Source organism: Prionailurus bengalensis, chromosome D3, assembly GCF_016509475.1.
Source record: "Prionailurus bengalensis isolate Pbe53 chromosome D3, Fcat_Pben_1.1_paternal_pri, whole genome shotgun sequence".
Lineage (NCBI taxonomy): Eukaryota > Metazoa > Chordata > Mammalia > Carnivora > Felidae > Prionailurus > Prionailurus bengalensis.
In genome coordinates, this window is record NC_057356.1 from 43,004,638 (window position 1) to 43,065,585 (window position 60,948).

At 40.6% G+C, this 60,948-nt stretch overlaps 1 protein-coding gene and 1 long non-coding RNA gene across 2 annotated transcripts; one reads left to right on the forward strand and one right to left on the reverse strand.

The window, feature by feature from the left end:
* Nucleotides 1-29,491: 29,491 nt before the first annotated feature.
* On the reverse strand, nucleotides 29,492-37,337 carry ADCYAP1 (adenylate cyclase activating polypeptide 1). The gene is made up of 5 exons (XM_043558412.1): nucleotides 36,633-37,337; nucleotides 36,206-36,316; nucleotides 33,875-34,006; nucleotides 33,303-33,401; nucleotides 29,492-32,194 (listed from the first exon to the last, which is right to left on the reverse strand). Exons 2-5 carry the CDS (start codon nucleotides 36,313-36,315, stop codon nucleotides 32,005-32,007), a joined length of 531 nt encoding a protein of 176 aa, XP_043414347.1. The 5' UTR covers nucleotide 36,316; nucleotides 36,633-37,337; the 3' UTR covers nucleotides 29,492-32,004.
* On the forward strand, nucleotides 35,227-42,015 carry LOC122470610. The gene is made up of 3 exons (XR_006293953.1): nucleotides 35,227-36,239; nucleotides 37,336-37,563; nucleotides 38,953-42,015. It is a non-coding gene; the product is annotated as an uncharacterized LOC122470610 (long non-coding RNA).
* The last annotated feature ends 18,933 nt before the right edge of the window (nucleotides 42,016-60,948 follow it).

The window sequence follows — 60,948 nt, forward strand, 5'->3', positions numbered from 1 at the left end:
ACCATTTGTTAAAGAAGCTGTCTTTTTTCCATTGGATGTTCTTTCCTGCTTTGTCAAAGATGAGTTGGCCATACGTTTGTGGGTCTAGTTCTGGGGTTCCTATTCTATTCCATTGGTGTATGTGTCTGTTTTTGTGCCAATACCATGCTGTCTTGATGATGACAGCTTGGTAGTAGAGGCTAAAGTCTGGGATTGTGATGCCTCCTGCTTTGGTCTTCTTCTTCAAAATTACTTTGGCTATTCGGGGCCTTTTGTGGTTCCATATGAATTTTAGAATTGCTTGTTCTAGCTTTGAGAAGAATGCTGGTGCAATTTTGATTGGGATTGCATTGAATGTGTAGATAGCTTCGGGTAGTATTGACATTTTGACAATATTTATTCTTCCAATCCATGAGCAGGGAATGTCTTTCCATTTCTTTATATCTTCTTCAAATTCCTTCATAAGCTTTCTATAGTTTTCAGCATACAGATCTTTTACATCTTTGGTTAGATATATTCCTAGGTATTTTATGCTTCTTGGTGCAATTGTGAATGGGATCAGTTTCTTTATTTGTCTTTCTGTTGCTTCATTGTTAGTGTATAAGAATGCAACTGATTTCTGTACATTGATTTTGTATCCTGCAACTTTGCTGAATTCATGTATCAGTTCTAGCAGACTTTTGGTGGAGTCTGTCGGATTTTCCATGTATAGTATCATGTCATCTGCAAAAAGTGAAAGCTTGACTTCATCTTTGCCAATTTTGATGCCTTTGATTTCCTTTTGTTGTCTGTTTGCTGATGCTAGAACTTCCAACACTATGTTAAACAACAGCGGTAAGAGTGGGAATCCCTGTCGTGTTCCTGATCTCAGGGAAAAAGCTCTCAGTTTTTCCCCATTGAGGATGGTGTTAGCTGTGGGCTTTTCATAAATGGCTTTTATGATGTTTAAGTATCTTCCTTCTATCCCGACTTTCTCAAGGGTTTTTATTAAGAAACGGTGCTGGATTTTGTCAAAGGCCTTTTCTGCATCGATTGACAGGATCATATGGTTCTTCTCTTTTGTTAATGTGATGTATCACGTTGATTGATTTACGAATGTTGAACCAGCTCTGCATCCCAGGAATGAATCCCACTTGATCATGGTGAATAATTCTTTTTATATGCCGTTGAATTCGATTTGCTAGTATCTTATTGAGAATTTTTGCATCCATATTCATCAGGGATATTGGCCTGTAGTTCTCTTTTTTTACTGGGTCTCTGTCTGGTTTAGGAATCAAAGTAATACTGGCTTCATAGAATGAGTCTGGAAGTTTTCCTTCCCTTTCTAAATCTTGGAATAGCTTGAGAAGGATAGGTATTATTTCTGCTTTAAACGTCTGGTAGAACTCCCCTGGGAAGCCATCTGGTCCTGGACTCTTATTTGTTGGGAGATTTTTGATAACCGATTCAATTTCTTCGCTGGTTATGGGTCTGTTCAAGCTTTCTATTTCCTCCTGATTGAGTTTTGGAAGAGTGTGGGTGTTCAGGAATTTGTCCATTTCTTCCAGGTTTTCCAGTTTGTTGGCATATAATTTTTCATAGTATTCCCTGATAATTATTTGTATCTCTGAGGGATTGGTTGTCATAATTCCATTTTCATTCATGATTTTATCTATTTGGGTCATCTCCCTTTTCTTTTTGAGAAGCCTGGCTAGAGGTTTGTCAATTTTGTTTATTTTTTCAAAAAACCAACTCTTGGTTTCGTTGATCTGCTCTACAGTTTTTTTAGATTCTATATTGTTTATTTCTGCTCTGATCTTTATTATTTATCTTCTTCTGCTGGGTTTAGGCTGCCTTTGCTGTTCTGCTTCTATTTCCTTTAGGTGTGCTGTTAGAGTTTGTATTTGGGATTTTTCTTGTTTCTTGAGATAGGCCTGGACTGCAATGTATTTTCCTCTCAGGACTGCCTTCGCTGCATCCCAAAGTGTTTGGATTGTTGTATTTTCATTTTAGTTTGTTTTTATATATATTTTTATTTATTCTCTAATTGCCTGGTTGACCCACGTGTTCTTTAACCTCCATGCTTTTGGAGATTTTCCAGACTTTTTCCTGTGGTTGATTTCAAGCTTCATAGCATTGTGGTCTGAAAGTATGCTGGTATAATTTCAATTCTTGTATACTTATGAAGGGCTGTTTTGTGACCCAGTATATGATCTATCTTGGAGAATGTTCCATGTGCACTCGAGAAGAAAGTATATTCTGTTGCTTTGGGATGCAGCGCTCTAAATATATCTGTCAAGTCCATCTGATCCAATGTCTCATTCAGGGCCCTTGTTTCTTTATTGACCGTGTATCTAGATGACCTATCCATTTCTGTAAGTGGAGTGTTAAAGTCCCCTGCAGTTGCCACATTCTTATCAATAAGGTTGCTTATGTTTATGAGTAATTGTTTTATATATTTGGGGGCTCCCGTATTTGGTGCATAGACATTTATAACTGTTGGCTCTTCCTGATGGATAGACCCTGTAATTATTATATAATGTCCTTCTTCATCTCTTGTTACAGCCTTTAATTTAAAGTCTAGTTTGTCTGATATGAGTATGGCTACTCCAGCTTTCTTTTAGCTTCCAGTAGCATGATAAATAGTTCTCCATCCCCTCACTCTCAATCTAAAGGTGTCCTCAGGTCTAAAATGAGTCTCTTGTATACAGCAAATAGATGGCTCTTGTTTTTTTATCCATTCTGATACCCTATGTCTTTTGGTTGCTGCATTTAGTCCATTTACATTCAGTGTTATTACAGAAAGATACGGGTTTAGAGTCATTGTGATGTCTGTATGTTTTATGCTTAGCGATGTCTCTGGTACTTTGTCCAGAGAGCCATTTTTTTTTTATTTTTTTTTTTTAACGTTTATTTATTTTTGGGACAGAGAGAGACAGAGCATGAATGGGGGAGGGGCAGAGAGAGAGGGAGACACAGAATCGGAAACAGGCTCCAGGCTCTGAGCCATCAGCCCAGAGCCTGACGCGGGGCTCGAACTCACGGACCGCGAGATCGTGACCTGGCTGAAGTCGGACGCTTAACCGACTGCGCCACCCAGGCGCCCCCAGAGAGCCATTTTTTAAAGGAATACTTCTAAATTCCAAAATTCACATTTTTTTAAGCAAGTGGAAATCAAGTAGTGGTATTGGACAACAAGAGCATATTATGAATCAAGAAATATTTTCTAACCAGATTTTCACCCCATTCTCTCTGGCAAACTCCTAGACTTTTCCTTCTCTGAGCCTGAATCTCCAGTTTACGTCCTTATGTCAATTGTTGCCAAAATGCAAATCCAATCATTATTTAATTATTAACCTTATCTAGAGTTCCTAGTACAGTACCTGGCAAAGATCTACTGAGTAGGCACTCAATATTTATTGAATGAGTAAATGAACTGTTGAAATCAGTGACTCATACTTTACTCAGCAAAATACAAATGGTGTTTTTAATTAATTCAGCAACATATGATATTGATTCTAAATGTGTTTTATTAAACAATAAGCAAGCACCCAGATAGTGATACTACAAAGGTAATTTTGCTACCAGAATATAATTATAGTAAGGCATTACTAATTTGTTAAATACGGACTATTAATATGCTTTAATCAGCCTTTCATCAAGCTGTGCAGTAATCTTTCTTTGAGGTAAGTAGGCACTATTCTTTTCCTAACAAGATAAATTATTTTCCAATTTCAGTTATTATGTCCCCTAGAACGTGCTTTGTCCTTTTAACCCTAACCTCCCCCCAGAGTCACCACTTGGGTGGGGGGGGCGGGGAGAGTGCGGGGGGAGGGGGCGCAGACAACCAGGAGACTGAGCCGGGAGGCGGTTTTTCCTTTGCTGCCTCAGGAGGCGCCAGGGCGCTGAAGCCCAGAAAGAGGGGACCCCACAGAGCAGACGTGTGGGCTGCGGGTTGCGGGCTGTGGGCTACGGGCTCTTGGCTTCGCTGGACCCCAAGTGCTGGCGCTTGGCACTTGGTCCTCCATGGCTGGACTCTCCACGTTCTCCCCAGTGTTCACTCTACTTTCTCCCAGGCCAAGAGAAGTCGCAAAGAGTGAGTGGTGTGCAGAAATGTTTAAATGTTTTAGCTACCAGATTTCTCTTTACTCAGTAGCAGTAAGGAAGTACCTTAGACCCAAGCAAGAGGGGCCTTATTATGGATCCCTTCTCTGGCATTTGTCCAGGGGCACCTCCCCCACCCCTGACCATGAAGGAGTCTGCAAAGCCAAAAGGATGTGCACACCCAGAGCCCACCCCCCTCTCCTAGACCACCATCTTGAGTGTCTAGGACCCCTGAGTTCCCAGGTCAAACAGCACAAGCTACTTCCAGAACCTATGGAACACCACTTTCCAGAGTACTCCTCCAGAGACTGAATCAAACCTAGAGTGCTCCCTGCTCAGCTCTAGAGGGTGCACCCAGCAGAGAGGGGTGCCCACACAAAGGCATGCAGGACAGAGGCAAGGATGAGAAGACAGGGGCTGGCCTCAGGCTAAGGACCAGAGCTTGCTTTCCCTGTGTCACACACCACCACGGAGACCAACAATTCTAAAATCAAAGCTGCCTTTGAAAATTACTGGAAAATCATGCATCATGATGTTGGTTAACTTTTGGACGTGGAATTGTAGGTGGTTTTTTTCTATGTGTTCTATATTTGTTTTGCCTCAGTTTTTATGTCTGTAAAATGAAAATAATAATAGGATATTCATCATAAAATTGTTATAAAGACTAAATGAGATAACCAATGTAAAGCTTGAAGCACAATGGATAAATGCTTAACTACAGCTTTTATTACACAAGTACTAATTTTGTAACTACAAATACAGGCAATAAATGCTATTTTAAAAATCTGATTTAAAAAAATCAGCCTTCCAGGTTGCCATGAAGGTGTGTGTGTAGGGAGCATCTGTTTACTTGCTAGATCAGATGAGATGAGATGAGATAGAAAGAGGGAAGGAGGGAGGGAGGAAGGAAGGAAGAAAGAAGGTAAGAAGGATGGAAAGAGAGAGGGAGGGGAGAAAGAAAAAGTGTATGCGTCAAGAAGGAAAGTAAAAGCAGATACAGTTTAGTAGCTTGATGTATAAGTTTTCAGAATTCAGATATATGGTTTGCAGACCTCTATTTATACTGATGTCCCCAGCTTTGCAAATGTTAAGAGTGCTTTCTTCAAATTCAGATATCCAAATGTACTGAATATGCTTAATGAAATATAACAAGTGAGATCCTGCCCATTTAAACCTTTGAGATCTCCTGTTATCAAATTTACCAGAGGTGCTTGGTCCAAATGAATAAGTTCTCTTGAGACAGCCTATGAAGATCAACAAAGTTCATCTCCAGTGGTAATATTCACAAATAATGATAAAGTTTACTGAGCATTGAGCCCATCCCAAGTATAGCACCAAGTAATTTGCATACATTATTTTATTCAATCCTTAAAATTCTAAGGTAGGTAGATAACTGTATTATTTTATTTTACAAATGATGAAACTAAGGTATAGAGAAGTTCAGTAACTTGACTGAGTTTCCACAGCAAGAAAGAACAACATCATGGATGCCAGCTGGGCTCAGCAGCCTGCCGAATGCCAGCTCTCTGCCCCTTGCTCCACTGCCTCCAGCATCACAATCCTCTCCCCGCCTCTGCCTCCTCTCTTCCTTTAGCCCTCTTGCTATTGCCTTTGCCCAGTCCCACGCAGTCCTCAGGCCTCCAACTCAGATTTCCAGTTATAATTGCTTATTGCATTGAACATAGAGATTACTTTGGGCAACTAATGCCCTTCAACACACACTCTGGAGTGAGGGGGTACCCTGGAATCAGGCAGACTATGCCCCCGGATGGGCTGAGACTACTGGAACTGAGTCATGGAGATTCCAAAGGGAGTGGGGTAAGTCAGAGGGTGGGGCACATACAGCACACCCTGGTGTGGGTGTCTGCCATGTCTGCTGCTCCTTGAAAGGGAAGGGATGGAGAAGGACAGAACTGAGAGGATGTACAGACATAAGCCTCAGTGCTACAGATGAGAAAATGAGCATCCAAACTGAAGGAGAGTCTCCAGGGTGGAAAGTACAGTTTGGATCAGACAGAACAGTAAGTAAAATTCACTCTTCATCATTAAACTCCACATCAAATCCACACGTGCATTTGTTTAGTTAAATCAAATCTACATTTAAAAAAAAAAAAAAAAGAATCTGGGGCGCCTGGATGGCTGAGTTGGTTAAGCATCTGACTTCGGCTCAGGTCATGATCTCACAGTTTGTGAGTTCGAGCCCTGCATCGGGTTCTGGGCTGACAGCTCAGAGCCTGGAGCCTGCTTTGGATTCCGTGTCTCATTCTCTCTCTGCCCCTCCCCCACTTGTGCTCTGTCTCTCAAAAATAAATTTTAAAAAATGTAAAATAAAATAAAATTAAAGAATCTAACCTATGTGTTTTTTGAAATATAAAGTTGGGGGCAGGGGTGAGTTATAAATTTCCTCAAAACTAATCTGTGTTTGGGATACAGTCCATGAGCCCAAACAGAGAGGCAAAGTGTTCCCAGAGGCATGTCACCAGATGAAATAGTTTGAGAAGGAGCAAGGGGACAAGAGAACAGCATCTTTTCTTTCCATCTTCCTTTCTCTCTTTTCTTTCTTCAAATGCAGTGACTGAATATGCTTACTTTTGGGGAGTAGATTGAGGCACAATGATGACATCTGCCCTCTTTAGAGAGAGCGAGAGAGAGAGATGAAAATGATATTTCATTTAAAGTCCACATTTCAGTTCAACCTCACCCTTCTTTCTGTACAAAAGCGTCTAGGGCACTCAAAAACTCTTACTTGCTCTTGTTTCTGTTACCATGACAACAGGAATCTGCTCTGAATGGACAGGAAGGGTAGGGAAACAAATATGTTTCAACCTCCTTGAGAAATACTTCCTTGTTGCTAGCATGATGCTTCCAGTGTTACTGGCTCCTAAGCGTAGGTAGGGACAGAAAACTTTTCCCTTCTTTTCTAGATTCTTTGCCTGGTCTAATTATTAAATTGACATAAGACAGAGTAAGGAGAGAAACAAATTTAATTTCATACTAACGGGAGCCCATAAAAATATGGGACTCAAAGAAGTGACCAAAGCAGGCAGCTTTTATACCTTTTAAACAAGGAAACTATATTTGTGAAGAACTGACAAGGCAAAGGGGTTGGGGCTTAGGGTAGCAGATTAGTGAAGAAGTAACAAGGTTTGTTTATACAGCTTTCTCAGCCGTGAATTCCCTATCTCTGGTGATAAGGACGCCTTCTACCTTCCAGGTACAGGGAGGGTATATTCCACATGGGAGACTTATTTCTTGCTTTTAGAAGGAGGGTCCTTCTTGCACCAGCTGTTTCTTTCCCTCTTTTTTTTTTTTAATTGAAGTATTTGACATATAATGTTATGTTAGTCCCGGGTGTACAACATAATGATTCGACAATTTTGTAGCACCAGCTGTTTCTTAAGTAAGTTTAATTCAAAATAATCAATATGCCAAAGTGGCATATTTTGGGGTGGCATATTCTATTCTCCTTCACATATTAAGTAGTTAATAGAAGTGCCTTCAGGAACCTGATTCCCTCTAGCATCTAAGCTATGTGGCTAAGGAACAACACATTCGATCCAATTCTTCTTCCTGCTGGAAACCAGCATGTGGGGCTCACAGAAAGCACTCTGTCAGCTCTCAACAGCAGCCAGGACAACAGACCTAAGGTTCTACACATACACACCCTATATTAGTCATGGCCACAGTCAAGGCTTGGTGGAGACAAAGCCAAGAACTCTTTGTAGAGTCTGAATCCCTGACTATAATTCGAAGAGAAGATTTCTCCTCCCAGCCACCCTCACAGCCAGCCTCACAGCAGTTGTACTTTGCACCTGATCCCATTTAGTATTTTTGAGTCCTACTGCATGCCAGACCCTCTATACAATTATTAGGTCTAGTCACCTCAACATTTTTTTGAAACAGGTGGTATTATCCCTACTTTTCACCAGAAAACCCAATGCTCAAAGAAGTTAAATAGCTTGTCCAGATTCACAGAGCCTTCAAGGAAAATCTAACATTTAAATTCACTTAAGTAGAAAGAGGAGCCCATTGTATGGTCTGTGTGTAATGCAGAAAGTGCGGGAAATGCTGAGCAGACTCCTCATAGATTCACAACACACTAATCATCAGTGAACCATTTTCTTGGTCTTCATTCCCAGGTAGCTTGCACACTGGGGCATTCAGACCATAGACAATGTATATGATTATTATATATATATATATATATATATACACACACACATACATGATTGTATCTAACATATCTATAAATTGTGATAAGCGTTAAGCAATGATGCCTTAAGAAAGAATTGTGACCTTATCCTTATGAAAAATTCTGCCCTCCGGAGCCCTCTCCCTTGCAAAGCAAATGCACAGCTTGATCCACAGGCCTGAGAGGAAGTGCTAGGGAACAGCTCTGCGCAGTGACTGAGAACATGAACTTGCTCTCAGTCCACCATTTGAGGCCCAGCTCTGCTACAACCTAATTGTGTGACCTGGGACAAGCAACTTAAAATTCTGTGGGCCTCATCAAATGCAGAAATATGTGTAAAGCATGTAGCTAAACCTGGCAAATAACACAAATATGAGTCTTCACATTATATTATTATTGTCACTATCTTCCACCCACAACCGAAAAGTCCAACCAGATGTCTGCAACGGCAATGGGAAATGGTGACCTCGATTATAGAACTAAAGCCATGGAGTATCAGCTTAACCGGATGAAAATATCTATTTCCTCTGCCCGTGCTGACCCAGCTCCTTTCTCTCCTGATGCAGCAAATGCTGTCAATGACCCACTTGCATGTCCTCGAATCTCTTCACCATTTTCATGCCCACTGACTCCTAGTGCATTTTTACTCCCAACCGCAAGCTCTTTCTGGTGGTCTGCCCTCCAGCTGTCTGAACCCGAATTTAGACCCCTTGGGGACAACCTTAACCCATGCATTACTGACAGGTGCAGAGGATAAAACCCTTTTCTCTGCAGCCTGATGGAGACAACTTGAATGAGTGCTCTCCTTTATAGAACTTTCCCTCACACTACACCCTCTTCCCCTTTCAACCCCCTACCAGGGGACACTTCCTACTAAGTAAATGATTTTCACAGGAATCCTCTTCTTACATTCTGCTTCTGAGGAACCAACCTAAGACAGGCTAATGCTAACTGGCTTAAGCACTTGCTTTAAAAGCATGGTTAGAAATAAAACACTGGGATGAAAAATGTTTTAGTCTTAGAAGACTTAACACACAAGTTTTAGTATTCTCTGAGAATTGGAGAGAGTAGCGATAAGCATTTTTGTCCTTCAGTATGAAAAATGGAGGACTATTAGAGTCAAGAAGTATAAACACATTGATACATTTTGGAACAAGATGCACCTTCTGGGCAGCAATCACTCCTGAGATAGAGTCATCAGATTTTTCCATTGTTGCTTGTTCCCAAATGAAATGTTTCCTAAACAAATTCAGAATGTGCCAGAACAAGTAAGGCTTTCTTAGGTGCTCAAAATTACAAAGAGATTGAAACCTTTTAAGTGAAATACAATTAAGTCGAAATAAAATATTCACCATTTGAATGTTTAATGAAATCTTATCTAAGAGAATCTCTTTATCCTTAGAGCTTAGTTGTTTAAATATATAACTTGTAGACATTCAACAATGGTGTCCACTATTTTAAGGTGACTTTCTATTAGCTTAAAATGTACACAGGCTTTCACTTAATAAAAAAATAATGCCTATCCTTATGTGTTTTGTGTGTATATATAAACATATATGTATGCATGTGTAAACACATACATAAAGAGTAATTTTATAAGTTGAAGTTTCTAAATTAGACTATGTTCAAATATATGGACACCTAAAGAAATTTAAATTAGAATATTGAAACAGTTTTACTTATATATTATCAAAGTTTTTTTTTTTAAGTAATAAGACTTATTGCTGAAGGTGGGGTGTAAACTCATACTCCTTTGAAAGCAATTTAGCAGGAGCCTTTAAAAAGTTTATAATCTAGGGGCACCTGGGTGGCTCAGTCATTTAAGCATCTGACTCTTGATTTCGGCTCAGGTCATGATCTCTTGTGTCATGAGATTGAGTCCCACTGTAGGCTCCATACTGACAGCATGGAGTCTGCTTAGGATTCTCTCTCTCTCCCTTTCTCTCTGCCCTTCACCAGCTCACACACATTCTCTCTCTCTCTCTCTCTCTCTCTCTCCAATAAACTTAAAAAAAATTTTTTTTCAACGTTTATTTATTTTTGGGACAGAGAGAGACAGAGCATGAATGGGGAGGGGCAGAGAGAGAGGGAGACACAGAATCGGAAACAGGCTCCAGGCTCCGAGCCATCAGCCCAGAGCCTGATGCGGGGCTCGAACTCCCGGACCGCGAGATCGTGACTTGGCTGAAGTCGGACGCTCAACCGACTGCACCACCCAGGCACCCCTCCAATAAACTTTAAAATAATAAAGTTAAATTAAGTTAAAAGTTTATAATTGAGTAGCTTTATGCATATGCATATAAAACTGAAATAAATAAAAAGCTTTGTGTGCAAATATGAACATTTTAATAACATTTAAAAGGTTTTTTACCTTTTATTACAGTTAACGTACTTATAGAGAAGGATACAATTCAATAAATTTTCAGTAACTGAACCCATCCATGTAGCCATCACCCAACTAAAGAAGCAGACTAAATAAATAAACATTAAAAATTAAAAAAAAAAAGGTGGGGGGCACCTGGGTGGCTCAGTCAGTTGGGCGTCTGACTTAGGTTCAGGTCATGAGCTCACAACTTGTGAGTTAGAGCCCAACATCCCAACATTGGGCTCTGTGCTGACAGCAAGGAGCCTCGAGCCTGCTTTGGATTCTGTGTCTCCCTCTCTCTCTCTGCCCCCCCCCCCCACTTGTGCTCTGTCTCTCTCTGTCTCTCTTTCTCTCTCTCTCTCTCTCAAAAATAAATAAACATTAAATTTAAAAAAAAAAAAGAAGCAGACTATTACCAGCACTCCAGAATGTAATTGCTCTTTTTTAAGTTTATTTTTATTTATTTTGAGAGAGAGACAATTGGCAGAGGGGCAGAGAGAGGGGGAACACAAAATCCCAAGCAGGATCTGCACTGTTAGTGCAAAGCTCAATGCGGGGCTCAAACTCACAAACCATGAGATCGTGACCTGAGCCGAAATCAAGAGTCAGATGCTTAACTGACTGAGCCACCCAGGTGTCCCCAGAATGTAATGGCTTTTTAAAGTAGAAACAAATTAATGTCCAAAAATAGAGAAAAATTTAAGATGGGACAAAGTAGGCAAATGTTAAGCAGTTTTAGCAAAGCTATCTAGAAATCCCAAAGGCAACAAGATAAAGCAGTAACTATGAAGATCCCTGTAGACACAGTCACAAACTTGCGAGAACTGTATTACTGAAGGTGTGGCCAAGACAATGGGAAATTGTGCCAAGTCGCTTTATAAAGAATACCCAGGAGAATTATAGCAGCAAAGGCTCTGAGTACAAATTCTGCTTGGGTCATGTCAGGTCTTGCCTGAAGACTATGTAAATGAGGTCTAAATTGATATACAACCTAAACCAAATGCTGAAAGTGAGTAGGCAATCATAGAGGGGAGAAGCAAATAGAGGTGACAGCCTGACTGAGGATGGAAAATATGGAAATAAATCTTCGATGCTGAGTAAAGATGGAGTTCACCATCTTGCATCATTTAGTGAACATTAACATCAAACCAGATTATATCCAAAGACTATTGAGAAAGCCAAGCTTAACCAATTGATGTAACCAGCTATTACCATCTGGTTTATGACTAAGCATAGCTAAATTAAGCATGACCCTGAGATACAGACCAAGAACAAGTAGAATAATTTCAGAAGCCAGAGCAAAGAAGCCTAGATAGATATATCAATAACATTCCAACAAACAAACCTAATACAGCAGGGCTCTTGAAGCTAGGATGGGATGGACCTTTCTCACCCACATGTCCAGACTTTAGGGGGAAACGAGAAAACCAGGTAATAATATCAGTATAGACACTCCAGGTTTCACAGGAGCCCTGAGAGAAAAAGGTAAACTATGGATGATAGAGATATCTCCAGGCCTTCCACAGGACCAAGGTCAAACCAAAGTCATTGCAGTTGGAGGTTCCTCAGGCTGGATAAAGATAAAACTAATTTTTTCCTCCTCCTTAATCTGCATAGATTTATTCTTTCTTACAACAAATAGTTACTGAGTCCCTACCAAGTGCAACCCACTGTGCTATCCAGAGGATATGTCACTGAGAAAAATTAACACAGGTCCTGGCTGGAAGAGGCTATCACCTAAACTGCAATGAGGAAAATTACATTTACCAGCAAGCTAGTGAATTTCAAGGCCTGCACCTAATCTTTTTCATAATTTTGTATTCTTTGAGTCCCCCCAAACCTGGCCTCACCTCTATTGATGAGTCGCATGAAGAAGACCATATTTTTTTTAAATGTTTTTTAAATTAGAGAGAGAGAGAATGGGGGAGAGGAAGAGAGAGAGGGAGAGAGGGAGAGCCACGATGCAGGGTTCAATCTCATGATCCAGAGATCATGACCTGGGCCAAAATCAAGAGTCAGAAGCCCAACCAATTGAGACACCCAAGCACCCCAAGACCAGATTTCTATGAAGGCATCTCTTATGCTTCATTACAAACATTTATTTGCATATTGGTCTTTCCTGAGAACCCTGAGCTCCTTCACATTGAAGATGTTTCTAATTTATCATTGTGTCTCTGATATTCAATGCAGATATTAAACAAATAAATTAATATACTTTAATGAACTGTTTGCTATCCATATACTAAATAATCAATGACTTTTATGCTTCTGAATATTATTTGTTCCCATTTTGCTTTCCTTCATTAAAGGTCCTTTTGAAAATTCTGACCAGGCTGGAACAAGTGAGGAATTGTTGACTCCTATGCAGACCAAGAAGCCAAGAAAAGAAGAGGTAATGGTAGCAAAAGTCAGTCCCAGGCAGAAAATCTGTGAAGACTGAAGTTGCTGAGTCAATTAAGAAAGTCAAGTTCCTGGAACACTCGCCTCAGACCAATGATTATTGAATTTTAGAATCACCTAGAGAGCTTGTTTAAAACACAGACGGGTGGGCCCTATCTCCAGAAGTTCTGATTCAGGTGGGAACAGGGAATTTGCATTTCTAACAAGTTCCATGTAATGCTGATACTTTACCATACACTATTGATAACCAATCTTAGCTGTACGTTGGAATCACCTGGAGAACCTTAAAAACGCTAATGTCTGGGTTCTCCCCTACCCTGATATTCTGATTAATTGGTTTAGATCATAGTCTGGGCATTAAGATTGTGCAGTCAAGGTTGAGAACCGCTGCCCTACACCATGGTGTACTGTAGGGTAGAAAAATTTTTCCCTTCTTCGCTTCTAGGTTCTTTAACTGGTCTAATAATTAAATTGACATAAGACAGAGTAAGGAGAAAAACAAATTTAATTTGCCTATAAAAATATGACACTCAAAGAAGTGACCAAAGCAGGTAACTTTTATACCTTTTAGACAAAGAAACAATAAATTTGTGAAGAATTGAGAAGACAAAGGAGTTTTGGCTTAGGGTAGCAGATTAGTAAAGAAGTAACAAGGTTTGTTTATACAGCCACCTCAGCCCTGAATTCCCAATCTCTGGTGATAAGGATGCCTTCTACCCTCCAGGTACAGGAAGGGTGTCTTTCACCTGGAAGGTTTATTTCCTCCTTTCAGGGGGACAAAGGAGATTAGAGTTCCTTTCTTGTACTAGCTGTTTCTTAAGTAAGTTTAATTTAAAATAATCAATATGCCAAAGTGGCATTTTGGGGGGTAGCATATTCTGCTCCCCTTCGGCATGAAGCATGTTTGGAAAAGGTATGCAGGTCACAAGTCTTGACCTACTCTTTACCTTATCAGAAGCAAAAGTATCTGATTACTTTTTGGAGAATCTTAAGAATCAGTTAGAGACAAATTTAAGAATATTAAAAGGTCATAGACTCCAGATTCCCTCCCTTTGCCACATCCACTCAGCCTCCCATGGAGTAATTTCTGTTGGAGGCAACCTTTCAGCATTTAAACGGCTCCAACTACTAAAATCCAAGGGATTTTATCCACTTAGTACTTGCTGCACACACACACCGCTCTACGCACACCACATTCCCAAGCCTTGTACCTGTGGATGACCACTTGCAATAGCCACCTGTGCCCCACCAGCTCCATCTTTCTTCCCTGTTCCCACAGTAAGGTTTTTGTCTACCTCTCCTATTATATTTCTCTCCCTGTTTAACAATTATTTGCATTTCCTTCTTCCTTCCAGAATAATATGAGTTCCTTGAGGGCAATTTTTCTCCCTTATGGCCCTAGTACCTAGCTCATGTAGTAAATGAAAGCTTTTGAATGAATGTGGATAGTGTATTATTCAAATCATTGACTCCTCCCTTTGGGAGCAAAAGAACTTTTTTACCCTTCTCAATTGTCTCTCCATTTCCACATCTAATTGCTGGAGGCTTTACCTTTGTCATATTTTTTTTTCTTTTTTAATGTAGGCTTCACCTGCAGTTTGGAGCTTGAATTCATGATCCTGAGATCAAGACCTGAGTTGAGATCAAGAGTCAGATGCTTAGCCACCCAGGCACCCCTACCTTTGTCACAGTTTAAAGGTAAAAATCAACTTGGTGGTATCTCCTACCATGAATTGCAAAACAACCAAATCAAACCCAAACTATTTAAAATGATGTCCCAAAATAGAATTTAAAACAGAGAGCTATATTAAGTGAACTAATTAAATAAGGAAAATGAGAATTTTGCTATTGCATTACAAGTTCTAGTTTTACCTAAACTAATGATAAAAGAAAGTGTGGAAGAGCAAAATGACTTCACAGTAAAACTCTAAGCCCCAGAAGATCCTAGCATTCCTTCTATTCTAAACTTAGCTCAGCCACTGGCCCACCATGTGAATGAGTCACTGTTCTTCCTTGACTTAAATCATCCCTCTTATAAAACTTGTTAAAGAAAGACGTCACTGCAAATTAGATGTTGTAGCTAAGTTTAGCCATCCTTAGGACATAAATATTATAACTTATGTGAGTTCAATCATTTTTGTTTCATGACTTATATTTGGGCATGTGCTTAAATATGTGTTTTTATACATGCTGTAGCTAAAGATATACCTTACATATAGACATAGATTTTATATTTATATATAATATTAATATAATATGTATGCAAATATCCACAGAATGCACCTTGCACAGAAACATCCTTGAGCTATTTTAAGAGGCAGCATTATTTTACTGACAAGTTTTCAGAATTTAGCTCTCTGACTTGCCCCCAGCCTAACCTCCAAACTGACTGTTCTCAGAAAGTCTATGTGAGTGTGTAAGTGTGTATGTCAAGGAGGGGGACCCTGTCCCTGGCTTCTCCTTAGACAATGCCATTCATAGTGAGCTATGCAGGCAGATATGGCACAGTGTAACTTGGGAATTAATGGAGTCTCTCTAATAGAGATACTCACCTATAGGCTTGTCAGAGAAGCCTGATGTTCCAGTTATCATTAGCATGACCTTCATTCTTTAAGGGCCTTCTTAAAGACTAAGGTGTTATGGGGCGCCTGGGTGGCGCAGTCGGTTAAGCGTCCGACTTCAGCCAGGTCATGATCTCACGGTCCATGAGTTCGAGCCCCGCGTCAGGCTCTGGGCTGATGGCTCAGAGCCTGGAGCCTGTTTCAGATTCTCTGTCTCCCTCTCTCTCTGCCCCTCCCCCGTTCATGCTCTATCTCTCTCTGTCCCAAAAATAAATAAACGTTGAAAAAAAAAATTTAAAAAAATAAATAAATAAAATAAAGACTAAAGTGTTTTGCTTGGATTAGTATAACATGTTCTCTTGTAAAGTTTGCGCATTTAAAAATCCAAGTGACTGGAGAGGTTAGTTTATCCAATCAACCCACTACCACCCACTATTGTCATCTCTTTGAGATTAGGATTCTGAAAGAATGAGGAAAAGGAAGGGAAAGTCTTGAGAAGCCCTGAATATTGCTTGGGAGGAGGAAGTCAGAAACCTGGAGAGGCAAGCAGCCACATGAGGGTCTCAGCATGGGGGAGCAAGTAGTAGATAAGAGTCAACAGGGACACCAGAGGCCAGGTGAGTATCAGCAAAAGGCTAACCCTGGCCAGTGATCAAGGCTGACTGCTGCATGGGGATCTACAGTTTACAGAAAACTTTCTCATGTCATTTGAATCTCATAAAATCCCAGTGAAGTAGGTATTGTTATGTTCATTCTCATTTTATAGAGGAAGAATATGAGATTCAGTAACTGAGTGACTCCCCTGAGGTCAACTAGTAAATGGCAGAACCGGGCTGCAAACCATGGTCTTCAAAATCCAGTGCATCTTCTTGTTACATTTTTCTGTCTACATGTGTCAGGCCAAGCATTAGGGGATACTGTCCCCTCCGACACAGAGAGATGTGTTTACACTCCATTACTGTATTTCCACTTACTGTGGCCAGAACTGACTCAAGTTTCCTAGCAATAGTCAATAGGCTGCTCTAATATATCAGGGGACCTGGTATCCCTGTAAACATAAGGCAAATGGCTAAAGGAGAAACTTAAGAGGGAGGCAAATGTTAAGATAGGTAAGGAAAGTATCCCAAACCCTCTAATCAAAGAGAGAATGTTGTTAACATCTTCTTGTGGCATCAAAGGAAGATCTGAGACCAGGGAAAACAGATCTGGGGAGAAGCCTCGACTATCTTTTTTTTTTTAATTTTTTTTAACGTTTATTTATTTTTGAGACAGAGAGAGACAGAGCATGAACAGGGGAGGGGCAGAGAGAGAGGGAGACACAGAATCTGAAACAGGCTCCAGGCTCTGAGCTGTCAGCAGAGAGCCCGACGTGGGGCTCGAACTCACGGACCGTGAGATCATGACCTAAGCCGAAGTTCGACGCTTAACCGACCAAGCCACCCAGGTGCCCCGAAGCCTCAACTATCTAACCCACGTGGTCATCTAGCCTATCCATTAGCAGGGAAAACGAAGCATTCTTCAATTTCTTTAAGAGACTCATTTCCATGTCTCTTTCCTCTTAAAAAGGTGTTCTTTTGTATCTAATTTAAATGCTTTCCACTAGCTTTCTTAGGTCTGCTCAAGAAGAGATAATCAGTGCCATTTCAATCTATATTTAATACTTCAAAGCCTACTAAGAATCCCTTCTGTATTTCCTCTCCAGTAAAACAGCCACAACTCCTTTGATATATCTTGATAAAGCATAAGTCCTATTTTTCATGCCTTTAATCAATTCCATTGCTCATCTGTGGTCCCTTTCCAATTTTATCACACATACCTTAAGATGTGAAGACCAAAACACAGTACCCTGGATGCAGTACTCTAAGCAATAGACCAATAAAAGGCTGGTTTCCCAGCTCCTGAAAGAAGATCACAAAACAAGAGCCAGGGTCATGTTCATGCCCACTATCACTCCTAAATAACAGAACTGCCTTGCTGATTCATTGAATGTGTGTTCCACTTGCTTTCACTCCCCTGAGGCCATGACCTCCCTCCTCAGCTGTATCCCAGTGGTCCATGTTAAGTAGTCCTGCACATAACTCTATCCTGATCCTTCCTGAGCAACACTGCTAGAGAGGAGAGAGCCACAGTGGCTCACAAGTTTAAAATGTGATAACAGTAGCCACTCCTCATTGTCATGAATGATTGGAGAGTCACAGAATTTTAGAACAAAAGGAATGTTCAGCACCACAAAAAAAAGAAGTAATTCACAGTATACATAGGTTGCTCAATGAAGCCTTTATAGGTCCAAATAGCCTAACAGCATTTGTAGGTGATTTATACACTTAGGTATGTCTATATAAAAGGAAGCATTATCCTCATTCACCAACTCACGGGTTTGATCAGCAAAGTGACAGAAACTGAGAAAGCCAGAAGAACCCAGAGCTTGTTGGAAAATCTATCACAGCTGGACTAGCATTCACTCAGCTGCTTTTCTCTCTTGTTTTCCCTTTCTACCTGCATATTTCACCAAGCTATTTGTTCCTCACAAAGGGGAACTGCTGCAACCTAAACTTTCCCATTTTTCTCCCTGAAGCAAAACAAGATTGTATAAGTAAAAGGCCCAGAAACATTCTAATTAGGCATCTAATCAACAACTAAGATTCAGGAAAATAAGAAAACAGATTCCAGTATCAGCAAAGAGCCTGCTGTTGCTGCTAGAGACGTTGCTAGCACATGTAACTCAAGCTCTAGCCCTTAATAGAGATGTCCTCACAGCTGAATGCCCCAGGTCTCTCTGCTTTGAGGAGCTGAGGCCCTGCTGGCAAATATTTACTCAGTCTCAGAGCATCCTTTCCAGAGTGTTATCTTTCTTTATTCTGCTGATGCAATGTAGTCCTATGGAGGCCAGTGAGGTAGCACCATGTGCCCCTTACCTCACAGAGCATCCATTGCAGGGCCTGGGTTATCTTACATTTTCCCAGAATGAGTTCAGTTCTCTGGAATGTTAGCTTGATGCCTGCATTGCCAGTTGGGTACTCTGAAGTGGTCATTTCAATAGAGAGTAACCTACAAAACCAGTCAAATTATTCTATTTTCTTCATTTAATAGGTGAACTCTACTTCCAAAAGAATGTACTGTTATTTATTAGTGATATTTAGACCAATTAGAACACAATGAAGATCAGAGATATTTGCACTCCTACGTTCACTGCAACATTATTCAAAATAGCAACAGGTGGAAACAACCTAAATGTCCAATGATGGATAAACAAATAAAGAAAATAGGGTACATACATACACATTGGCATATTATTTAGTCATAAAAAAGAAGGAAATCCTGTCAGATTCTACATGTATGGAACTTGAGGACATTATACTAAGTGAATAAGCCAGTCATAGAAGGACAAAGAGTGCATGATTCCACTTATGTGAGGTATCTAAAGTAGTCAGGGGGTGCCTAGGTGGCTCAGTCAGTTAAGATAGGACTCTTGATTTCTGCTCAAGTCGTGATCTCACAATCATGATACTGAGCCCCACGCCCATCCTGGAGCTTGCTTAGCATTCTCTCTCTCCATCTCCCTCTCTCTCTGCCCCTCCCCCACTCATTCTCTGTCTCTCTGTCTCTCTCTCTCTCAAAAATAAATAAATAAACATTTAAAAAATAACAATAATAAAGTAGACAAACTCACCAAATCAAACAGTACAATGGTGGTTGCCCCAGGGCTGGTGCAAGGGGCAAATGGGGGATCACTGTTCAAAGGGTACAGAGAGTTTCAGTCATGCAAAATGTAAAGGTTCTAGAGATCTGCTGTACAACATTGTGTTTATAGTAAGCAATATTGTACCGTACACTTAAAATTTTAAGAGGGTAGATCTCATGTGTTTTTTACCACAATGAAAAAAGTCTATTCTCAGGGCGCCTGGGTGGCTCAAGTGGTTAGGCATCCAACTTCAGCTCAGGTCATGATCTCATAGTGTTGGAGTTCAAAACCTGCATTAGGCTCTGTGCTGACAGCTCAGAGCCCAGAGCCTGCTTCAGATTCTGCGTCTCTCCCTCTCTCTGCCCCTCCCCTGCTCATGCCTCTGTCTGTCTCTCTCTTTCTCTCAAAAGAAAATAAACATTAAAAAAAATCTATTCTCTACTTCACTGTAAATGGCAAATTGAATTGACAATTAAATTATATGCATATTAAGATAACACACACACATATACACAATAAGGATAGAGCATTTAAGAACAAATGAAGACAGGGTTCTAGGGTAGGCTCTAGTAAGGCCTACTATACTCAGCGTGCCTAGATCTAGAACCAGGGCAACCTTTGTGACCTTACAACCTATACAGTCATATTGGACCCTGAGCTCAGAACAGGCCTGCACTTGGTTTAATACTCTGCTGTTGTTGCCTAGAAAGTCTTAATCATTTTTTTAGAAAGACCCCCACGTTTTCATTTTGTCTAGGCCCCACATAATATGTAGCTGGTCCTGCTCAGAACTGATTGTGTCTGTTCAGACTGGTCAGCCTCACATAGTTCAATCCACGTGACTGGAGACTGATGGTGTCTAATCGTTATTATATAATCTATGCACACTAGGGCAAACGGTTGTAAAATAAAAAAATACATCAGGATATTAGACACAGGTAGCTTACTAAAGGTAGTTTTTGTAACCATATAAAGTAATTAAGCTGATGGTATAGGGTATTGTAGTTGAGAGTAGAAGAGATTTGGAAATCTATGACTTTGGGCTTCCCTTCACCTGACAGGACCTACGCCTGAGCAAGCAAATGACCAAGGCTACCCCTCCCAAGCACATCCCTAAGGAACTAGAAGACCTGGGAAACCATGTTCATCAAACCTCCTCCAGCCTGCTATCTTCTGATATCCTTTGCTAAAAATGGATCCTTTGTGCTTGTCACAATAATGATAGAATATGTAGGTGTCCAAGTGTTTATTTTCACCAAGTCTCTAGCCCAGTTCTTTGAAATATTTCTTCAGGGTCATCTAAAGGAACCAGAAAGGATACATTCAGAGACTTGAATTGAATAGTCTTGCAACAATTGGGTGATCAAGTTGCCTACAGTTTTTAAATCACTTGAATGAAAAACAAAACTAAGCCTAAAGTCTAAATGACTGTAGTCTACACAGGGATAACTTCTTAAGAATGATTAAAAATCAGTTATCTCAAGGTACAAACACTTACCTCATAAATTTCTTTATTTTTTTCCCTCCCAAGGCAGGATGTCCTTCCTCACAGTAATGTCAGGGACATAAACTACTCATTAAAATAGAATTGCTAACTTTAAACTGTTTTTAAAATGGGGTGCCTGGCTGGCTCAGTTGGTAGACCATGTGACTCTTAATCTCAGGGTTGTGAGTTTAAGCCCCACATTGGGCGTGGAGCCTACTTTAAAAAAAATTTAGGGGTTCCTGGGTGGCTCAGTCAGTTGAGCACCTGATTCTTGATTTTGGCTTAGGTCATGATCACAGGGTTGTGGGATCGAGCTCCATTATCGGGCTTTGCACTGAGCATGGAGCCTGCTTAAGCTTCTCTTCTCTCTTTCTCTCTTGCTCTCCCTCTGTCCCTCTCCCCCACTCATGCTCTCTCTCTCAAATAAATAAAAATTTAAAAAATAAATAATAAATTACAAAAATTTTTAAACTGTTTTTAAAAAATAGCATTCTCCCTTACTATACCTTAAAGATCCTAGTAAGAAAAACAGGATCTCTCCCCAATACTGATGATAATAGAGACAAACACACACTGATTAGATTTATGGGAATCTAGAAGCCTTGCTTTGGCAGTTTCAATATCCTTTTCAACAGCCTTTCTACCAGGATGTCTGGCAATCAGCAAATTGAACTGGTTCACATTTTTGTTTCTTCTCCTTCCCTCTCTCTAATTGAAGCACAATAAATAATCTCATGATCAGAGTATAGAATCTGCAAATGGGATCATCAGCTTCCTCCATAATTATGAAAGTTATATGAGCAAGATGTGCCCCTTGCAAAATCACAATCCCAAGATAGCTTCCATCTAATTAATGCTAAGAGCATCATTTATTTCCCCACCTCGCTGTAGGACCGAGCATCTGGTTTCCACAGGCAAGAAAGTATATGACAATAAAGAAGTCAGACTGCCTTACTCTGATGATCCCTATTTACTCTCAAAGTGAAATAGCCAGAAGAGTTCTTAGCAGGGGATCATCCAAGAACGTCTGCATCTGCAAGTGAGATGGAAAATTCCCAACCACTTAAGAAAGTCTCATGTCTATTGTTTGAATGTTTTCTTTTTTTTTTTTTTTTCCACTTCTCATCAAAGCTTAAATTTTGGAGAAACACATATCAATGCACGAGGTCAAATATACTTGGGGCCCTTTGAGAAACTATCAGGAATAGGGCTCTAAATTGGTGGGCTATATTTTCTTAAAAAACAAGTTCATATTCATTTAACCAGGCTACAACTTTTAGTGAGCACCTACTATGTACAAATTTTATGTTACTGTTCCCATCTATAACCTGAAAGCACAAGATTTATCACCTGCTTGGATCAGAAGAGAATAAGAAAAACAGAGGAAAACAATCCTGCAGAACTCAGACCACCTCAGCACATAGCACTTTAGGTATTCAAAGGAGTAAGCTTTGACACATTGTTCAAAAAATATTCGTTGCTGCCCAAATCCTTCCTAATATCTAACCAAAATCCTTCATGTTATAACTTAAATTATGTTTTCTGTGGAGAATAATTGTTCAACAACTTCCATGGGATTAATTCCAATTCAACAAATAGTGATTAAGTGCCCATTATGTGCCAGAAACTACAGGTCAAAAGGATTGGAAGTTGAAAAATTATGGTCCTTGTGTTCTTAACCTAACAGTAAAAGATATGTATGCAACTAAATACTAAACTAACAGTCTGAAGAAATTCAGTGGGAAAACAGAGAAAGGAGATAGTCCTCCCTTGAAAGATTTGTAGCATTTCACCATTAGAAAAAAGAGAGAGAGAGAGAGTAGAAGATCATTCCAAAGTGGAGGAGCCATAAATAGAAGGTGATAGACAAGAAGAGAAAGGTAGATGGAGGGGGAGGGGGAATTATTAAAAACAGGCCAAAGATTTTGGACTCCATCCAATGGGCTACAGGAAGTCATAAAATTTTTTCAAGCCAGCATAGGAAACAAGCCAATCTCATTTTAGACAGATCATTCTGTAGGCAGAGGAGAATGACTAGAAAGGAGTAACTGGAGCCAAAGCGTTAGGAAGCTTATTGCAAAAACAGCAAAAGATTATGCGAATGTGGAACTCTGCAGAAAATGGAATTGGAAAATTCATAAGACTTAGTGACCAATTAAATGAATGCAGTAAAGAGGAGGAAAGGGAAGAAGAATACTCTGAGGTATTGAGAATGGGTAGCATGGTGGATAATGATACCAGAGAGAAGGAATAAATGTGGATGATGATTTCATTGGGAACATGCTGAGTTTGAGGTACCCATTGGACATCCAGTGAACATCTCCATTGTATATTTGAATTCACTCCCAAGAGCTGTGGAATTGGGCACTATCAGACCATCACAGATGAGCTCATCCAAGGTAAAAGTATAGCCCTAAGAGAAAGGAGGAAGGACAGAATTTGAGGTCATTCACATTTAAGAAGGAAGAGGAGGCAATGTAAAAGACTGGGAAAAGAAACAGAAAGGTATGGGGGCAGGGGGAAAGCCGGGAGATTCAAGTCCTTGGAACCAAGTGAAAAGAAAGTTTCAGGAATGAAGGAATGCTAGATAATGTAGGATGGGGACTGCAGAGGTATTGGTTTCAGAAAATATGGGACAATTGAATACAAAGAAATTTCAGTAAAATTTTGGAGGCCATACAGATGGCAAGAAATTGAGATAGGAATTTAAAGTGAAAAAACATTTGGTCATAAAGGCAAAGAAACTGAGGGATTTTGTTTTTCTTTGTTTTTACAAAGTGGAAGGCAAAGTTAACAATGAAGTTCGAGGGCAAGATGAACTAAGGATCTTGAAGAATAAAAAGAACAAGTACAGGAAATGGAAAAAAGAACTGATGAGAAGTGAATGTTTTATAGATCCAACAGACATAGGTAATCATAAATGTATAAGCAAAGCTGGATCAAAACAGATCCAAGAGAGGCACCTGGGTGGCTCAGTCAATTAAGCAACCAACTCTTGATTTCAGCTCAGGTCATGATCTCAGGTCATGGTCATGGATGGAGCCCTGCATCTGGCTCAGTGCTGAGCATGGAGCCTGCTTGGGATTCTCTCTCACCCGCTCTCTCTCTCTCTTTCTCTCTCTCTGCCCCTCCCCCGCTCATAGTCTCTCTTTCAAAATAAAATAAGCATTAAAAAAAAAAACAGATCAAAGATTTTTCCAATAGCCTTCAGCAACCAGGAGAAAACACATGATTGGGTTAATCCAAGTTTGAGAAGTGTTAAGTGACCATAGAAGAGATGGTCAAAGAATGAAAGAATTTAGGGGCCAGGGAGGGTCATTAAACTGATCCAAGGTGGGTGAGGAAATAGTGAAGGGAGAAAGAGACAGGTACCCTGGGAAAATGAAGGATAGAATGTCAGAAGACTGGAATGAGTCTCTGTTGAGTTTTGTCTTTTTTTCAGAACACTTTGTTTTTTTAGGGCAGTTTTAGGTTTAAAACAAAATTGAGAGGAAGGTACAGAGATTTCGTGTGTATATCCTACCCTTACAGATGCATAACCTCTCCTATTATCAACATCACTCACTAGAATGGTACATTTTTTTGTTTTTTGTTTTTGCCACGGATGAATCTACTTTGACACTTCATAATCACTCAAAGCCCATAGTTTACCTTAGGGTAACTCTTGGTGTTGTACATTCTATGGGTTTGAACAAAAGTATAATGGTATATTCATTATTATAATATAGAGAGCTTTTTCACTACCCTAAAAATCCCCTATGCTCTACCTATTAAACTCTCCTCTCCCTACCCCACCGCATGCCCAGCCCCACCTGCCATCCCCAGCAACTACTGATCATTTTATTGTCTCCAAACTTATGATCACATAGTGAGCTTACATAGTGATACACATTTAAGTTTTGTCCATATCTCGTCATGGCTTGATAGTTCATTTATTTTTAATACTGAATTTTCCATTGTCTGGACATACCATAGTTTATTTATCTATTCACCTACCAAAAGACATCTTGGTTGCTTCCAAATTTTGTCAATTATGAACAAAGATGCTCAAAACATCTATGCACAGGTTTCTGTGTGGACCTAAATCCAGCCCGATTGTTGGATCTTACAGTAAGAGTATGCTTAGTTTGTAAGAAACAGCCAAACTGTCTTCCAAAGTGGCTCTCTACTGCATTTTATCACAAGTTTCATGGGTGTAGGCAATGGCAGCAATGACAAAATAGTAGTTTGTACTCAGAGAACAAAGGGGTTTTTTTAATGTTTATTTATTTGAGAGGGGTGGGGCTGGTGGGGGAGGGGCAGAGAGAGAGGAGAGAGAGGCTCCTCAATGACAGTGCAGAGCTTGATGCAGGGCTTGATCTCACAAACCTCGAGATCATGACCTGAGCCAAAATCAAGAGTTGAATACTTAACCAACTGAACCACCCAAGTGCCCCAGAGAGCAGAGTTTTTTTTTAAATTTCAGAAGTAGAGCACTTCTAAGACACTAGTAGTTCAAAGAAGTAGCATAGTTGATAGCAAAAGATGGGGAGGGCTCCTCAAAGGAATAGTTCTTACTATAGTTTTAAAAAGTTACTAGGCATTTTATCATTTTAAATATTAAAACATTGAAGTAGAATTTTTAAAAAAAAAATTTAATGGTTATTTTTGAGAGAGACAGAGTACAAGCAGGGTAGGGGGAGAGAGAGAGGGAGACACAGAATCCAAAGCAGGCTCTAGGCTCTGAGCTGTCAGCACAGAGCCTGACTCACAACTCGAACCCAAGGACCACAAGATCAAGATCTGAGCCAAACTCAGAGGCTTAACCAACTTAGCCACCTAGGCACCCCTAAGGTAGAATTTTAGCAAAGAATGTGAAGTCTTTGAAATATTGAGGCACTGGAATTTGTAAAACTTCCTGTTGGCTGGAACCTTGCATACCAGTTTCAAAACCCTCTTCTGCATTCTGAAGAAAAGATACTGAGCCAGCTTGAGTTGAGTTTTCCATTACTTGGAACACAGGTCCTAACTGGTATTACAAATAACAAAAAAATGGCTTAAGCAATGAAGGGGATTTGTTGGCTTATTTAACAGGAAAGTCCAGTAGTAGTTCAGGCTTCAGGGTTGGTTTGATTCAAGGGATCAATGATGTTGTCAAGGACATGTTTCTTCTTGTCACTCTTCTCTGTCTTTCATGGTATCATCTCCACTGTATATAAGAAGGCTGGCTTCTTATATGGTATGTTACATTATATACCACACCACTCAGAAGGAAAATAGTAAATTCTTTCCCGGGAGAAAAAAATCCAGCAAAAATTCCAGAAAAAAAAAATTCTTCTCTGATCTCACCATCCTAAAATAGATCACATGCCAAGCCCTGAATTGTGGTCAAGGGTACAATTATCCTGGTTTGTTATATCCAGAAGTGAAGTTAATGTCTCATGAAAGCCAAGAGGGACATGTGGTCAATGGAGCAAAAATCAAGTAGCTAATAAGAGAAGGGGAAATGTGCACAGATACATTTCATACTGTCTATATTCTTTTAGGTTTATAGGTAATTTTCCTCCCTGAATTAGGATTCTGTAATATACAGCAAAGATATAGCCAAGAAGAAAATAAATTTAGACCAGATAATATCACCTAATATTCCATTGTTTTTAAAAAATATTTTTCATTATGTCCTTTTTCCTGTCTATGAAACTCATGTTCAAATCATATCTCTGTTGATGGGACAAGTTTCTTTGGCAGCTGCAGATAACTACTCTGTAAATTATGACTTTGAGGGCAACCCAGCTCCCAGTCTCTGTCTCAAGAAATCCCTTTTTCCTTTAGTTTAAGAAAAAATCATTACTGTTTTGAGTCATAAGGTAAATTCTCTTTAGCATGAAAATATGATCCTTTTCTTTATCAGAATAAGAAAATAAAGACCTAGTGGCTTGAGTCTATTGCAGCCTTTTGCCTATATGTAAATTTAAATTTCATTTTATCTTATGGCAGGAACACGTCTAATTAAAAATGTAGCTTTTCCTGGAGGAAGATCTAGTTTGATTTATTATGAACACCTAATTAGTAAGGTAATTTCACTTCCTACATAAGGCTTTGTGGCTGCTGTCCTACTAGACTAAGTGGAAGATGTCATAGTGAATTCTGTAAGTCCTCTGGTTATTTCAGTCACTCAAGAGATATTTACTATGTTCCCAGAAGTGTTCTGGCACTCAAGTGCAACACACTGGCCATGGCCTCCAGGAGGTCATCTAGCTGGGAAGACAGCCATGCACATATAAAACAGTTAAGAAACAGGGCAAAGCAGTGTGAAATTAGAGATCAGAAGTAGTACTACAGAGGGTAAGGGTCACGGGAGAACAGTGTGAGGGTGAAATGGGAGGAATGAAGCTATGGTCACTCTGACAGGCTGAGGAAGATCTCTAGAAAAAGAGGGCATGAGTTGGACCTTCTAGAATATTTAGATCGGGTAACAGAGAAAAGACATTGGGGCATAGAGGGATGGTTGGGAAATGAAAGGAGCAATAGCATTTCAAAGATGGATATGAATCTGTCCTTCTAAAACAGATGGCTTGTAGTTGGGGAACAGGAAGAATGACCACAGTGGGCTGACCAGTTACAAACCTCTGGGAAGCAGCAAGAGGGGCAAGCATCTCCCTTCATCAAGAAGGGTTACAGTGAAAGAGAAGAGCTCAGACTTGATCTTGGTTCCCATCTTATGACAGTGTGAACAGTAGGGTTGAGTCTGAGGTCACAGCAGGGCATCCAACTGAAATCCTCTTGTAAACAGTTGTGGGGACATATTCAAGCCAAATTTGGATATGATGCAATTGGAAGCTGACTTCTAGATCCACGGAATTACTGCCAACTGGCTGCACAGTTCCTTTCAGTGATTTCATTCATCCCTCTGTCATGTGATTCAATTGTTTGTACTCTACTTATAGGATCACTCTTCTTCCAGAAGCCCCTTGAACAGAAATGTCCAACCAGAATATAGAAGTAAAATGATGCTAACTATGGCCTTAGTGACCTAAAGGAAATACTGCAATTTTTCAATTAACCTAATGCCCATCCTGGGAGAATACAGCTTATTGATATATTTATTACTGTGTACAGAAAACATGACTTATTGCTTATTTAACATGAAAAAGAAAAAAACACCCAGTCCCAGCACACATAAATGCCTATCTATGTCACCAAATTCTAAATCTAGTGGTCGCAAACTTTAGTGCCCATTAACCTAGGATTTTTATTTACAACACAGATTCACTTATTCTGATGGAGGCCTGCAATCTATCTACATTATTAACAAGTCTCCCACATGATCTTGTAGCAGAAGAACATTCTTTGGAAAAATACTACCTTAGCTCTCAGGTGTTAATTAAGCTTTCTCAACCATTGTGCCTGGTCCATTTTAGGTGTTCAATAAATATTTATTGTATTGAATCAATGTATTCTCAGCCCTAACAGAAATAAGTCACACTTCTTGGGTATCTAGATATATCAAGTCTTCCAAGGAAAAACCATCATTTGATTTATCCCACATAAGAGAATATAGCAAATTGCTATATACATGAATTTCAGTCCAAGTCAGCCAATCTGTGGTTATCTCTATTTTCTTGATAGTTATCAGCCTCCAACCAAAGTAATTAATTTTCTTCATTTTTCCATTTACCACACTAGCAGCTTCATGGGGTAGGCAGTTAAAGATGGAAAACTAAAAGCTTATTCAATAAAACAACGTAATTATGAATTGTACTGTATTCATTTTTTTTAATTTACTACAAATGAGATCTCTAGATCATAAGCTCCTCCCTAGAATGACTCTGGGCCTTAAATACTGAGCTAAGTTCTAAAGATAGTTTTTGAATCCTTGCTGAGCTTTGCTCATTCTTTAGTATTACTGTGACGTATTTATTGATTTATTAATTGAAAGCATTAATTTTAGGATGAAAGTCTAGGAATTTAAATTAAATTATATTTGAATTACTATAAGCGACTTGCAATACTTTTTTTAACCCAGAAATCATCATAGGCTCCAAAATAAACACAATTGAGAAATTCATGGGAATTTCACAAAAAGGCTTTGCTTTAAAGTTTGTTAATATCAATTAATAAAACAAAAGAATGCCCAAATGACTGTTCACATTTTCTCCTAGCTTTTTCTTTAAAGATAAAATACATTGTCTTTTTAAGGTATTTAATCAACTCTTTGCTTGCTCATGTTCTCTTTGCTTCCACCCAAAGCAATTTAATCAGAGATAGTTGTTTGTAGATCTCTAAACATATTTTAAAACCTCCAAAACTGATGAAGTCATTTTTATACAGAATTTTATCAAGACCAATTTAGTCTGCAGAGTTACTTATAAAAGAATATGTTAGACTGCTATTTTAGAAGCATAACTAATACCCAAGTACTATCTCCCACCAGTGGGTAGTAACTTTCTGAATACTGAGCAATGCATATATACAATAGGGGATGGAAATTAACCTAAATTGTGCATCCTATAAGGGTACCAACATCTGTGCCTATTTATGAACTTAGTATCTTCTTAGGCATCTCCATCTGAGTAGCTACTCTAAATTTTTAGCTGAATTCAGTTAACACATGAAGCAGATATTAAAGTACAATTTATGAAAATACATGGATGCTTATATATTCCAAACATGAAAGATCTTATGGTTGCTAAAGAAAATATAATACTTTAAGAGATCTTAGTTATTTCCTGAATGTCTTTTTCTCTCCAAACATTAGACGAGGTTGCATTGTTTACAAAAATTTATTCATACAAATTTTACACACTTTATATAACAGTTATCAAAGTCCTAGTTATAGATATCATGTGTGTAATAATACTTGGTTAAGATGTTTTTATAATCAGTTGCACACAAAATAAGAGCTTCAAGACTAACATCTACCTAAATTATCACTATATCATAAATCTGCTCCAGGTTAGTAAGGCTCTTGGCATTTCTAAAAAGTATACAAAAGATTAAACTGGGTGATCACTGTAAATGCTTGCAACTAGCCACGGGAACACTAAATTAGACTTCATAAATAAAAGGTTAACTAGAGCCCTATTTCACCACGAACAGCTGACACAAATACAGAAAACTCTGCCCATTATCCAAGAAACAAATAATTAAGACTAAAATGCAAGCCGATGTGTTGCAGCATTGTAGGGCCACTAAATAGCCATCTGTGATTCGTGGCGATTTAAAAGGCGAAGAAAGGCACTAAAGCTGCAAACTGCATCCCGTGTCACATTGCCTGAGGAGACTGCAGAATTAAAGAAAGATTGATCCCGTACATAGGACTCAGGCATAGATCGAATGCCTCTGTGCTTTCACTGCTTGCAATGTGATCTCCTGGCAGCATCCATCCCGCCTGGGAATGCAAATCCAATTCTGTTTTCTTTGATTTATGACTTCATATTGAATCAAATCCATAAAGGAAAAGGAAAGGTCCTTTAAACTTTACAAGCTAATGTTTAATCTTTTCTTGTTCTCTTTTTTTATTTTCCAAAAGAATTTGTGCCTGAATTTTGGGAGTTTGGCTTGTTTGCCTGCTGTAGCTTGATCTGGCTGCTGGGTGAAGGTTCTTTTGTTTATAGAGATTACTCACATGTTCAAGGAAATGATAGGAAACAGACAGACATGCTTTCAGTAGCCAGGAAAGGATACAAAGGGGGAGGTTCTCAGGGTCTGTTGGAGCTTGCTTACTTCACTCTTGACCACAAATATAAGATAGTACTCATACATATGAAGATGAGGTTTAAATGATTTATCAGTTAGTAAAACTGAGCAACATGTGAACACTACACATTCTAATATGACAAAGGTTGGTTTTATGAAATAAATTTTACTAAGCAATAAGCCATAATGTAGAAAAATACATTTTACCTACAAACTCAATAAACAAGAAACAAAAGGTTCGTTCATATTTAGTGCATAATTACTTACTGGTAACTACACAGGGGTTCCTAAACTTTACAATTAAGTACTCACATCAAACAACAAAAAAAGAAGCATTCACAAGTTTAAGAGAAATGAATGAAAAATGGTAAACAGTACTTCAACAGTGCAGAAGGGTGGGAAAGAAGAGTCTTCAGAAAACCGCCAAAGAAAAGGATGGCTCCTACAGAGCCGTATTCAAAGGGGAGTATCCTGGTCATTTCACAAGATGAGAAGCATTGACAGCACTGGAGAAAAACACATTGTACTTTGCATCCATTTCCAATATCCAGCGCCCAAAGTCAGTCAGGCAGAGGACCTACAGTGGGGCTGGGCTTACCCTCCGCGTCCCAGACGCAGGGCAGCTCCAAACCAGTCCCTCTCCAGGGTCCTCCTCCTCCGACTGCCTTATGCTCTGCCTCTTCCAACATACCTACATTTCCTTCTCTTTGTTCCAATTGCCCTAACCTTGGGATATTGGGTTTCCTGGAAATACAGAAAAGGGAGCTTCACGGGAGCTTCAAGACCCAAGTCTCCCTTCTCTGTACAACCCCCCAACACTTTCCCCAGGGGGTGGTGTGAATTCTGGGGAGAAGCACAATTTGGATCGAGCTGTTGTTTTTTATCAGGAGAATTTCCTTCTGGGCTGAGAGTCTAAAGAGAGACAAATACACATAAAAGTGGAACCAAAGAAAGCAGAAGTATTGGAATTGCCACCCAGTGAGGGGGACCAAGGGGGACAGTGCCTAGTTGAGTTCCTCTGGGACTGAAGCAGCCTGGCCCAGAGACTCACTAGGAAAGAACACCCTTCAGCAATTCTCCCAAATCATTACCTCCAAATCTCCCTGGAGCAGGGCATCATTATGTACAGTAGCAAATGGTCAGTATTAATATCTTCAGGCCTGTCATGGATAAAAATACTATCCTTTTAATTCCATTTTATAAAAATAGGAGTAATATTCAAAACAATGATTGTCTATTTTTCTATTTATTTTATATAAAAACATAAACAGCTCAGGCGAATTTTCAATCCTTGTGCACACTTTGTATGAACTGCTATTATACCTATATATATTCTTAATATATATATTTGTAATATATATATATATCAATAATTGGTCCACAAAGTATATCTGTGCATTCTCTAGTGCTTTGTAAAAAGAAAAACAATATTATTATCAAAATATTCATTTAATGGCTTTACTTCATACATAAATACATGTTTGGATAGAACACATGAGAGATGACTGTTCAGTCAGTTGGGAAAGTGACTTTTCATAGTGTCAGGATTGTATACACAGGGTAGCTGGTAACTCATCGCTACAAATAAGCTATTCGGCGTCCTTTGTTTTTAACCCTTTGTTTATACCTTTTCCCTAGGACTGCCGCCAAGTATTTCTTGACAGCCATTTGTTTCCGGTAGCGGCTGTAGCTGTCGGTGAAGATTCCGTCTGAGTGGCGCTTGGAGAGAGGCTCTGAGTCGTCCTCCGGGCCGCCGCCTAGGTTCCCACTGCAAGGAAAGGAGTCGGGAAGAGGGTGGCGGGGCGGGAGACAAAGATTCAATAGCTGTGGGGAGCAGGCGGGCCCCACCCCACGCGGGAGCCATCCGGGAAGGCACGGCTCTCAGGGCCCACGGCGCCGCCTTCCTCTGCCAGTAAGCAGCCGGGGGACGGAGGACTGTGATGGAAACCCCTCACTCTGCCCTCCCCACCGAGGATATGCTGGCATCACGTCCTTACAGAAGGGGCCCGGGACGAGGTCCAGGCCAAGGGCACGCGCGCGATTCACGCCTAACCTGTCTCCAAACGCTGCCCTTAGAGATTTGACCATCCGTGCTTTTGCGCTAAATTGTCCTAACTGTTCCTCTCACCCCCCACGTAGAGAGAAAATAACCAAAGAGCCCCAAGTGCCACGTTGGCTGCTGCCTGGGAGTTTTACATCGATCCCTCAATTCCTAGTCAGACTGGAGCACGCCTCCCCTTCCGCACGCTAAGTCGAAAAACGTGATGATAATAATATAAGTCGACAGGCTGTAGGCAATATTTTTCATCGCATGAATTATTCATTGCGAAAAATGTAATCTGTTTCCCCATGGGCTTTATTAAAATGTTGCCTTCTGCTGAGAGATGCTCTACGCAAGCTCTGTGCTCTGGGTTTGTCTGGCACGCTCAAAAGAACTGTTTCCCTAACTGCCCAAATTTGAAGATTTGTTGGTTTCGATTTGAATTTACACTAAAAGGATTTTTTTTTAAGTCATGCTTAGAGGAAATTATAGCAAATCACCCCACGAAGCTTGAAGATTTTCAATGACTTGCGGGAAGGAGGGGGTAGTTTTTCTTCGTTTTTTAAATTCAAAACGGATCAAACTCCCCGGTTTCTCCGCCCTCTCCTTGCCTCTGCCGCTCAGAATTTGTTCACCAAACTTAAGGTGCCACATCCGAACCTACCCTGCGACCGCTGACTGGTCCCGAAGACTCAGCGGCGCACACGCACCTTCGGGCCCACGTGCACGCAAGGACGCAGAAGCGGCACCGCCCACCCCGCGCGCGCTCGCACGGACACCCACCCCGGAGCGCGCGCGCCGTTCTGCGCCGCTTAACTCTTTCGCAAACTCTTACCCCAAGCCCTTGGCCAAGAGCGTCTGCAGGTATTTCCTGGCGGACAGCTGGTCCAGTACTTTGCGGTAGGCCTTGTTAAGGATCCCTTGGGCGACATCTCTAACGGGGAGGCAAAGTACGCGCCCAGGGTCACTGATCGTGTGCCCCCAAGTGGCCGCCCCAGGCCCCCAGCTGGGCACGCACGTGCCCCGGCGCTCGGGGAGGCTGACGACAACCCCCTTGATGACAAACAAGACGCTGGCACAGAACTTGCAAATGACTCTTTGGGGAAGTTCCCGCGACTGACAGCGGAGAACGGGAGTTCGCCCTGCCCTCCGGGGCTGGCAGGCGGGGAGTCTGGCCTGGGCGCGCACTCACGGCCACTCCTTAGGCCACAGACCTTTTGGTCCCACCCGTCTCTCTTGTCCATACAGACCGGCCCGCTACTAACTTTCCGTCGCTCTCGCGGGTACCAGCCAGGAAGAAGAGAGGCTTGGGGGGTTTTATGAAGAACATCCTATTCTGTGGGCCACCACCCTGCCCCTCCCGCCACCTCAGTCCCGGGCCCCGCGCGGAGGCCGCGCGGGTGGTACCTCTTCTCCGAGGGGTAGTAGAGCGCGTAGGCGTCGCGCAGCGCGGAGGCGGGGCTCCCCACGCCCGGCGGGTCTGAGTCGTAGAAGTCCTGCTGCGGGTTTCCGTCCTCGTCGTACGCTTCGTCCTCCGGCCTGCCGGGAGAGCCGGGGAAAGAAGGAGTGGTCAGTACAGATCCCTCCCCGGCTCCGCAACGACCCACAGAAAAGGGGCTGGCACCGACTTTCCTTCTTCCTAAAGGTCCCCACGGATAATTGCCTCTTCTTCCGGGACAGGGGAGGATCGGGAGGGGGAGAGGAGGGCGGTTGAGGTAAGGCTTTAGAAAGTACACCCAACAGAAATTCCTCACCCCTCCAGGCGGCTCTCCGACCCCTCCTCTTTGTGGGTGAAGAGTCGCCCTGCAGGGCCTGGGAAGTCGAGATGTCTATGCCAACCTCGTACACCTGGCCACCAAAAAGGACCTGCCCCCCTCCGGGGACCTGGCGCCTGAGCCACCCCAAACAAGCAGCCACGGGCGGGGACGAGGAAGGTCCTCAGAGACAAGACGCCGGCCGACGCGAAGACCGGATTGGGGAGGCCCGGAGCGATATACAGAGGGGGGGTGGATGGGTGGGGTGTGCGGCGGCCCACTCCGCCGCCACCCCCACCTAGCCTCTGAGCCCAGGGGAGCCCTTACCCGCGCAGATGTAGGTCACGGAGAACCTCCGGCTTCTATTTTGGGCGGGAGAGGATTTGGCAGGAACATGAATAATAGATGCCCCTAAACTTAGCCGGTTCGGCGGCGGCTCATTCTGTGTGGCATGGCCACGCGTTCTGGTGCCTCGCGCCCAGGGAAAGTGCTAGGCACACGGGACTTTGAAAATTGCTGGGAGTGAAATGGGGCTTTTAAGTCTGCTAAATAAATAGTTCGCGCGAATCTGTTGGCGATGTTGAGGCAGCGGAAAGGGAAAGGGTCAACAGGGGACCAAGAGCCAACTGGAGTGCCGCGGTCTTGAAGTCGCCCTTCCCTACTACCTCTGTCCTTCATGTAGGACGGGGAGAGGTGGGCTAAAATATATAACCCCCTCGCTTTGAGCCGCTGGAAAGACCCGGAACGCGGCCAGAGCAAGTAGCGCTCTCTAGTAAGGGTAAGAGTCGTACTTCGCTAATCTGCTCGCCTTTCCTCCGTCCCCGGATTGGTGAAGACAAGGCAAGCACAAGTCTCCGTCCGCCCCGCACCCAGCCCTTCCTCGGCGACGTGCCTCCTCTATATCGCCCAGCTTCCCAGAGTCCCTGCGTCTTTCTGGCCACTTCCATCCCGTGCCCAAATGCTGGAATCCTTATATTGAAGCCAGAACCCATTTCTCCGGCCAAATCAGTGGTCAGTGGCCCCTAAGGCGACCGTTCTTGGGCGCGGCTCGGAGAAGCAGCTTTGCAGGCAGAAGGCGCGCTCCTGGCTGCAAGGAGCCGCGTACACCGCGCGGCGAGGACGCTAGGAGCTACTACGGTCCGCTGACCGCCCCGGGACTTTGGGGCTGCGTAAGGAACTCATCAGTGTCAACCGATTAGAAGTCAGGGGTTAAGAAGAAAGCCACGGTTACTCCAGCCTCTGGCGGGCAAAGTTGTCCAGGTCCTGCCTGCCTGCCGGCTTTCTCTTCCTCTTTCCTTGCATCCGTTTCATCCGTTTCTCCCCCCTTCCTTTCAGACTCATTCTTGTTCTTTCTTCTCTCAAATCGCTTTTCCTCAACCATACCCGGCCAACACTCTCCCTCCCCAAGACAGTCTGAGACTCATATTGCAGCTGGAAAACGTATCACTTAAGAGAAAGCTGTTCCAGGGGAAAGAATTCGAATTGAAGTGAAAGGGATATCAGAGGAGAGAGAGGGAGACCCCGCCCCGATAGTCCAGAACACGCTGTAACAAAGCAAAGTCCACGGGAGCTTCACGCTCTACCCTCCAACCTGGCTGCAGGCACCAAAGCAGAACTTCTCCTAACTCAAGCTAAGAATAGGGAATAGAAGTCAAGCTCGGGGCCCGGCCCTGCCCCCTCCCGCAGGCGGGGCTGGGGGAGGGGAGATTTCTCCAGCCGGCTGATGCTCCCTTGCTCAACCCAGGCCCCTTGGTTGCGGCGGTCTGGGGGAGGGGCGCGGAGCCGCACTGGAGCCTGCCCGGCCCTCGCGCCGAGCCAGGGCCACGGCCAGGGACCTGCGGTCCGACCCGGGCTGACAGCGGCGGCGTACTGGGAGCCGGTGGGAAGATGATTGTAGCTGGGACCGCGGAACTGCAGGAGGGAGACCACGAGGAAGTGTTGGGGGAAGCCAAGCCTCAGCTCAGCCTGGGCAGCAAGCACCTACCTGATTCCAGGGAACCGGAGTCCTGCGGTGGCAGGTGAGCAGTAGACGCTGCTGTGCATTATTATCCCGTAGACCAAGAGGGCCAGCCTCGCTCCGCTACACATGGTCATTCTGCGCAGGAGGGGAAAGAGGACACACAGCTGTCAAAACAGCCCCTGATCTTTCGCCCTCCAGCCCCAAGAAACTCCCCGAGCTGGGGGAGGGGTCGGCTCCCAGTGTTGAATACCGCTTAATGACAGCCCGCGCGCGCCCTGCCACTTCCCTCTCTCTATAGTTAGAAAAAATATGTATGTATATACCCGGGGCCCAATAACTTGCCAGACCTGGTGCGAAGGAAAGCTAACTCATACCCTGATGCTGGTCAAAGAATCAGCAAAGGAGTCGTTTGATTAGGGAAGATATTTCCCCCTCACCATTCAACTCTTACCGCTGCTAGGAGAGGCTTTGTTGCCAAGTAGGACGGCGGGCAAAGGGCTCCTCCAAGTTTCTGCGCTGGAGTCACAACCCAAGAGGCATCACCGTCTGGCGTTAGTGTCTGAGGAGCCGCAGGAATGAGCAGCAGCAGCAGGAGGAGCTGGAGGACTTGTTTGCTGAGGCCAGTATTCTGTTCAAAAGTTTGCAGACGCACGGAACTAGGAGGAAGCGTGACAGGGAGAGAAGGGGGCGAGGAGAGAGATGTAGAAGGGAGAAAGAGGAGGCGAGGAGCTAAAATGGGGGGTGGGGGACAAAGTGGCCTAAGTCCACCAGGAGAAAGAAGTAAGTGATTAAGGGAAAGAGGGAAAATCGAAGGGGAGGAAGGAAGAGGGAGGGCCGCGTCTCAGCCGGCGTCCGTCGGAACCGCCTGGTCAGGCAGTTGTGCAAGTCGGCAGCGCCTTCTCTACTCTGAGGTCCCTCTGGCTGCGTCTGAAGCTGCGGCTTCTGCTGCTGCTGCCGGTGGTTACTGAGGTGACCAGCCCTCTGCTCCTATTTATATGTGCAGTTAGCAGAAATCTATCTGAATGTGGTTTTAGAAGAGGCTTCCTTGTCAACATCTGTCTGCCTATGGCCTTTAAGTACAGAATATTTTGTTGCACTGTTGCGCTCCGATTTTTATTCATGGAATGACTTCCTTTTTTTTTTTTTTTTTCCAGTCACGTAATGATCGGGTATCAGAAAAAGACGTCAGCATCCTAGTCCCTCAAGGAACATATTAACTATTTTGTGCTGTCCTCTTGGATGATAAGATCCGGAGTCATCGACTTCTCATAAACACCTTTCACTGATACAATCCAATTTTTAAGAAGTGCAATTATTTTGATGGTTTTCAATTTTGCCCATTTCTCAAGGATGGGTAAAGAATTCATACAATTTCGAGGATGGTAAAAGTCATGTTTTTAATTATGTCTCTGATTTCTCTTTACTTTTCATCAAACCTCAGCAATCAGAGCTCTGGCCTCTAGAATTAAGCACCCTCAAGCTCTCCTATTAATAAATTTAATTTAGATCTCCTAATTTCTTGCGTATGTTCTTTTAGATAGACAATTAAATGTGGAAGTCGTTTTGTTTTTAAAGGGAAGTCTTGGAGGATTTTCGGTAAATCGCTAATGAGTCTGGCTGTCGTTAACAGTCTGGCTTGGAGTAAATTGATTAGAGTCAAAGCGGTGTCCGGAGCGCGGCCTGCGGAGCTGTCCAAGCTCTGAGTGCTGAACTCTGGTCATTGAAACGTTGAAAATTGCCATTGGTTTAATTTTTCACCAGAGCCTCTAAATCTGAAGATTTGGCACTGATATTATTAATGTGGCAATTCATTTTCCAAGTCTCCCCGCTGTTCAGATATGCCCCCCTCCATCAGTGTCCATGATTGCTCTTAATGCTGAGAATAGTCAGACCCTGACTACATTTGAGTAAAGAGCATTCTGTTTCCTGTTAGTCCTGGCTTTTAGATCTCTAGACGGCCTATTTGGACACCTTCACACTTTCTGTGACTCTTACTTATTTTAAAGATTAGAATTGAGAAATTGTATTTTCCACAAAAATTGAAATTTTAAGAATTTGGGAGTGAGAAATATTTTCTCCTCTTATTTACAACTTAAGTTCTGTTTGGAGAAATACAGACAGACTGGGAAAGTACGAGGATTCCCAGTACAAGTTCACTAGCTGAGGGTTTCTAACGGGAATCCCTCCACTGGGAACCGTTAAATTTTTTTTTAGCTGAAAATGACGTGGAAAGAGGAAAGCAATAAGGGAAGACTAGAGCCACATGGAGGCTTTCAAGCCCTTGAGCAATTTAAGAAGATTCCTAAATTTCTACTCCAGTAAGAGAAAATCAGGTCTATTTCTTTTTATGGCTCAAAGGAAATAGACTCATCAATAACCATTAGTGTGCATTTTAATTATTTGGATCTTAAACAAAATTTAGAGGAAATGGCAATTTAGTGGGAATATTTCCTATTATAATTTGGAGCTAACATTAAAATAAGCTATATTAGCTCTGCATGCTTTTTCAAAGACAAAATTATAATACTTCTCATTTTGAATGCCTTTCCTACTTATTTAAGATTTAATATTTCCTTCAAGAAGACTAAGTTTTACTTATTCTTGGCCATGAATAGCCAGAAGCTACTGCTTCTTCTTAGTTTATTTCTGGGGATGTTCCAGATTGCCTGCCTGCAAAAAAGCTATGAACGTGGGGATGTATCTCTTTGTCTCCACTGCATATGTTCGCCTATTTATGCTGGAGTGTTTACATGCATGTGTTCCATGTTCAGCTCTGCCTCTGGAGTAAATTCGCACACAAAGAGTCCGCGGGGAACACAACCAGATAATGAAGCAGAGACGTCTTTTTTACCAAAGCGCCCAAAGCTATTACCGACTGTGACTTCCCTGTCTTCCGTCTTGCTTCGCGTCAAAGGTGAATCCGATTAAAATCCTTACTCTTCCCTCCCACACGAATTCTGAAATGAGTTCAATCTGTAGAAATATTTGAAAATTTCCAAGACTCCTTGTACAAATTCACTACTCAACTTTAGTAAAGGGAGCCACCATGTGGGGAGATTGTTGACTTCATGGCCTATCAAAGGGAAAACCACAAACACCATTAACTTTGTGGGGAGGGTGATGGAAGTACTGACTCTGTGGTCCGCAAGAATCCGAACTGTGCCCTGGCTTACAAGGGCTTGGCCGCTTTCACTCTGCTCAGCTTAGGCACTCAGGACCTAACTCAGCATGGAACTCAGGCTCAGCACTCCAAAATTAACAGCCTTGAGACCTGAACCCATTCAAGAAAGTGAAAAATTAAGCAGAGAATTCATTTTAAGATTCTTGGTCACTGACCTCAGGAAAATCAAGCTTCCAAAATCCAACTGTTGCTCATCACAATCTAAAGAACTGCCCAGCCCAACCCACAGATGCCTGGGGGAAATCAAGCCCGGGACAGGATGGTTCCACGGATCTTTCTGCTGCCACTGTCCATCTCTGATTAAGCCAGTTTGGCATCCTTTGAGCAAAGAAGCTTTCCTATTCTCAAAAGTTTTGGCCCTGGGCCCTTGAACCAAGGGATTCCGGGAACGCTGAGGAAGGGGAGTAACTAGAAGCTGAGGACTGGGCTCTCAAACTTCTCGGCCCTGCAGTTGCACCCCAACCTTGCCAAATCCTCCTGCGCACAGGCTCTTTCTGCTTTCTATTGGGTAGAGACAAATACGGAGCGACTGATGTCTCAAAGACCAAAACTGCCCCCAAGTGCCCCCTGAGAGTAGTAATTTGCTATTACCATCGAGGAGCATCCTAACTCAGAGTGTTAACGCTGCTTCCACGGAGCCTTTGTATCTGGGGAGCGGCAAGGAGGAGGAGTGCATCAGGTAGCACTGCTGGGCTAGACAGGCCCATAGCCACCGGACAAGCACTGAGGTGCCCTGGCTGAGGAGGCCGTATTAAACTGCGGCTAGTACATACTAGTTCTTAGCAAATGCAGGCATCAGTCTGCCTTAAAAGGAGGTGTGGGGCCTGCACCGCAGATTGGATGGACTCACAACTAACCCAGCATTGCTGGGAGGAGAAGGGGAAGAGCAGGGAGAGTGAGGGAACTGGGGCAAGGCAGGCCAAGGGAGGGGAGCCTTCCAATTTTATCCTGCTCTCACCGTTTCTCTCCCAAAGAGATTTTTACATTCTCCTAAGGCAACTGAGGTTAAGAGCGAGAGAGAACCCTTCAGATCTCCTATATATAATTGCAAACGACAGGGGAGAAGAGGGAGGGGATGAAGAAGGGACCCAAAAGTTAGAACTTCCAATTAACCAGTAACACAAAGGAATTTTACTCTTTCGGACAGCTCCACCCTGTCCACACAACTTTCGTCCGGACAAAGTAGAAGAATTCCCAGGCAACAACGTTTCTTCCCAGGTTATGGAAGCTTAGACTGGCATAGACTGGACTAGACTGGAATCATGTCTAGTTCAAAAAGCTAGTGGAACCACGGAAATCTTCCCAGTGGTAGGTTTCACCTATGTCCTCTGAGAGCCAGAGGGACAGAAGGCATCACTCTGGGGCTATGCCTCAACCTACCCAGCAGAGGCTGTTTGGAAATATTTGTTGAAAATGATCAAAGACCTTGAATGTCAACCCCTGATGTATTAACTGCTTTTTATCCTATTTGTCCTTAAGACATGAAAACATAACTTTTGGTCTGAAATGGTGAATGCTAGCTACAAGTCAAACTAATACTTGCCTGAATTGTTTTTCCTGTTCACAGGACACATCAGTCTTTGCTGAAGCTTCCAGCCTTGAAACCTCAGTCAACACTCGATTTAAAGATTGTTTTACAAACTGAGGGTTGATGGGGGGTGGGAGGGAGGGGAGGGTAGGTGATGGGTATTGAAGAGGGCATCTTTTGGGATGAGCACTGGGTGTTGTATGGAAACCAATTTGACAATAAATTTCATATATTAAAAATAAACAAAGATTGTTTTAGCCCTTGAAAAGTTGAGCTTTTATATTTAAACAGGAAGAATATGTCTTGTATATTTCCTGAGAATTTGAATTTGCAGATGGCTTCACAACATTAGCAAATACCTGGCACAGACAAGACTCAGTTCCCTAGGGTAAGGATATTTCTATTACTTTCCTTCTGGCCTAGCTACCCATCCTACACATCCCGTGTGTTCACTTTTTCTTCCATGGTTATGTAGATGTCCCCATTGCCCTGTACCTCCACCATCCCCATCCCCTACCCTCACTGACTTTTTTTAACCACATAAAAGGACATGTTTACATAAAGCATCTTCATAAATTCCTACTATAAATAATAGTAAATCAGATTGAAAAAGTCTTATATTCTCATTGTATTCATTTCTAGCCACTACTTAGCATAAGAACCAGACTACAGTAGGCTTTTTCAGTGAACAAGCTTGATGCAAACATCCTTCCCCCATATTAGTGACAAAAGTAAATTACAAACTGTATTCAATTTCACTCCAAACTTTTTCTCTTCTGACTCTTCCAGAAAATGTGATGACTAATGACTCACTTCATAACGATTACACCTGTAGGGAAACCCAAATGTTCTGTAGCAGGGCATCATGAATACCACTTACTGGACTGCCTGCATCATACCCTTCTGAACTCACTATGAAGTAAGACGCTGATGAGCTTACCCACAATGTGTCACAACTTCTCTGACCTTCAGAATTTAGTGCTTCACACACTCTGAAAGGAACCAGGAAGCCTTTCCAAGCTGTATGAACAAAAGCATCTCTCTCTAATTCAGGAACAGAATTGCATGTTCACAGGGCCAAAAAATTTTGTCAGTTGTTTTAAGACAAAGCAGACCCTCTAGAAACAAAAACTAGGATCTAACCTTTGCTGCAGGTTTGGATGATTTCAACTATCTGGCATCTATGGTTCTTCTAAGACCCTTATTCACTGAATGTTTGTTTCTTGGGTACCAAAAATACATACCCCAGACTTCACTGTGTAGCATCTGCCAGATTCTCCCAAGATTTCCAGAACATGTCCTCTTAAAAGCCAAAAGGAAGAAAGTCTTCTCTCTACTTCGGTCTAAATCCTCAGATCATATAAGGCTTAATTGCAGGAAGAAAAGCATGGAGAGGATCCAGGAAACCCAATATCCTAAACAAGTTTTTGTGACCGCTTTTGCAAATGTTGTAAGGAAGATCTGTGTGCAAAATAAAACAAGGTTTTTATGTGTAAATTAAAAAAGGATATTGCTCTCTGAGTTCATAGCATCCCAAACCTCTGTCCTCTTGGTTTAGACTCAGCCTTATCTATCCGTGAATATATCTGTTTGTAATAATTTTGGAGCCTTTGTTTTTCATTATCCTCATTACTAGCACTTTGTGGTAATGATTATAACACTGAAAAGACTTTTTAACTAATCTTTCTCTCCACCCAAGTATACACAGGCATGACTTTTTTTTTAAGTTATCATCTGCTTGGAATACAACTATATTTGCTGCACATTTACTATTTTAAAACTTCAATTATTATTTCTTTATGTTCTTTTCAATTCTTCCTTCCAGTGGGGCTACATGATTTTTGCTACTCACCAGTTAATAGCAGCAATAATAACTATTTAGTGAACATGTACTGGGCTAAAATGTTGATTACAGTTATTTTGTTTACCTTTAAACAATCTTTTTTTCTAGACATACAATTATTCCAATTTACAGATGAGAAGCTGAGGGTCAAACGGCTAGGTAACTTACCCAAAGTCACACAGCTTGAATCTCTATAATCAGAAATTCAAATTCACTTCTCAATAATTCCAAACAGTTTTAATGACCTTAGTTATTATACTGGTTTATGTATTTATTTTCTCTAGAGTTGTTATGAATACCAATACTCATTTAATAGGAGCCTTAATCTCTGACTTGACTCAACTAAGGAGAAAATGGATTTCTTATTAATTTTCAAATTAAAAATTATGTTTCATGTAATAGGAACCAAATGCTATTAACACAATAAAACTGGTTAAGTTAGACAACAAACTTTGCTTTATAGAATAGATATGCTTCTAAAAATATGTGCATTAATAGTGCATGTATTCTTATTTATATATATCAAATTGTAGAAAAGGTAAAAAATCTTGCCATCCTAAGTCATTATTTAAAATGATTTCATACCTAAGAAGGTAGTAAAAGTTTCAGTGATGTGTTTAAGTTAAAAAAAGAACTTATTATTTTGTAAGATCACCATTTAGTAGCCATTATATCATCATATCTTATTAAATCATCATGTAATTCAATACCACAGAAACCTTATGATTGCCAGTGAGTCAAGTGTTTTCTGAGTCAAATGAGATGATATATATAAAAATGTTTTACAAACAATAGATCCTCCTTCTTTAACAGCAGGACAAGCCTTGTGTTAGCAATGCTCCATTTAATCCTTTTATTGCTCTTGTCAATAGATAAGATACTATTATTCCTATCTTTACTAATGGATAAATTGAGACTCTTAAAAGTGAATTAACTTGCCAACAAAGGACAAAGTCCTGGGTTTCCAGCCCAGGGCTAGCTGTTTGCAAAGTTACTGTGCTGTCTACTACCATTGGCCTGCCTGTTATTACTGTATAATTACCATTATTATTAAAGGGGAAAGAAGTGTCAGCTTTCATAAAAAACATAAGTTTTAAGGCAGTAGTTTGAACAATTTTTCTGGCTTTTTCTTGACATTTTCAAATAAAGGAAGAGGTTATGTGTAAGTATCATTTTTAAGAATACTTTAGGGGCACCTGAGCAACTCCGTTGGGTAAGCATATGACTTGGGCTCAGGTTATGATCTCAGGGTTCATGAGTCCGAGACCACATTGGACTTTCTGCTGTCAACACGGAGCCGGCCTCAGATCTTCTACTCCTCTATCTCTCTGTGCGCCTCCCCTGTTAGTGCTCTCCCTCTCTCGCTCTCTCTCTCTCTCAAAGATAAACATTTAAAAAAAATTTTAAAGAAATAAGTAATGAATAAGGTTGCATCCCAAGTATTAAAAATGTGATAAAGTTGTAGCAATTACAACAGTGTAGTACAGGTGAAATAATAGATCAAAGGAATAACTAAATAAAAACAAATAGGTCAAAGTATAAACGTGTAAAGAAATAAACACTATTGTGTAATTCCCAATGGAAAGAATAGAATACTGGGACAACTGACTACCCACTTGGACAAAAAAGAAAAATTAGATCACTATTTCCTATCCTACAACAATATGAAGCATATTGATATGGACTAAATTTTTTAATGTAAATCATAAAAATACTAAGAAAATATATAAATAATTTTAGGATTAGAAAGGAGAGACTGACAATTTGAAAGAAATCCAAAAAGGAAGAGATTGATAAATTGACTTAAATATTGTTTAATTTTCTCTGTTGAAAGAAATACAAATAAAGTTAAATGGCACATGACAACTTGGAGAAAATGTTGCCATTGTTTGTGAAAAATAAGGAATTCAGGAGCGCCTGCATGGCTCAGTCAGTTAAGCATCCAGCTTCAGCTCAGGTCATGATCTTGCCATTTGTGGGTTTAAGCCCCACATAGGGCGCTGTGCTGATGGCTCAGAGCCTGGAGCCTGTTTCGGATTTTGTGTCTCCCTCTCTGCCCCTCCCCAACTCACACTCTATCTTTCTCTCTGTCTCAAAAATAAACATTTAGAAAATTTTTTGAAAAAAAAAAAGAGAAAAAGAAGGAATTCAAATTTTCAAAATATAAGGAACTTACCTTACATCACCAGGTGCTCATCCCAACAAGTGCACTCCTTAATCCCCATCACATATTTAACCCATCCCCGCAAACCCCCTCTCCTCTGGTGACCATCAGTTTGTTGTCTATAGTTAAGAGTCTGTCTCTTGGTTTGTCTCTCTCTCTTTCCCTTTGCTCATTTGTTTTGTTTCTTAAATTCTACATGAGTGAAATCATATGATATTTGTCTTTCTCTGATTTATTTCACTTAGCATTATACTCTCTAGCTCCATCCACATCACTGCAAATGACAAGATTTCATACTTTTTTATGGCTGAATAATATTTCATTGTATATATACATACCACTTCTTCTCTATCCATTCAGCTATCGATGGACACTTGGGCTGCTTCCCTATCTTGGCTATTGTAAATAATGCTGCTGTAAACATTGGGGTACATGTATCCCTTTGAATTAGTGCTTTTGTATTCTTTGAGTAAATACCCAGTAGTATGATTGCTGAATCATAGGGTAGTTCTATTTTTAACTTCTTGAGAGACCTCTATACTGTTTTCCACAGTGACTGCACCAGTTTGCATTCCTGCATGAGGAATGCAGTGCAGGGGGATTCTTTTTTCTACCCATCCTCCTCAACACCTGTTTCTTGTGTTGTTGATGTTAGCCATTCTGACAGGTGTAAGGTGATATCTCATTGTGGTTTTGATTTTTGATTTGCATTTCCCTAACGGTAAGTGATGATGAACATCTTTTCATGTTTGTTGGAGACACATCTTTGGAGAAATGTCTGTTCATGTCTTCTGTCCATTTTTTAAATTGCATTATTTGTTTTTTTGGGTGTTGAGTTTATACACCTGAAACTAATATCACACTGCTAAAAAATAATAAATAAAGTTACATTTACACACACAAAAAAATCCCAACTTAAAAAAAATAAGTAAACCGTTAAGTACAGCACAGGCTTTTTGAAAGTAGGAGTATCAAAGTATTTGTAGACATATTTTAAAACACCAAAACAATGTCATAATTTTTACTTTAGTTTTGTTTATTTTTTTTAATGGTGATTTATTTATCTTGAGAGGGAGAAAGGACAGCATGACCAGGGGAGGGACAGAGAAAGAGGTAGAGAGAGAGAATCCCAAACAGGATCCATGCTCAGCGTGGAGCTGGATGCAGGGCTCAATCTCACGACTGTGAGATCATGACCTGAACTGAAATCAAGAGTCAGACAGATGTTTAACTGACTGAACCATCCAGGCGCCCCTATAATGTTTACTTTAAACTTATATATCTTTTTTTTAAAAGAAATTAAGAGAAGGAAAGGAAATATGTATAGCCATTTATTTCTATACATAGTTATTATCTCTGGCTTCTTTATTCCTTCCAATAATTCATGGATCAGCAAATTAGAATCCCTGTGCCAAATCAAACCCACTCTGTTTTTGTATGCCCTATATGCTAAAATGATTTTTACATTTTTAAATGGTTGAGGAAAAAAATAATCAATGGAAGAATACTTTTGTGGCGTGAAAATTATATGAAAATAAATTTCACTGTCTATAATAAAGTTTTGTTGGAACATTAAAAATATATCTAGGGGGTGCCTGAGTGGCATAAAATGTTTTTTTTTATGTCTATTTATTTAAGTTGAGAGAGTATGCACATGTGTGAAAATGGGGGAGGGTCAGGGAGAGAAAGAGTCACCCAGGCACCCCTGCACTAGAAAGTTAAAGGCAAATCTGGACAAATAGAACCAAAGCAGCACATTAAGGAAGCAAGTGAAACAAAGGCAGGTAGGAAAAGAAACATAGCTGAGGAGAGAGTCAAGCAATGCAGTCATTAACAGCGGCCATGTCCTGTGTATATATAATGAACTGCCATAAACTTAATCACCAAGAATTGAGGATCTAGTCCTGTCTGCATCTGCAGGCAAAAACCTCTGCCTGTTCTCTGCATATACCCTCACCTTCAACTTCCATTTTGCAATCATTTTTCATCTTTAATAAATTGGGATAAAATTCTGGTCTCCCTCACAGGATTACTGCAACAGAATTCATATATTAAAGCATATTGGGAAGCACTTTGAAAAGAAAGGGAGTACATCAATATGACAGAAACAGGTAAAGTGACAACCATAATAAATGTGCTGAACAGAAGTGGCTACAGAGCCTAATAGATTAAGGCAATTGTTAACTCCATCTAGTGCTTTTTAAATCTTGCAATTTTATGATACTTCCTAATGTGTTAAAACAGCAAGCTACTGTGCCAGCTTAATGCATGGTGTGCAGATAGGGTAATCTGTGTAGAGATGTCTGTGTGGTTTACATACACTAGGGCAATAGGGTGTGATGGTCATTCCCTAACAGTCCACACAACAGACACTTCATAAATTAGACTGTGCCAAGAAGGCAAATGTTTTGCTATATAAATGCAATTTCTTTAGGAAAACTGCATGACTCAGAGCAATAGGCAGAGGACAAAAGAAGGAGGCCCCTGGAGGCGTCTGGGTGGCTCAGATGGTTGAGCGTCCGACTTCGGCTCAGGTCACGATCTCGTGGTTTGTGAGTTCGGGCCCTGCATCAGGGTCTGTGCTGACAGCTCGGGGTCTGCAGCCTGCTTCGAATTCTGTGTCTCCCTCTCTCTCTGCCCCTCCCCTGTTCATACTCTGCCTCTCTCTCTCAAAAATAAATAAATGTTAAAAAAAAATGTTTTTTTTTAAAGAAGAAGGAGGCCCCAGCACCTTTCAAATGGACCACTAGAGAACTCTGAGATACATAGGTTCTCAATTTAGTGAAAGACACTCCTCTATAAAGTCAGCCTCACTCTGAAGGCAAGACCCTTCATCTTTCCTATCCAAATGCCTCTGCTATAGGGATATACACATATTTTAGAGTGGGAAAGATTTTGGCCTGTTCTCTTTTACTGTTGCCTAATGTGGTGCTTTTATATGTAGAAGCAAGCCCTCCTAAAATGTGATGCAAATGTCCCAACTCCTGAGCTGAAGGAACTCAGAATTATATAGAACTCTAAACATATAGTACTATAGAGAGCTGCACGTAAAGCAACAGGAGCTTTCAGGTCCATAGTTTAGCACTATATGTGCAACCACAGTCAGGATACCTCTATAATATCTACTGAAGCCAAATCAAAATAAAAATATCAACAAGTATTTGTCAATTAATGTCATGTATGGAAGGGGCTAGAGAACCATAAGACATGTGAACTCTCTGCCATTGAGAGAAGTTTACAGTCAAAATGCTTTTTTGTAAGTTGTCTACGGAGTTCCTGGTATGGACCAAATGTGTCCCCTCAAAATTCTTATGTTGAAGTCCAAATCCCCAATTTGGAAGTGAAGCCTTTAAAGAGGTCACTAGATCATGAAAATGGAGCCCTCATGAATGGAATTCATGCCATTATAAGAAGAGGCACAAGAGAGATAATCTCTCACTCTGCCATGTGAGGACACAGCAAGAAGGCAGCCATCTGCAAAACCCCAAGAAGAAAGCCCTCACCAGACACTGAATCTGCCAGTGCCTTGATCTTGAACTCCCCAGCCTTCAGAATTGTGAGAAATAAACATCTATTGTTTAAGCCACACAGTTTACAGTGTTCTGTTATAGCAGCCTGAACTACTGCTCCCAGTCAGAAAATATCTGCAGATGCCACGACTGCCACAAATACGATTTGTTTGAAATTTCCAGCAGATACCTCAGTTAAAGAAGAGGGTTCATCAGGTAAGACACTGCCACTCACAAGAATAACTGCTGTACTGCTACCTGAGATAGCAGGAATGAATGTGAGGTACAGCAACTTTGCAAATCGTTTTTGAAAATCACTATGTGAGTGTTATGCTAAGTGAAATAAGTCATACAGAGAAAGACAGATACCATATGTTTTCACTCTTATGTGGATCCTGAGAAACTTAACAGAAGACCATGGGGGAGGGGAAAGAGAAAAGAAAAAGTTACAGAGGGAGGAGCCAAACCATAAGAGACTCTTAAAAACTGAGAACAATCTGAGGGTTGATGGGGGGTGGGAGGGAGGGGGGGTGATGGATATTGAGGAGGGCACCTTTTGGGATGAGCACTGGGTGTTGTATGGAAACCAATTTGACAATAAATTTCATATATTGAAAAATAAATAAATAAAATAAAATAAAATAAACTGAGAACAATCTGAGGGTTGATGGGGGGGTGGGAGGGAGGGGAGGATGGGTGATGGGTATTGAGGAGGGCACCTGTTGGGATGAGCACTGGGTGTTGTATGGAAACCAATTTGACAATAAATTTCATATTTTAAAAAAAATCACTGTGCTTACCTGTTCTGAAAAAAAATTTTTTAATTAAAAATAAAAAAGTGGGAAGAGAATAAGTATTTTGGTTTCATTTTGGTTAGACCTGATAAAGTGTAGAGAAATGTGTAAGGAGAGTTTAAACTCCATTTATTTTAAGTCATAATATGTGTAACCTCCATTCCAAACTCAGTTGAATGAGGAGTTGTTTTTAGCTGATGGTTTTTAAGTTCTAGAAAATGAGCATGTCTGAATGGATGTGAAGTGGGTATAGGTATTTAGTCCACAACACCCTGAGCCTGAAGATCTTAGCCTGTGGGACTCTAATTCAGATCATGTTCACCACAGCCAACCAAAGGGAGTGTCCCCATGTGGTCTGAACTAATGCAGTTTTAGAGTGCTCATATGTTCTTTTAAAATGTTAAAGTTATCTGTTACTGTTCAAGAATGATTTTTATACTTTCAAGTTTCCACTATTCTAATTAAATGGCATTTGTGTTTGAAAAAAAAATCAGTATGTTTACAAAAACTACTTGACCTACAAAATTTATACTCTCCTAAGACAGATTTTACCTAGACTATTCTCTCTTCCTATCCCACAACAGAGACAACAAAACAAATATACCTGTTACAAATACCATACAACACACATACAGATACATGCATACACACATACTCCTCATTTACTTTGCTCTCAGAGCACATAGCAGATTCTCCTGGTAGATGGACAATTAAATTAGAATACATAAAAGAGGGGTGCCTGGGTGGCTCAGTCCATCAAGTGTCCGACTCTTGGTTTCACCTCAGGTCATGATCTCACGGTTCGGTCCGTGAGATCAAGCCCCAAGTTGGGTTCTGCACTGATAGCGTGGAGCCTGCTTGGGATTCTGTCTATATGTCCCTTCCCACTTGCACTCTCTCTCTCAAAATAAATAAATAAAATACGTAGAAGAGGCAGAAATAAATGTCATTATACTTACAACTTGATTTCTTTTAGATTTTCCCCAAGGTCTTGTAGGGCGTCAGCACATATATTAAAGAAAAATTTTATGACGGTTACTCCTTTGCTTTCAATGGCTTTTATCAAAGCCACATCACTCTGACATAAAAACATGCAAGTGGCTAGATACAGAGAAATCTATGTACCTTAAAGTCACTAAAATTGTGCCTGCTGGTGACCTATCATGACAGAGATGTAGTAGTTACCTTTAGAAGAAGATATTGACCAGGTGGGAGCAGGAAGGAGTCTTCTGGAAATGTCCTGTACCTTAATCTGGGTGATGGTTACCTTGATCTATACTTAGGTAAAAATTATCAAACTGTGAACTTAAGACTTGCGTACTTCACAAGTTACATCACAATAACCTGGTTTATTTCTACCTGTCAGGTAAAGTCATATCCTGTTCAAAATTAGGTAAAGCAATAATGTAATAAATAATAATTTATAGATGAATAAATTAATAAAAACCAATAAAATTATTGCATTTTTAAAGTCATGAAATCCCCCGATACATGTATATAATTATTAAATATACACAACATGGCTATGAATATGAATTATCCATAAAACCAAGGCTAATTATTTGTTGGCAGCAGTTGAATCTGAAAGACCAAGAGGGGGGAAAAAAAAAAAGTCTCCTAAAAGCTAACTTTTTTCAGTTACATAAATACAATGAACACAGGTAGACCAAAGCCACACCTTGAACACCAGAGTTCTTTCACCCCTAAAGTTACCTGTAACTGGCCTCAGGTCCCTGAGACCCACAGATGTTATGCTGCAGCTGCTGAAAACTGATTGCAGCTTCTCAGTCCTGTTCAAGGTCCTTATGGGGTTCAGGGCAGACTACTCCAAGTTAAGCCACTTTGGCATATTGATTATTTTGAATTAAACTTACTTTAAGGAAAAAAAAAAAACAGCTGGTGCCAAAAGGACACACTGACCATCCTTTGTCCCCCTGAAAACAGTGAGAAAATCTCCCATGTGGAAGGTACCTCCCCATACCAGGAGAAAGAGAGACCTCCTTGTCACCAGAGATAGGGAATTTAGGGTTGAGAAGGCTGTGAAAACATACCTTGTTACTTCTTCACTAATTTACTACCCCAAGCCCAAACTTCTTTATCTTGTCAATTCTTCAAAATTTTATTGGTTCTTTGTCTAAAAGCTGTAAAAACTGTTTGCTTTGGTCACTTCTCTGAGTCTAATATTTCTATGAGCTCTTATTTGCATGAAATTAAATTTGTTTTTCTGTTAATCTATCTTATGTCAACTGAATTATTAGATGAGCCAAAGAACCTAGAAATTAATAAGGAAAAATTTCTCTACAGCCTGAATAATTAGGCCACCTGCATGATACTCTAAGCTTGGTTTTTGGAAATCTCAGCTCTGAAACTATAGAAGGTAAGGATTCCTTTCAGGGAGGACACAGAAATTTTCAGGGCATTTATTTGGGAACTTGAAACCCTGAACTCATCTTTTTCCTCACTTTCTCCAGTGAAATTAGCCAATCTCATTATATTTGTTAGTTTGACAACAATGTTCTAAGATTTCAAGTTTATGGTCACCTAGAACCTTGCCTCATAACTATTTGATTAAGTGTATCCGGTGGTAATAGTTTGCATATCTTTATTGCTGCATCATACCATGGAATATCTATCAGTGGCCTCTTTGCCACTGGAAATGGAGTTATTCATGCCTTTAAATCCAATCATATTACAGAACGAATTCCAGAAGACCCAAAACCAATTCAGAAAACTCATCCTTAAGATTCTGTTCCTCTAGAACTACTCTGGGTACTATATCTGTATCAGTCAAGGAAAACAGATATAATTTTATGTACATATAATAGAGATCTAGAGATCGAGAGACAGAGATTTCAAGGAATGGGCTTACAGGATTTTGCAGGATTGTGGGGACTGGCAAATCTGAAATCTGTAGGGCAGTCTGCTAGGCTGAAAACTCTCTGGCAAGAGCTGATGCTTCAGTCTTAAGGCAGAATTTCTTCTTCCTCAGGGAAACTTTAGTTTTGTTCTTAAAGTCTTTAACTGATTGAATAAGGCCCACCCACATTACCAAAGATAAGCTCCTTTACTTAAAGTGAACTAACTGTAGTTGTTAATCATATTTACAAAATATCTTTATAGTAAAGTCTTAGTGTTGATTGAATAACTGGTTACCATAGCCTAGTCAAGTTGACACATGAAACTAACCATCACAATCTGTAAGAGTGACTTCTGTTTCCATTATAACTAGCAAATTACACAATCTCTTTGGTCATCCAATCACAATTACTACATAGCAAATTTTGTCTAAACTATATTTTTTGCCTCTAGTTCTTCCAAAATCATGAAGAAATTATCACTTAAATTTAATTTACATTAATAGTATTTATTCATGGTTAAACACTACTTACAGAGTCAACAATTTCATATATAACAGCTCTACCACCAGGGGAAAAACCCTTAGTGGTTTGTGGATAATGTTTTGAAGACATTTATTTATAACCAAGAATTGCCAGAAATAACAGCCAAATTAATAATTAAATACAAAGCTTTTATTGCAAAAGGAACAAAGCTAAAAGAAATAGAAACTATCTGAAATTTTTCAACACACAAATTCATGGAGCTCTTATTTAACTGAATAGTTATTACAATAATAACTAACAACCTGACATATTCCAAGTTCCCTGGAGCTCCTGGCCTCTAAATCCGAGAAAGCTGACAGGGATAGCCTAGCGACTTAGACTGTGTGGGAGGAAATAACAGAGAAATCAATGAGAAACTGTGGAAAAACATAGAGGTAGGTGGGAAATACTCTGATTTGTTTTGCATTATGACATAGAAAGGAATGGAGTTTTAGTCATAAACTCAAATATGCAAAATTGTATTTTATTTTCCTATAATTGAAGTAAATTTCTGCCTGAGCTTCCATACTGCCTAATAGCAGAAAGTTAAATAGAATGATTTCTAGGTAAACTCAATCAAATGAATGATCATGCACTCATTCCATGTTTTTAGCCAATCAATTCAGGAATTTTTTTCCAGTAAAATCCAGTGACCCCATTCCACTTTTACCCAAGGGCATAAGTGCCAGAGAACTTCTGGAAGTACTTGTTCTTTAGAACGTGAGGTATTTGGTTCTTATCCATCTTCCTCAGGTATCCACAGAGATATAACTTATCTTGCTGTGTCTTCAGTGGTGAACATCTATTCCAGCTGTGGTTTCTCATTCAAATGGTCTATGCAACATCTGCTGACTGCTTCCATTCATCATGACTTTTCCTCATTCATGTCTAGAGACCACTTCTGATCCACCAGCCTTTTCTCAGCCAATCCTAACCCTCTCTTGAGAGCATGGGAAACTTTCTAATGCTCTTCTACACTCCTCTGGTCCACAGGTGACTCTGGGGGCAGCCTCAGGCACTCTCTGCCCAGACCTTCCCCATGGGCATTTGTCACTGCCACACCACACTTTGGGAGGCACTTCTCTATGGAGCTTGGATTTCTCTCCAGGCCTTATTTGGGAAGGGATGGACTCACTCACTCCTAGCCTACCTGGAGTATAATGTCATTACATGCACATGCTCATGCACACACACACACACACACACACACACACACACACACACATGCAGCCCAGGGAGGGGAGGCAGGACACTGGGACCTTTTTTTTTTTTTTTAACCAGTAATTAACTCTATGCTTGGCTATCACTGGAAAATTTATTTTTCCCACTAGCTCATCCACTTGAATGTGGGAATAATATATGCACAGTATTCAGAGACTTTTCTTGCTAATCTACAGTCTCTATAAAGGCAACTCTAAGGATATTTTTATATACAGATTATTTTTATTTTGTCATTATCACTCTTTGCCAAAAGTAACAAAGTTTCACCAATATAATGTTGAGAGTTTGGGCAAAAAAGTGAAGGTAGAGGAACCTTGGTTCTGGCATTCATGCCACTATAGTTAGAATATTCTAACAGAGAACACTTTATTGTTCCATGTTGACAATGGTACATACAGTAGTAAGGCTTGCTTGGGTTTTATGTTATCTGACAGGTTTATATTTGAATTCTAGGCCCATTATGTTCTCTGTAATTGGTCTTATACAAGTTACTTAACCTTTTTGAAACTCGTTTGTCTCATTCCCCATACCTATCTCATGGGATTATTGTGAGAGTTAATGAGATAACAAGGGATAATGTAAATTCCCTAATCAAATTAGGCAAAATCTGAAAGCCTCAGTTGACATAATCTTAACAGATTAAATAATGTAAGATAGTTATGATAAAATAATCACCTATCCAAGATTATTTTGAAGATATTTTAACATCTAAGTATTCAGCAGTGGTTGACCTCTTATATCAGTCACTGACCACTCACTGCTCCTTCCCACACAAACACATATCCATTATATCTGGTCTATAATTCTACTTCAAGTCCAGTGGAACAAAATCTACCCAGAGTGATGAGTTTTTACACAGCAGCAGCCTTTAAACATCATCTTGGCCATGCCATGAAAAGCCGAAACTCTGGGTCCTGTTGCACCTGCGATTATGTTTTCTGTGGTTTAGAAGTACCTTGATCTATGGATATTGTTTTTGCTTCTGCTCTTCTGACTCAATGCTTGCTCCTAAATTGGTACTTGCCCTTTATTTTTTTTTTTAATGTTTATTTTTTGAGAGAGAGAGAGACAAAGTGTGAGCAGAGGAGGGGCAGACAGAGAGAGGGAGACACAGAATCCAAAGCAGGCTCCAGGCTCTGAACTATCAGCACAGAGCCCCACAAGGGGCTTGAATCACGAGATCATAACCTAGGCTGAAGCCTGATGCTGAACTGACTGAGCCACCCAGGAGCGCCAGTACTTGCTGCTTACTTCTAAGGAAAGATTATCACATGATCTAGTCTCAAGATCAACTCCAAACTCATCTCTACTATTTAAGTCTTGCTTCCGACCTTATTGCCAGGATCCCCTGCTGCCTACAATCTCCCTACCTACACCAAAGTCCCACGGAAGCTATACTCCTGAATTTAAAACCAAACATAACAAGTGGAATTTGAAAGGTTTAAGAAAAAAGTCATCATCCAAGTAGAAGATGATATGCACTAAGTATGGTGGCCCTTGGAGAGGATAGTGACTAACAACAGAAGGCAGAGATAAGGGATTTTTTTAAGAAATGAGGGATTACAACCTATTGTTGTATTAGTCTTTCTTCTTACAAAGAAGATGTGAATCACATTCAATATATTCAAGATTATCAGAAAGTGGGTGTCTGGATGAGACTGTGAGCCAGATTATGCCTCAGAAATCAGTCATCCAGTCTGACTCTCATATGTCACCCTGGAAGATACTTACTCAGGAAGGTTAATGATTGAACCAAGTTCATATAGCTGCCCCATTACAAATGTGAGACTAGAACCAGTCTGTACTTTTCCCCTTGTGTTTCATTGCCTCCTGAATCACACACTGACTTGATCCACTTTTCCATTTCTAGGTCTCTGACCAAGATCCCCTTCCTCAAGGTGGATGAAGCAGTCACAAAGTTGTGTGTATATTTTTCTCCAGATCTCCTTTAATAGCTATGTCTAAACTGTAAAATTAAAGTTTTATAAGTTAATTCCACCCTACAAGGCAGCCTTCTGCATCTTCTTCCAGAGCTCTTCTAAGACCCTATGGTTAAACTTTCTTATAAGCCCCCAAAAACCCCAACCTCCAGCCTTTACTCCTCACTCTATCTCCACCTCTTCTACTAGCTGACTTTGGCTGGTAGCATTTTAAACTATATTTTAAGAGAGTTCTATCAAAGATCAAAAAACTTCAAAACCCTAAGAACTAGGTTAATGGTGGGATTGAGGAAATACATCAGGTAGAGAAAAAGGAAAATTTTCCTGCCACAGTTCAACTCACACTATATGAGACTGAGGGAGGAACAATGTTTTACACTTATCAGTAACTGCTGAGGCAGAGTAAGTTTATCAGAACTTCATAATGTGATAACTGGGAGCTATTCTTGATGGGGAAGGGAGGAGACTTGTTCTGGAGTTGAGAATAAAGGCTGATTAGGAGGTTCTGGTCTGCCTGGCATAATAGCATTGGGAAACCAAAGAGGGGGGAAGATACTTTCAGAGAAGACAGGATCCTGAAATGGAACAGAAGACCAACTTCACTTACTTCATATATTTGTGTAGACCTGGTTTAGCACTCATGGCAATCTCTAGAGATTCTGTGTTTTCCATGGTTCCTGCAGTTCTTTAGTGCTTTGTATTTATCCATTACTTAAGCATACGAAACAAATATTTCATGTTGCAATTTTTGTGATGATTTGTAGCCCAACATTAGGGTTTTAGGACTTGGAAAATATTTGTGGTAATTTCCTTATTACCTAACAATTAATACAGATTAATACAATTAATACAGATGCTCTTTGGTTCTTTATTTTGGATCCAAAATAACTGTGTGATTGTTTTCTTATTTGAATGTCCAAATACTCAAATCATGAGATTTCTTTAAATTTTTTGTTAGAAGGTCTATATGTTTGAAGGACAACATTTTCCATTATAAGAACTACTGGCAAATATCAGGGAAATTTATATGTAAATAGCAGCTCTGAGACAACTTTGTCATGTTTAAGATCACAAACCATATTTCTACTCTACCACATGGTGTTTTTTAATAAGTGCTTTATCAACCTTTATGATCCTTTCAAAATTATTGGAGAGACCTCTTTCTGTTATAGAGATATTCAAATGTTTATTCAACATAATTTCATAAATGTATTACCAATCTTAGATACTGAATCTTTATTAAAATCCTTATTTGGGGCACCTGGGTGGCGCAGTCGGTTAAGCGTCCGACTTCAGCCAGGTCACGATCTCGCGGTCCGTGAGTTCGAGCCCCGCGTCAGGCTCTGAGCTGATGGCTCGGAGCCTGGAGCCTGTTTCCGATTCTGTGTCTCCCTCTCTCTCTGCCCCTCCCCCGTTCATGCTCTGTCTCTCTCTGTCCCAAAAATAAATAAAAAACGTTGGTAAAATCCTTATTTAACAGCAAAAAAATGGTAAAATTTTTAACTGTGCTAGCCCCCCCCTTCCAAAAAAAGCTGGCTGTAAGATATAAGAACCACACAGCTGGGTCAAAATTCATGATAAACTATAATTAGCCCATATCTCTTAGATCTAGCCAAGACAACACTTCAAACAAGACAGATGCTCGTCTATTCAGTGGGTAGCCAATTCCAGTGTCTAATTACCTTACCAGGCAAGGACACTCTTCTTACATCCACCTGAACTGCTTCTGCAATGCAATTTTGATACTAACTACCCAACAGCCTAGAGTTAACACAGACTTCACAGGTAGAGATCACAGTCCTTCTCAAGAGTCTCTTCACCTCAGAGGGGCGCCTGGGTGGTTCAGTGGGTTAAGCGTCCGACTTCAGCTCAGGTCATGATCTCGCAGTTAGTGAGTTTGAGCCCTGCGTCCGGCTCTGTGCTAACAGCTCAGAGCCTGGAGCCTGCTTCAGATTCTGTGTCTCCCTCTGCTCTTTCCCTGCTCAAGCTCTGACTCTCCAATAATAGATACATGTTAAAAAAAAAAAAGAAAAAAAAAAGAGTCTCTTCACTTCAGACACCAGCTACAAACTCTGGAGTTCCCAGGCCATTCAAACTCCTGTCCATCTGACTAAAAATTCAGAGGTTCCCACTACTCCCTCACATTTAATAATTTGATAGAAAGACTCACAGGACTCAAGAAAGCACTGTATTTATGATTATTGTTTTATTACAAAGGATGAAAATCAAGACCAGATGAAGGAAGATACCTGTAGGGTGAGGCCTGGTAAGGTTCCAAACATAGAACTTCCATGATTCTCCCTGCAGAATAAGGACACATCACCTTCTATTTTCACACTGATGTGCTCACCAACTGAGAAGTTTATTTAACCTTGGCATCTAGAGTTTTTATTGGGGTTTCATTATTTAGACATGATTTATAGAGTCATTGGACATGTAATTGAATTCAATCTCCAGCCCTTCTTCCCTCCCCAGTGGTTGAGCTAATATCACCTGATTCAAAGCTCCAACCCTCTTAACAAAAAACAAACAAACAAACAAAAAAAAGCTGCAACCCTCTAATCCTCTAGTCACATGGTTAGTCTTTCCATTATGACCAGCCCCCACCCAGAAACCATCTATGGGCCTACCATGAGTCATCTCATTGGTATAAACTCAGACATGGTCTGAGAGTCTGAGGGGGCCACCATGAATAACAGACACTTCTGTCCCTGGGAAAATTCCAAGGATTTAAGATCTCCATCTGGGAAGCTGGGCAGAGACCAGACAAATTATTATACAGCACCTTTTCCTACAACTTAAGATAAATAAGCAGATAAATGAAGGCTCCTGAAATGTGTCTTATGAAACCCTTATAGACAGCTTTGTTTTATTCCCTGTAGATATCATTTTACCAGTGAAATTACTTGTAATTCATGGTCCCTGGGCAGACGTTAGCCAGCAATAAGTTATCAAATTACCTCTTGTTAAAATTTTAAGAAAAATGTCAAGCAAGCTTTCATTTTATCATTATGTGATTTTTATTTCTCCTTTGAACTATTCAGAAAACTTCTCAATAACTTGAAGATAAAAATCTTTTTTGGTAATCATATTTCCTCACTTCCACTCAGAACAGAAAAGAATAAGATTTTCTGATGTCATCCACACTCTTAGATAGAAACAAGAGTAAAAAATGAGTCCTTAACGTTAAAAAAAATTTTTTTTTTAAAGGTGGGGCACCTGGGTGGTTCAGTTGTTTAGGCGACCAACTTCCGCTCAGGTTATGATCTCGCAGTTTGTGAATTCGAGCCCCTCGTCGGACTCTGTGCTGACAGGTCAGAGCCTGGAGCCTACTTCAGATTCTGTGTCTCCCCCTCTCTCTACCCCTACCCTGCTCACACTCTGTGTTTCTGTCTCTCAATAATAAATAAACGTTAAAAAAATTTTTTTTAATGAGTCCTTATTAACTTCATTTGGATGTAAAGAAAAATTGTAAGTTTATGGAACTAGAGTGTATTATACTAAGTGGAATAAGTCAGTCAGAGAAAGACAAATATCATATGATATCACTCATATGTGGAATTTAAGAAACAAAACAGATGAACATAGGGTAAGGGAAGCAAAAATAAGATAAAAACAGAGAGGGAGACAAACCATAAGAGCCTCTTGAATACAGAGAACAAAGTGAGGGCTGCTGGAGGGGTGTTGGGTGGGGGGAATGGGCTAAATGGATGATGGGCATTAAGGAGGACACTTGTTGGGATGAGCACTGGATGTTGTATGTAAGTGATAAATCACTAAATTATTTTCCTGACATCATTATTACACTATATGCTAACTAACTGGATTTAAAATATATATATGTGAAAAATATGATATATGAAATATATGAATAGATATATAAATATGTGTGAAAATATGAAAATATAAAATATACATGAAATATATATATGAAAAACATAAGTTTTAACAATAAATACTAGAAAACTGCCCTGACATTTATTATAAAAGCACTACTTCTATCATTCTAAGTTGACCTGACTTTACACTACATGATAGATAAGAACACAACCAGTAGAGTTGGTTAAAGAAAAAGTAGTTCTCTCAGTGAACATGTGGTAGTATTAAAGATGCATAATTGGACCAGATGTGCTGTGGCCAATTTAAGGAGAACACATAGTATTCATTTCTTTTACTATGACTTCTGTCTTTAATTTTGGGAGATACTTCACTCAATGTTCCCTGTCTGCCATACCTAGTTCATATTATAAGGTACTCATCTATTGTGACAGCTCCTTTCCTGGAGCAGGACTTCCAGGACTTCTATCTAGATACTTTCATGCAGCTAAGTGAAAGGTCAAAGGTTCTTCATGGGTCTTTTGTTTCTTAAAAATAACCAGCCTAAAATAATCTATATGCCAATGAAACATATTTTGCGGTAGCATATTTTGCTCCCCTATATAAGGGAGCCCTTTTCTGGAAACAAACCAGCCCTCAAGCCATTCCCTAACCTCTAAAACTTAAAATGTCTACTACATAACCCAAGGGCTTGCCATTAGTGTTTTCAACTCCTCCAGCCTCTTTAAAGTATTTATCTTCTAAAAGTTGACTTGAGCCTCCATCCAACATGATGTCTACAGTCCTCCTCAGTGTTTCTGAGAATTCTTGGTGGGATTGCTCATGTTTCTCCTGGTCACCTCTCATTCTGATTTTCTACTCTATTCATCTCCTATAGCAACATCTTCAACATAGAAAATAGCTCTTGTTTCCTTGATTCCTCAAAGTACCATTATCATAAGATAGAACTTTACTGAAGGCTTTGAAAAACTGAGAAGGACCATGTATTAACCATGTTTCTAGGTTCTATAAACTTGATGCTTAATTTTTTTAAACATTTATTTATTATTCAGAGACAGAGAGAGACAGTGTGAGCAGGGGAGGGGCAGAGAGAGAGGGAGAGACAGAATCCCAAGCAGGCTCCAGGCTCTGAGCTGTCAGCACAGAGCCCAATGCAGGGCTTGAACTCACAAACCGTGAGATCATGACCTGAGCCTAAGTTGGACACTTAATGGACTGAGCCACCCAGGTGTCCCATAAACTTGATGCCTTTAATATCTGCCCTCCATGCATATGTTGGACATGACTTGTTCTGAACAACCTACTAATATGTTTGAGTCACCTTGACTTAGCCTCCACTGCTTCACCACCCCTGTCTCCTTGAGAGGCGT

Excerpts from the sequence above, each read along its gene's own strand:
- ADCYAP1 (XM_043558412.1), bottom strand. The coding sequence starts at position 36,315 with ATGACCATGTGTAGCGGAGCGAGGCTGGCCCTCTTGGTCTACGGGATA. Across the intron at positions 34,007-36,205 it reads CTCCGGTTCCCTGGAATCAG|GCCGGAGGACGAAGCGTACG; the intron begins GTAGGTGCTTGC and ends CTCTCCCGGCAG. Across the intron at positions 33,402-33,874 it reads TACTACCCCTCGGAGAAGAG|AGATGTCGCCCAAGGGATCC; the intron begins GTACCACCCGCG and ends CCTCCCCGTTAG.